This window comes from Nicotiana tabacum, chromosome 13 (genome assembly GCF_000715075.1).
Source record: "Nicotiana tabacum cultivar K326 chromosome 13, ASM71507v2, whole genome shotgun sequence".
NCBI classification, from domain to species: domain Eukaryota; kingdom Viridiplantae; phylum Streptophyta; class Magnoliopsida; order Solanales; family Solanaceae; genus Nicotiana; species Nicotiana tabacum.
In genome coordinates, this window is record NC_134092.1 from 52,253,563 (window position 1) to 52,325,651 (window position 72,089).

Here is a 72,089-nt window from a genome sequence, read left to right on the forward strand (position 1 = left end):
GGTTATGTTATGAGTTATTTTATTCTTATGATAGTTGTGTGTTATGTTTTGAATTCAAGCGAGTTGTGGAACTAAAGTTGGCAAGGATCATCACAAGTTACATTCATAAATGTGCTGAAAATGAGGTCCAATGTATCTGAGCTTTTCTCCGAATGTACTTGGAATTACGGGATGATCCACCTATCAAATTGAGTATCTATGATTATGGTTTCTAACACATTAAACCGTTTGTCAATACGACATTGGAGTAGAGTGATATTCATATTTTTGCGAGACTGCGCAAGCAGCTCCCAATGGGACCCACTTAGGCGGTGGTCGACCTACTTCATGTTAAAAACGATTTGGACGATCTTTATTTCTCATTTTTCCACCCAAACTCATCCCTACACTCCTCCTAAATCTCCTAAACATATATAATAAGGTTTTGAAGTGATTCCAAAGTGATTACACCATATTTCAACATCAAAAGTTAGTTCTAGTGAATAACAACACCTCTCTGAGGTTGTGTTGTCATTGAGGAATATTGGGCTATGTTTGGCTGAAATTTCAAGTTTTTGCTACTGGATAAGATGAGTATAACAGCCTACTATTTGTGATTAAGCTTGCTTCTATGTTGTTTATGTTGTTAGGATGATAAACTACAAGATAATACTTGGATTAGCTTGAGATGTTGTTGTTCTTGATGGATTGATTTGAAAGTTGCTCATATGGACTTTAAGTGGTTAGAAATTATGGAAAATAAGTTGGCTATGATATTTTTAGTATGATTATGTTGGTTTACATGTCAATATTGTTGAGGAAATTGGTAACTAGAAAGAAGTGGCTACACAGCACTTGGAAGTTGCCCACAGTGATATTATCTTGTGTTAGGCTATTTCGGGTTATTTCCATGGACTATAAATGGTTGGAAATCCTTTAAAAAGTATTGGTTATTATACTGGATATATTACTAGTTCAAGAATGAATGATAATGGGGTTGAAGGGTGCTAAAGGGATTCAATCCGAGCTTGCCGCTCGTCGTGATATGTTGATGACTTGTTAATGAAATATTTTGTACCCTATTGTTAATGTTGTTCTTATTGTATTTTTCTGGTTGTTGTTATTGGTATATGGTATTGGAGGAGGGCCTTGTTACAGGGGAGATGTTGCCCAAATTTACATAAACAAGCTACTAGTTTAAGCTGCGGACTTAGCCTTTACTCATCACTGACTTTGAATCTCCTTATGTTATGGTAGATTGAGTTGAGTTGTTTCCTTTTGGCATGATCCATATGATACAAACAAAATGAGCAAATGCAGAACTTTCACAAATGACTCTATTCTTAGAAGTACTAAGGGTGCCTATGTTCTTGATTCCCCATGTGTTCTATTATTATATCATCTGTTCATGGGTCTCAGAAAATACGTAAGTTAATAAAGTTTATTTCATGATATTAACCGAAGGCATATTGATCTTATGACATCCCGAGAGATCTTATTAACTTACTTCTAATGCATTTCATTCATTTATACATGTACATTGACCCATGGTGTTATATACGCATATATTATATGTATATGGGGTATGGGATATGGGGAAGGTTATGGAATTATATACGCACCACGACTTGATCAGCTGGTATACGTTGATGATTTCGCCCACAGAGGCCGAGATGATATGATGGGATGCCATCAGAGGCTTGATGAAGTATCTCGTCCTTTATACTGTTTATGTACTCTTAGAAGCTTGTAGATATATGTCATGTATATGGATGATTGTATGGCCTTGTCGGCTTATGTTTTGAGTGTACAAATTATCATTTTGATCCTATAGGCCCGTATGTCACATGTATAAGTTTGTATTCCATGTTTGGAAGTCCTATGTCGAGTATTCCCTTTTTTTTTCCTAGTTATCTCATGACATCCTTTCCGGCTCAATTACCTATAATAGTATGATACGAAAGATACGTTACGTAGGTACTCGGTTGAGTAAGGCACTGGTTTTCCATCGCGGCCCATAAGTTTGGGTCATGACACCATCTCATGGAATAGAGTACCAACATAAAAGGAGAGGGACATGGTATCAATAAGAAACTCAAATAATATTAAAATGCCAATCCAAGAGCAAGGTAAATCTTCAAGTAGATATTAATGTTTTAAGTTGTGAGATATTTTGTACCGACATACAAACATGATTATGGCATGGGAACCAATCTCTGCCCGATCGGCTAAGCCGTCTCACCCTAGTAATTGCGGGTAGACATAGAAACACAACACCAACACTATGTGTGAGGCATGGTGTCCGATCACCGCCCGATCGGCTAATCTGTCTAACCACAATGTTGTGTGGGTTGATATGGTCATTTTCTAGCTACCATTTCATCCAAATAAAGGGGAATACTCTCAACACGTCACCACGGCAATTTATTCCTCAATCACTCCTACACCGGCACATGTAGTTTCGGGTTTAGGTCATTTAAACCCACCCTTCCTCGGTGACCTAATGATACTCCAGAATATATTTACATAAAAGAAATATTCATCTCATATCAGTTCATACAATATTTCATTTCATTGGAACCTTTGGCCACACATAGAAATATTCGTTATTGGCACAATGGCCGCATTTGAAATATCTCTTACTCTCATTCTTTCACCTCCAAGGATCATCATAGTTCATCAATATATAGTACATTTGGAAACCACGCCTTTAAATGCATGAGTAATTAGAGTCTTAAACACATTGAATTTTCTTTCCAAAAGGGAGCATAATGATTTGCAATTGAAACATTAACTTAGGTCGTAGCATTTGATACATTAACCATGCTTGAAAGATTTTTAACAAGAATAGCATGGCAATGGTAAATAAGGGATGTGTAGGGCTTCACGGGCATTTGGTAATTCAACCTTTTAAAGCATCTCAATCATGTAGATTTGTGGTATAAAAGCCATTACTTCATTTTCAGGTGCATATGACCATTACAGAAATTGCTCAACATTTACAAAGAAGAGAGCATGGCATTGGTAATTTAGACATGTCTATAAATCTCATGAACATTTAGAATTCATACATCGGGAGCAATCCGGAGTGATGGAAATAGAAACTAGGACAAACCATGCTTGGAATTTATATGGGGACCGTGGGATTTGATTCTACAAGAGAAGTTTAGCCAACATACCTCAAATTCACCCCTTACTGATACTACAATGATCCACTACAATAATCAACTTCAATCTATACTAACAACATCCAATGAGACCAATATTAGTAATAAATTCCACAATTTGGGCCATTTAGGCACTTTATCAAACACCCAATAGGCATAAATCTCTAAATCTCTTAACTGTAGAATTTGTTCATCCAACTACCACCATTTACCAATACTTTATCCCCCTATCATCCTTGAGTAATTTATAACTTCCAACATCACATGCATGTCCAACCATCCACACCCAACGAAAAACTTCCATCAAATAATCACTCTTCAATCTCTACAATTGCTAAGAATTTAAATTGGGAACTTACGACTTCTAATAACCATCCCATAGGTTCCAATACTTAATTCATACTCATATACCCATAAAAACTCCATCCATGTAAGTGTAATGGTGTAGAATTACCTTTTGGAAGAAATCTTGCAAAACAATCCTTTGACTTCTTGAAGAAATTTTCTTGAAAATCTAATGATTTCATTTTGGATTGAGTTAGTTCTAGTGTGGAAATGATAGGAATCACACCAAGATAATGGGGATTTCTTACCTTGAAGATGGGAGGAGTTGGGGGTCTTGAGAGAGTGGAGGAAGGCTCCAAAATTCGTCCAAGTGAAAAAGGGGAAATGAGCCCCCGGAATGACTTAAAAGAAACCCCAGCTGCGGCGCGCCCGGTCTTGCGAAGTGGGCCTCACTTTGCTGTTCACTGCATACAAGGGAAGATAGGGTTCGCGCCCCATCTGGCAAAGCGAGCCTTGCTTCGTTGTCCACCAAAATAACTGGGTGGTCTGACGTTATTAATTTAAGCATAACCTTTAGTAGGAAATTCCAAATGACGAATGACTTGATGCGTTTGAAACTATACTCGAAGGGCTACACTTTAGGGGAAACACTACGTGGAAAATATCTTTATATTTTGAAGGTAATATCTATTCAAGTTAGGTTTTGTATGGATTAAGACATCTTTTCTACTTGATACCTCCAACTCATTCCAAACAACTTTTCCCCACTCATAAACCTTCTTAATATGTTCTAGAACACCTTCCACATGTATTTTCATGCCAAAATGATTTGGTTCTATCCCATAGGTCTCCTTTCGCACTCAAAAACATTATTCCCAATTATCGTTAGTGTACTATAATGTCTTAAATTATTAGAAAATTTTACAGGGCCTTACATACTCCCCTGCTTAGGATCATTCATCCTCGAATGAGGGTTTGATTCTGCCATAGATGCCCAATATCACTTAAATCTCCATTCACATACCAAAAGCTCCAAATTTTGCTAACTTCCCAAATTTTCAAAAATTTCAGCAGAGTTTCCCCTATAATTGGTCCTATCCACCTGTCAGGGAGCTCTAGAAACCAATCCTAACAACATATTCATAACACATCGATGTATCATAGCATAAAAACAATGCCAACCATAACATCATAGGCATTACATTACCAAAAGGGGTTGTTAGCATAAATTGTACAAGTTGAACATGATTCATAGCAAGTAAACACCTAACATTCTATTTTTTTTTTTAACACACAACAATATGGTTGCACAAAATAAATGAGGGTATTTCTTATTCATCTCTTTCTCGGCCTCCCAAGTGGCCTCTTCAACTTGTTGGTTTCGCCATAGCACTTTCACGGAGGCAACCTCTTTATTCCTCAACTTTCGAACTTGTCTATCAAAAATGGAAACCAAAATCTCCTCATAGGTCAATTCTTCATTAACCGCAATAGTCTCTACCGGAACATTGAGTAACGGGTCTCAACTACCTTCTTCAACATAGATACATGAAACATCGGGTGTACTAAAGACATCTCTGGAGGTAACTCGAGCTTGTAAGCCACTTGACCAACTCTCTACAAAAATTCTGTATGGTCTGATATACCTCAGAATCAATTTCCCTTTCTTCCCGAATCGTATTATGCCCTTCATGGGAACGACTTTCAAGAATACCCAATCATCTTCTTTGAACTCCAAATCACTGCGACGCACATCCGAATAGGACTTCTAGCTGCTCTGAGCAGTTTTCAAATGTTCCTTAATGATCATGACCTTCTCCATATCATGATGCATGAGGTTTGTCCCTATCAATTCTGCTTCCCCAACTTCGAACCAACCAATGGCAAATCTACATCTCCTATCATATAATGCTTTGAACGATGACATTTGGATGTTGTCATGGTAGGTGTTGTTTTAGGAAAATTCTATGAGCGGCAAATTATCATTCCATCTTCCTTTTAAGTCAAGAACACAAGCATGCAACATATCCTCAAGCGTCTGAATAGTCTGCTCTGCTTGCTCGTCGGTTTGCGGATGGAAGGTTGTGCTAAGATTCACCTGAGTACCCAAACCTTGCTGAAACATTTGCTAGAAATTAGCTGTGAACTGCGCTTCTCGATCTGAGTTGATGGAAACTGGAGCGCCATGCAACCTGACTATTTCTTTGATATACAACTAAGTATAATGTTTTGTTGTATCGGTAGCCTTAACATGTAAGAAATGTGTTGATTTTATCAGTATATCCACAATCACCCAAATCGAGTCAAAATTTCGAGACGTGTGAGGTAGACCTATCACAAAGTCCATATTAATCATCTCCCACATCCACATGGGAATATCTATATTTTGTGTCAAACCACCGGGCCTTTGGTGCTCGGCCTTCACTTACTAAAAGTTTGGACATCTTGCCACAAAGTCTGCTACATCCCTCATCATGTCATTCCACCACTACACCTCCTTGAGGTTAAGATACATCTTCGTAGAGCATGGGTGCATGGAATACTTGGAGCTGTGAGTCTCGGTCATGATTCTTTCCCGGAGACTATCTACATTCGGAACACACAATTGTCCTTGGTACCTTAGCGTTCCATCATTCATGCCAAGAGAAAAATCCATTGTCTTATGATTATGAATTCCCTCCTTCAACTGCACCAATAATGGATCATCATGTTGCTTCTCCTTGACTTACACTACGAGTGACGATTCAGCCTTATTTTGCACAATCACTGCACCTTCTCTAGAGTCCGTAACTCGAACTCCCAAACTAGCCAACCGGTGAACTTCCTTAGATAATGGCTTTTGGTATCCAAGTGAGCCAAACTGCCCATAGATTTCCGACTAAGAGAATCTTCCACAATACTAGCCTTCCCCGGATGATATAGAATATCGATGTCTTAGTCCTTGAGTAACTCAAGTCATCTTCTTTGCCTTAGATTCAACTCCTTCTGCTTGAAGATATATTGAAGACTCTTATGGTTCGAGAATATGTCCACATGGACCCCATACAAATAATGATGCAAAATCTTCAATGCAAACACCACCACCGCTAGCTATAAGTCATGTGTTGGATAATATTTCTCATGATTCTTGAGTTGTCTAGAAGCATACGTGATCACCTTGCTATGTTGCATTAATACACACCCAAGTCCGATCATGGAAGCATCACAATATACCACTAACCCGTCTGAACCCCTCCAGTAAGGTCAACACTGGTGTCGCAGTCAATCTTGACTTCAACTCTTGGAAACTCATTTTACAAGCATCTGACCATAGGAACTTAACTGCCTTCTACGTCAATTTAGTCAATGGAGAGGCAAGAGTAGGGAATCCCTCCACAAACCTCCTGTAGTACCCAGCTACACCCAAGAAACTGTGAATCTCTGTTGGACTTATGGGTCTAGGCCAATTCTTCACAGTTGCAATCTTTTGATGATCAACCTTGATTCCCTCACTAGAGACGACATGACCCAAGAAGGAGACATATTCAAGCCAAAACTCACACTTCGAAAACTTTGCATACAAGTTGAACTGACTCAAAGTTTGCAAAACTACCCTAAGATGATCGGCATGGTCCTCTCGACTTCGTGAATACACAAGGATATCATCGATGAACACTATCACAGAAGAGTCTAGAAAGGCTTGAAGACTCAATTCATAAGATCCATGAAAGCTGTCAGGGCATTCGTTACCCCAAAAGACATCCCCAAAAACTCGAAGTGCCCATACCGAGTTCTGAAAGCTATTTTTGGAATATCCTGCTCCTTGATCTTCAATTGATGATACCCCGATCTTAAGTCAATCTTGGAGAAGTACTTAGCACCCTGCAACTGATCGAACATGTCATCTATCTTTGGCAGTGGGTACTTATTCTTGATTGTGACCTTGTTGAGTTGCCGATAGTCAATACACATCCTCAATGACCCATCCTTCTTCCTTACAAAGAGGACTAGTGCGCCCCACGCTGACACACTTGGTCGGATGAAACCCTTTTCTAACAAATCCTTCAACTTCTCCTTCGGCTCCTTCAATTCCTATGGAGCCATGTTATATGGTGGAATTGATATAGGATGTGTTCTTGGAAATACATCGATCCTAAAATAAATCTCCCTGTCTAGTGGGATCCCAAGAATCTCATTAGGAAAGATCTATGGAAATTTATTCACAACTGGTACGGACTCAAGTGTCGGTATCTCAGCCTCGATGTCTATGACTCGGACCAAGTGGTAGATACACCCCTTGTTGATCATATTTGTGGCCTTAAGGTAAGAAATAAATCTACCCTTTGGCTTGACATTGTCACCCTTCCACTCAATGACTGGCTTGTTAGGAAACTCAAACCTAACGGTTCTAGTTCGGCAATCAAGATTGGATAAACATGAATAAAACCAGTCCATCCCTATTATTACTTCAAAATCAACCATCACCAATACAATGAGGTCAGTCGTGGTATCTCGATCATGCACCATGATAATACAATCCCTATAAACCCGCGTGGCTACAATAGACTCACCAATTGGAGTAGATAAAGAGAATGGATCATGAAGTTGTTCTGGTTCTATCCTAAATTCCATAGCAACATAAGGAGTGACTTATGACAAGTTTGAACCAGGATCTATAAGAGCATAAACATCATGAGATTGGACGGTCAATATACATATGACAACATCTAGGGGTCTCTAAACTCAGGTGACCCTTCATAGCATATAACATGTTGGGTCCTCCTGAACTCTGAGCACCACCCCTAGTTGCACCACGACTTGTGGGTGCCGGAGTACCTATAGCTGGAGGAGGTGTTGCCAAATTAGTAGTTGTTAACCTAGCCAGCTATGCCCTACCCCTACTGGCACTCTAACAGGACGAAGGGCAATCCCTCTAAATGTGACCCCTAAGACCACACTCGTAGCATATGGGAAAATTCATGTAGTAGATACCTGAGTGCATCTTTCCACACCTAGGACATGGGAGCCTTCGCTGTGGCTGGAGTCCCCTGCCCGACTGACCCTGCTGATAAGATCCCTTGTTGCCCTGACTGGGCTTGAAATGACTCTACTACTGCTGACCGGGCCGTGGTGTTGGTGCACTAGCCGACCACTGAGAAAACGACTATGACATTCCAAATGACCCTCCCCTGAACACTGCCCTGCCACCGCTGCCACCCCTGCCACCACGTGAAGAACCACTATAGTTGCCCACAGACCGGGCCTTCTTTCTAGCTTCTCGCTCTATTTCCTTCTTTAATTTTCTTGCCTCTATGTCTTGAGAAAATGAAGCCATCTTCCCATAATTCATATTAGTATTCAAGGCGATTGTAGGGGCTTCATTGATATCGAAAGGGCTAAGGCCTTGCACAAATCGGAGAACTCTGGCCTCTATAGTGGGCAACATTTGAACAACATACTTAGACAAATGTGCGAATCTCATATGGTAATCCAAAACATTCATACTACCTTACTTTGGGTCCTCAAACTCGGCGACATGGGCTTCCCTAGTCTTGGCAGGCAAGAAATGATCTATAAAAGCATCTGCAAACTCGTTCCACCTCGCCAAAGGGCTCTCTTCCTCACGGGACACCTCCCACAATTCAAACTGTGAGTGCGCCGCCTCTTTCAAGCAATAGGAGGCCAATTCCACCGCTTCTGTCTCAGTAGCACGCATCACACGAAGAGTCTTATGTATTTCATCAATAAAGTTCTAGGGGTCCTCCTCGGGCTTAGTACCCGTGAATAGAGGATCCAATTGGAGGAATCGGTTCATCCTAGAACTAGCAGAATCCCATTGGTGACTGGAAGAAGTAGGTGTAGAATTCAATCTCTGGGCCAGGGAAGCCACTATCTAGGTCAACATCTGTATGGATCCCCTAAGGTCCATATCATAGACACTAGGATCGGTGGTCGAGGATGGAGGGGAAATTGGAATATCAGTTGGAGGAGGAATCGGTGCATTCTCAGCAGGAGTAGGAATCAGTGCATTCTCAGTAGGAGTAGTAGAATCAGGGGGTGTTGTGGTTGAGGGAATATCTTCACCCCTCGGGCGCTCACCCATAACATCATGTATAGAATCAACTGCCACTTCTCGGGTGGCATTAGCATTTTGGCCACTTCTCGCCTTTTTCCTAGGCGCCATGTACTGAAAATTTAGAACAATGCACGTGTGAAGAAGGGAACAATATTCTAATCAAGCTCGATCGCACGATCTAGAATATCAAAGAAAGGTGACATTCCTAAATGCCGGAGTAGCCTCCTAATTATAAATATGGCCGAAAGCACACCAATAATAAGGACTCTACTATACACGGATCTGAGACAAATCCTAGGACACTTTAAAACCTTCGGCTTTGATACAAAGCTTGTCACGCCCCGACCTTGGGGAGCACGACCGACGTTCAACCGAGATATCCTAGTCAAGTAAGCCTATTTGATGCCTTCTACCCAACCTTACCCATGAATAATGAGACGATGAATATCAAGAGTTAGACAAACGAGACAATAACATGTACAACACCAATTTCATTACTTTTAGAAACTTCATTTATGATTTCCAAAACATTACATGTTCATAGTTTAAAAGTGGAAACATGATCGACAATTACAACACTTCTTGATTGTGTTTCCCAAATAAAAATACAACTCACATCATGTCTACGAAGCCTTTTAATGAAATAGAAGAGTAGTATGAATGTGCTAGTGAGAAGGCCCCGGTTGTACCTAAAAACACCATATACAATATCAAGTGACATAACCCCCTGAATAAAAATAGGGCTCATCAAAATCTGCTGAGTAGAGGGTAAGCTTCTAACGAGGATCAAGGCCACTTGCTGAGAAATCACCTACATCCATTAAAGATGCAGTGCCCCCGAAAAAAGGGACGTTAGTACATATGGAATAATACTAGTATGTAAAGCTAAATACCCTCTCATGCAATAGTGTACCAACATAAAAGGAGAGGAACATGGTATCAATAAGAAACTCAAATAATATAAAAATGCCAAATCAAGAGCAAGCTAAATCTTCATGTAGGTATTAATGTTTTAAGTTGAGAGATATTTGGTACCGACACACCACCATGCTTATGGCATGGGGATTGATCTCCGCCCTATCGGCTAAGCCGTCTCACCCCAGTGTGTGCGGTGGACATAGAAACATAACACTACCACCATGTGTGCGGTATGGTGTCTGATCACTACCCGATCAGCTAAGTCATCTCACCACAATTCCATGTGGGTCGACATTGTCCTTTTATAGCTACCATTTCATCCCAATTAATGGGAATACTCCCAACACATAACCACGGGAACTAAACCCTCAATTACTCCTACACCGGCACATGTAGTTTTGGGTTTAGGTAATTTCAACTCACCATTCCTCGGTGACCTAATGATACTCCAAAAAACATTTATCTAAAAGAAATATCATCTCATATCACTTCATAAAATATTTCGCTTCATTGGAACTTTTGGCCACACATGTAAATCTTCGTTCTTGGCACGATGGCCACATTTCAAATATCTCTTGCTCTTATTCTTTCACCTCCAAGGATCATCATAGGTCATCAATATAAAGAACATTTGGAAATCACACCTTTAAATACACGAGTAATAAGAGTCTTAAACACAATTAATTTTTTTCCCAAAAAGGAGCATAATGATTTGTAATTGAAACATGAACTTAAGTCATAGCATTTGATACATTAATCATGCTTCAAATATTTTTAATAAGAATATCATGGCAATGGAAAATAAGGGATCTGTAGGGCTTCATGAGCATTTGTTAATTCAACCTCTTAAAGCATTTCAATTATGTAGATTCGTGGTATAAAAGTCATTACTTCATTTTTAGGTGCATATGACCATTAATGAAATTGCTCAACATTTCCAAAGACGAGAGCATGGAATTGGTAATTTAGAAATGTCTAGAAATCTCATGAACATTTACAATTCAAACATCGAGAGCAATCCGGAGTGATAGAAAATAAGAACTAGGACAAACCATGCTTGGAATTTATACGGGGACCGTGGGATCCGATTCTACAAGAGGATTTTATCCAACATACCTCAAATTCATCCCTTACTGATACTACAATGATCCACTACACTAAGCAACTTCAATCTACACTAACAACATCCAATGGGACAGATATTGGTAACAAGTTCCACAATTTGGGCCATTTAGATACTTTATCTAACACCTAGTAGGCATAAATCTCTAAATCTCTTAGCCATAGAATTTGTTCATCCAACTACCACTACTTACTAACAATTTATTCCACTATCATCCTTAAGTTATTTATAACTTCCAACATCACATGCATGTCTAACCATCCACACCCAACCGACAAACTTCCATCAAATAATCACTCTTCAATCTCTACAATGGCTAAGAATTTAAATTGAGAACTTATGGCATCCAATCACCATCCCATTGGTTCCAATACTTAATTCATAGTTATATACCCATAATAAATCCATGCATGTAAGTGTAAGGGTGTAGAATTACCTTTTTGAAGAAATCTTCCAAAATCCTCCTTTGATTTCTTGAAGCAATTTTCTTGAAAAACTAATGATTTCATGGTGTATTGAGTTAGTTCTAGTGTGTAAATGATAGGATTCATACCAAGATAATAGGGATTGCTTACCTTGAATATGGGAGGAGTTGGGGTCTTGATAGAGTGGAGAAGGCTCCAAAATTCGTCCAAGTGAAATGGGGGAAATGAGCCCCCGAAATGACTTAAAAGAAACCTCAGCTGGGGCGTGGTCTCGCTAAGTGAGCCTCACTTCGCTATCCACTGCATACAAGGGAAGACAGGATCCGCGCCCGGTCTGGAAAAGCGAACCTTGCTTCGTTTTCCGCCAAAATAACTGGGTGGTCTGACGTTAGTAATTTGAACATAACTTTTAGTAGGAAAGTCTAAATGACGAACGACATGATAAGTTTGAAACTATACTCTAAGGGATGCACATTAGGGGCAAAAATTCATGGAAAATATCTTTATATTATGAGGTTAATATTCGTTAAATGCCAGGTGTTGTGCGGATTAAGACATTTTTTCCACTTGATACCTCCAACTCATTCCAAATAACTTTTCCCCACTCATAACACCTTCCACGGGTATTTTCATGCCAAAATGATGTGGTTCTATCCCATAAACATTATTCCCAATTATCATTGGTGCACTATAAAGTCTTAAATCATTAGAAAAATTTACAATGCCTTACAGGCGAGTAGTCCGATCTGATAAGAGTAATGGCACGATTTCCTGTCGTGGCATACAGTCCAATCCCATAATAGTTCCGCTGAGGCGTTCAGCCCGATTCCATAATAATTTTGTATACTGTCGAGGGTCGACCGGCAAGAACCATAGATGCAACTCATAATACTTCCCAGGTTGTACGATCCGATCCATAATAGTACTGCTAAGGCGTTCAGCCCGATCCCATAGGAATAGTGAAATTTGACGGGTCACTGGCCCCACTCACGAATATATGTGTGAGTTATGAAATTTAAGAAACTTTTGTGACAATTGAGTACAACGCGGGAGAAACCCGTAAAATGTAGTACAATTTCTAATACTAATCAAGTAGTTCACCAAATATATAAAATAGCAAGTCCGAAACTATGCAAGTTTAGTAGTTTAAAGTGGGTTAAGTGGGTTAAATGTAATTTAAAGCATTTAAACAGGAAATAATAACTCATATATTACAATTAAAGTATGGCGTGAGTCTAAGTCTACCCAGACCTAACCAGAAATTCTAGCGTATACACGGACACTCGTCACCTCATACGTGCATAACTTCCACAACATGTAGCATATAAGAATTATAGCACCTACGGGGTAAATTTTCCCCTTACAAGGTTAGACATGAGGCTTACCTCGCTCAAAGTTCTAATAACCGGCTCCAACGCATCTCTAATTCCTCAAACCAATGCCAAGCGATCCGAAACTAGTCAAACAACATGCAAACCAATCAAATATATACTCAAAGACTCGTAATTTAATCAATTAGAATTAATTCCCATCTCTACACAAAAAGTCAACAAAGTCCATCCCAGGGACCACGTGTCCGGATTCCGAAACTTTTCGAAGATAAACATTACACAAAATACCATGAACTCAAATATATATTTTTCTCCCAATTATGTGTCCAATATCGGAGTCAAAACTCGAAAATATTATTTCTAGGTCTTCTACCAAAAATCCCACATTTTACACCTCAAATCTTGATTTTAAAAGCCTAAATTCATATATATTCATGAAAATATAATCAAATGTGAGTTAGAAACACTTAGTCTCAATAGGTGGATGAAATGGCCCTTCAAAATTACCCCCAAAGTCGGCTTGGTCCCAAATAAATAATGAGATGAAATCCCGAAATTCCAACTTATAAGGTCTGCCTAGGCTTTACCCTTCACAAACGCGGCATGTGCCTAGCGTTCGCGAAGCACAACTCAGCACCAGCTCCAATTTCCTCTTCAAGATAGTGATACCAGGCTCGTGAACACGATACCTTATCAGGCCTAGTCATCACGAATGTGACCCTACCTTCGCGAAGGCGAAAGCCATTCTCTAAACCCACCCTCTCCTCCGCGAATGCAATGCCCTTATCGCGAACCCTATGCACCTCTACCCCCACACATTCGCGAATGATACTCCTCCATCGTGCATGCGTAGCACAAACCACCTCCAACAAAAATAATCCATCCCGAATGCGTTCTTCCAACCGTGTTCACGAAGAAGAAAACCAGAACCAGCAATCCAGCAATTTAAATCAAAAGGAATTGCTCTGAAACTGTAACGACTCAACCAGTCATTTTGAGCATATGCACTTTGTTCGGTGGTTTGAGGTCTTGCGTAGCTTCATACACTATATTATGATTTGCGTGTATCGTCAGTTTTGGCTTTCAAGTGGTTCGGGATATGATTTGTAAGAATGATTTTCATTTTGGAAGCTTTAGGTTGGGAGAGTTTATCAAGTTTGACATTTGTGTATTTGACCTAGAATTGGAGTTTTGATGGTTCTGTTAGATCCGAATAATGATTTTGGACTTGGGCGTATGCCCGGATTTGCATTTGGACATTCCTAGTAGGTTTTGGCTCAAATTTGCGAAAGTTAGCAATTTGAAGGTTTGGAAAGTTCATAGGTTTGATCGGGAGTTGACTTTGATATTATTAGGTTCGGATTACTGTTTCGGAAGTTGTAATAGATTTTTTATGTCATTTGGAACTTGTGTGAAAATTTTGAGGTAATTCTGAGTTGATTTGATATAGTTCGACACGAGTTTTGAAAGTTGAAAGTTTATTAGTTCATTAAGCTTGATTTGAGGTAAGATTCATGGTTTGAATGTTATTATGTATGATTTGAGGCCTCGAGTAGGTCTGTGTTATATTTTGGGACTTGTTGGTATGTTCGTACAGGATCCCGAGGGGCTCGGGTGTGTTTCAGATGAGTTTCAAATTATTTTTATCATGTTGGGCAGTTCTAGTGCTGGTTCTTCGCACCTACACAGATTTGGCCGCAGGTGTGGACTCGCTTATACGATGGGGTGATCGCTTTTGTGAAGAGGAGGTATCCAGGGGAGTTATACTTTTGCGGAGGTTTTAGCTCGGATGCGGGCGCGCTTCAACGTGATTTGGAACGCACCTGAGGAACCGCAAATGCGTCTATGGATCCGTAGATGAGAGAAATGGTCAGAGTAAGCTTCTTCGCAGATGCGAGAATGGGATTGCAGGTGTGATGTCATAGGTGCGACATTTTGTCCGCAGGTGCAGAGTCCCTGGCAGCATATATTATATCGAGGTTTTGGTTCATTTTATCACAACTTGAGATTTGGAGCTTAGTTTTGTCACGACCCAAATCGATAGGCCGCGATGGGCACCCAGTGCCTTACCCAACCGAGTACTAACGTAACATATCTTTTTTATCATACCATCTTGGGTATATGGGGCAGAAGGGCCGTCATGATATAACCGGAATAGAATATAAGGGACTACTCGACAAACGATGACCCAACATGGAATACAAACTTATATATGTGACATATGGGCCTATAAGGCCGATATGATCATTTGTACACTCAAAACATAGGCCGAATAATGTACCGAGTATGTAAGGCACAAAAATGAGTATATAAAAGACATGAAAGAAACATGGAGTAAAGGACTCAACCTGTAAGTCTGAATAGCTTTGTGAATCATGAAACATTTATAATATCATGCATATACGTATAAATGTCATATCATGCATAGGTATATGCGTAAACATCATCAAGCCTCTGAGGGCATCCCATCATATCATCTCGGCCTTTGTGGGCGAAATCATCAATGTATACCAGCCGATCAGGTGGTGGTGTATATATAATGCTGTAACTTTTCCCCATTCCCCATACCCCATATACATATAATATACACGTATATAACGATATCTGGTCATGGGTAAATGTGCATGTACAAATCAATGCAATGCATAATGAAGTAAGTCGATAAGATCTCTCGGAATGTCATAAGATCAATATTCCTTCGGTTAATATCATGAAATAAACTTTATCAACTTACATATTTTTCGAGACCCATGAACAGATGATATAATAATAGGACACATGGGGAATTAAGAACATAGACACCCCTAGTACTTCTAAGAATATAGTCATTTGTGAAAGTTGCACGTTTGCGCGTTTTGTTTGTATCATATGGTTTGTGCCAAAAGGAAAGAAGGGATAGACTTAACATACCTTATCACAATCTGTCCAATAACCACGTTGAACATGTTTCGTTGCACTTTATTCTACAACAACGATAATAACGACATCGTCAAGCTATGAAAGATACAACTACCGTCCTTTGAACGACAAACTTATTTTATATTAAAACGGGCAGCATCTCCCCTGTTTTCATTACTTTCCCTAGTCCATAAACCAACAAGAACTCATACAACCCTCAACTATATACTTTCAGCACCACAACACAAATCAATCTACACAACAACAAGTGCATAAACATCACCCACGAAACTAGTATTTAACATGACGAGCGGCAAGCTCGGATTGAATCCCTTTTGAACCCTTTAATCCCGAAGTCATTCATTAATTAACTTAACAACATATCTAGCATAAAATTAAGTACAATTGGAGGACTTCTAACATCCTATCCATCTCCTAATTCACCCTCAAACAGCCCAACAATCCAACAACAACAACAACTTTCCATTGTTATGTTGTCCTTTCTCTTCATATTCACAGTACCAACAACAAGTTTGAAATGTAGAGAATATATTTATAATAACAACATCATAAAAAATCCATTTTCCAAGGTTTCTAACCATTTAAAGTTCATGGAAACAACCTTTTCAAAACAGTCCATTAATAACAATAACATCTCAAATTATTTCAAGTCTCCTCTTGTAGTATTTTGCTCAAATAATGCAACTAGCATACAAACAACTTCAATAAAATGTAATAGGCTATTATACTCACCTTGACCAGTAGAAAAAACTTAAAATTTCGGCCAAACACAGCCCACAACTATCCTCAATGACAACACAACCTCAAAGAGGTGTTGTTCTTCACTAGAACTAACTTTTGATGTTCAGATATAGTGTAATCACTTGGATTCCCCTTCAAAACCTTATGGTACCTGCTTATGAGAGTTAGGAGAATTTTGGAGACGAAGTTGACACGAAAATGAGTAGAAAATAGGCGTCCAAATCATTTTTAAAGTGAAGTAGGTTGGCCACCGCCTAAGTGGGTCCCATTGGGAGCTGCTTGCGCAGTCTCGCAAAAATGCGAATATTGTTCTGCTCCAATGTTGTATCGATGAACAGTTTAATGCATTAGAAACTAAACACATAGATATTCAATTTGGTTGGTTGATCATCCCGTAATTCAGGGTACATTGGGAGAAAAGCTCCGCTGTATTTGACCTAATTTTCAGCACATTTATGAATGTAACTTGTGATGACCTTTGCCAACTTTTGTTCCACAACTCGCTTGACTTCAAAACATAATACACAACTATCATATGACTAAAATAACTCATAGCATAAGCTCCTTATCATGTTAATCACCCTAGTCTCACCCCAAAAGTATATGTTATAACATTCCCAACTTGTCGACTTTCGACGAAACTTATTTTCTTCGATTCGTTTAGCTTCTAAGCCTTCCAACCTTCTTGGTACTTGTTATTCATGATCTTAAATATTTTTAATCTCCATGGTAATATGATTAACTTACTTCATGTACTTTCAAAAATGATCTCATTTCCGAACGTACATCAATTGACTTACGACGTACTATCACGTATGAAAATATGGGATGCAGCATCATTCCTCGCTTTGGAACATTCATCCTCGAATGTTGATTGATGCACTTATAAGTCTCCTAACCTATAGATCTTACGAATACTTTAATATTGTCCTTCCCATCTAGGCAACTATTCTGTGAATAAATCCAAAAGGACAGGGTATTCCCCTCTTTAGGCCTCTTTCTCACACCACGAACTATGGTCGAAATTCTTCCAATCTCGTAATTGTTGCTACCTTCTGTCATGCAACTTGTACGACTCTGACCTTGTATGTGTGCCTATGCGACTTTTCTCTCCTTTGTCCTCCAGCTTTTAGCCAATTTCTAGGCCTCACTTTGTGAACTTATACAGAACTATGACAAGCTATCTCTCTAGGCATCTATATGTGTACTAAAGTTCTTCGCTCGGTACTTTGTCGAACTTACGACTATTGCTATATTTTATTTCATAGCCTCGGTTATCTATACTTATGGCTTTACTGCATCTAGGTTGGTCATACTATACCATAACACTTACTTTGGTTTATTATTATTGAGGTCTGATACCCAACTCCAGGTTACTCTCTCATTTCTTATCCTATATGTATAAATCTAATTTCTTTAATGCTTCCTCATTACTATTCATCTTAAGAATGACAGTTTAATCTTATCTCATACATTGTAACTTCTATCCATCTATTGCTGATTCACCTTAATGTTGACCTATAATTTACCACTGATAACTTTAAACCTCTTACGTAATACATTATCACTAGGGCCTACGTCTCATCGGGGAACATCTGAAGTTATTTTCCTGATCCACCTAGGGACGATACTATACTTCAATAACTGTATTTCATAGCATCCCAACATGATTCATCTTATGGGGGATATTCCAATCCTGTGCAATTCATGAAATCCCTTTTATTTAAACCATTACTCAATCAAAGTCCTAAACATCATCCTCTTATCTATCACAATTACCCTGTTATTCTACTACCAGGGCAGCATTCCATCTCTTTTAGATGTTCCTAGTCTTAAACTCCTTTGAGTTCATTCAGGCTATACTGAGCTTTCTATAACTTACGGAAACCATCAGCTCTCTCTTTTTTATGGGCTTAATTTCGAAGCCTTCCCTCTTCTTGTCACCTTCTTACTCACCTTTTCTTATCCTTACTCCTGTCTACCTAAAACCTTGTCGCTCTACCATACTATAGCTTGTGACCTACAGATATCTATTTATACTACTTGCAACCTTCCTTTAACTTACTAGCACCATAGATTTCCTTTCGTTCCTTCTTGGTTGTCTTTAAATGTAAGCAATTAGTTTTCCTGGTCATCCTGCCACTTGCTGCATGGATACTTGGCCTATCTTAGTACCCCACGAATACTGGAATTCCCTGTAACTCATATGATCTCAACTATCTCTTTTGACTTCCCGTTCATTAGTAACGATAGGTTCCACTTTCTTATAGAGTGCATCCAATATTGTAGTGAGACTGTTGTTACAAGACCATTTCTTCTTCAAGTTACTATGCTTAGGTTGAAGCCTTCTTCCTTATTTCCTCAACTAGTCTTTCATTGTAGTACTTAGGGAGGATCCTCCGACTCTTGTAAAGCTATGAACTTATTACATCATATACCCGACAGAATTTTTGATGTTGTTACTCGCATATAAATATCCTTAGTTATATACCTTTGTGCCATTGTGCTTGTAGGGTTAATTCTGAACTCAAATTTTGATTGTCTCCTTAGTGGCACTCTCTCTTATTTTCGTAAATCTTAAATGTTACCTTTAAAAACCCCAACTCCTATATGAAAATATTTCAACGATTGCGATCTCGTATCTGCGAGACTGAATTCCCTAGGTTGGGGTTCACTACGTTTTGTAAGGTCCCGTAAAAGTTTTGCCTAAACTCGGGGTTTCGTGATGCCGAGGTAGACTTATGCTTTGATGATTGTAGAGATTCTTCGCGGCGAGCAAGCTCGCCGCGGTTCGGACTTTTTGGGTTGAACAGTGCATTGGGGTGTTGAAGAAAAAAATTTTAAAGTGCAGGGCATTTCTGCGGTTGCAGAACTGATCTGTGGACCACAGATCTATCGCAGACTGAGGCAGAAATCTGAGAATATTTTTTGGACTATTATGCAGTCAATTATGGGGTCGCATAATCATTTCGCGGGCCGCACAACCCATCACAAAACCAACATGAAAATATTTGGAGGGAAGTTCTGCGGCGTATTATGCAACCGTAAAATAGGTCTGCGGACCGCAGAACGGTCGTAGAGTGAGTCAGAAATGCCCAATTCCGGAGGGCCATTATGCGGCCCATTTTGCGGACCGCAGAAGCGTTATGCGGTCGCATATGAGATCGTAGATCTGCATTGGGGCTTTATTTTTCTGGTTTTATTAACCCGACCCTATTCTTATAAAACAGCCTTAGGGATCATTTTAAAAGGTTCAAACTTATATTTTTTTAGAGAGGAAGGTGATCCAGAGTGAGAAAAGGAATTTCTAAGTCATTTGTTCATCAATCTTTGCTCAAGCCTTGAATATTTCACAAGGGTAACTCACAAGGTCTTCAACCAAAAAGGTAAGATTCTAGCCCTAGCCTTCAATTTCGAGATTTAATTGAAAATAGGTAATAAGCCAAGCAATTCTTGGATGTGGGAGTTGTTCATTATGCATGCATGTACTATCTAGGGTTGTGCGAAGATTATTGAGCTCAATTGGGTAGACTTTGGGTAGTGAAATGGAGGAATCTACCATAGGAGGACCTTAAAATCATAATGCACGCCTAGTGTTTCCTAAAATTCTCACATGAGCTAGAAACATGAACTCCTTCCTAATTTATGTTCAATTTTGCTATATCTCTAAATAGATCAAAATTGCTAGGATTTTTCCGAACCGTATAGTGAGTTAAGAAAAGCTCAAAGCGAAGTATGTTGGCTAAACTTCTCTCTTAGAATTGAATTCTTGGATATTCTAGTATTCATATCTAAATGTACTATTCTAAAGTGCACCATCTAGGTATCTCATAAGGAGAACTATTATCACGTTTGCAATATCCTTCGAAAATGTCAGCTAATGCTAACAATACATCCACTATTTTGGGTTACTCTAATGATACGCTCAAATTACACCTATATGAATAGGGTAAGGTGGTCGATATCAAATATAATAACCCAACTAGGTTGGGGTCGAATCCCACAGGGAATAGGTGTGAAAAGGTTACTTGAATAGTGTGAAACTTGACTTAAGTCGTAGTTCTACTCCGTTAGTTTAAAAAGAGTTTTGTAATTGTGAATTGTCAAGAAAAGCTATTTTGTTAAGAGAATTTGATTAATTTGATTAAGAAGCCAAGGTTGTGTATCCATCAATAGAGTGTAATGTTATCGGTGTTAATATGATATATTTCTAATGGAAGGTTCTTTGATATGCAAATGGTTCCTAAATGACTACCCAATATATTCCAATAATTAGGTAGTATTTCCTCTTTATGATTTTCCCAAATATAAAATAGCTACAATTAAGAATAGCCAATTTATGCCAAGAAGAACCCACTTATCCCTAAGCGATTCTATTAAACAAGGTTTAAAGCCTTGAGTTCTCGCTATTCAATTCTACCAAACCCTAACCCACTTTTCCAAGTAAAGATAGAGTGAAATGGCACTAGTCAATGTTTGCAACCATCAACCATAAATGAAGCAAGAGAAATGAATAGAAATCAACCAACCATTATATATATATTCAATGGTAAACACACATTAACATTACAGCCACTTAGGGTCCACAGCCTTAGTATTTAAAGTTAGCTACTCATACTAGAATACAAGAACAAAGTAATAAATAAAGTCATAAAGATTACAAAGAGGACAAAGTCTTGGAATCTCTCTCAAATGCTTCCAAAATAATGGTGTATTCAATGCTCTAAGTGTAGCCTATTTTTCAGACAAGATGGTCCACAAAAACCCTAATCATTCTATTTATAATGGTTTAAAAGTTGTGGTTAAAACGTGACAAAAATGACCATGCATATCAAGTATGCGACCGCAGAATGGATCGCAGAACATATTCGTGGTCCGCATATCTTCATTTTCACCGCATAATTGATCACAGAGTTTTCCAGTTTTTCATTGCATTTTTGTTATGCGATCCGCATATTGGCTTCGCGACCGCATATCGTACCGCAAAGTCATTTTCACTGGAAATCTTTTTGCATTTGTGCGATCACTATGCGGTCTACACAAGAGTTATGCGACCGCACAATGGATTGAATATTTGACTCTCAGATACATGGATGTTCTGCTTCACTCTGCGATGGGTCTGCGGTCCGCACATCACTTTTGCGGTCGCAGACCTGCCGCATTGCTGCCTTTCCATGGGTTTTTGTCATCTTTTTTATGTTCTTGGTTCTTCAAGTCTGGAACACCAAAACTACATAAGAAATGACTTATAATGCTTTAAAAGATGAGCTAAAGTCTACGTATTTAGTATCAAAAGTGTCGCATTTCTACGGCACATCATCTAACCCCAGCTGGATCCTGATATCCCATCCTTCTCTTAAACTATATGTGTTAGCTCCCATTGGGCATAAGTGAGATGGGTGTGGCCAATTGCACATACCTCTGTTACTGTTGAAGGTAACTTAGAATACTTATATTTTTCTGCCTGAATTGTAAAAACTGATAATCTTCACTAACTGGGTACCTCGTACCCTTCTTCACCTTGCTTCTTTTACTTGTTGAAACTTGTATCTACTTTATGATTCTCTCATTGCATTTTTAACCATATGGTTGGATAGATATTCATGCCTTAGGGGTACTTATCAAGAAGATTACATATCTTAGTACACACATAATCTACTAAAGACCTTACATTCACTCATCATAAGTATGATGCAAAATCGAGTTCCTCTAACTCAACTCTTCCAAACCGATGGGCCGCGACGGGCACTCGGTGCCTTACCCAATTGAGTACCAACGTAGTGTATCTTTCTTATCATGTCATCTTGGGTATATGGGCCAGAAGGGCCGTCATGATATAACCAGAATAGAACATACGGGAATACTCGACAAAGGACGACCCGACATGGAATACAAACTTATATATGTAACATACGGGCTTATAAGGCCGACATGATCATTTGTACACTTAAAACATAGGCCGACAAGGCCATACAATCATCCATATACATGATATTTGTCTACAAGTATCTAAGAGTACATAAACGTCATAAAGGTTAGGACAGGGCCCCACCATACCAATCAATACATGTCCAAAACATACTGACAAAATAGGCAACTTCGGAGAAGTGGAGTGCTCCAACACCTTCCGCTAAGTTGATAGCCTACTAGGAGGACAATCAACCTATCTATCGGGACTTGCAAATCTATCTATCGGGACTTGCAGGCATGAAACGCAGTATCCCCAGACAAAAGGGACGTTTGTAAGTGACAAGCGCAAAACACATACTTAAATATGCTCGCTAGTCTAATATAGTATAATATAATATCGTATCCACAGGGATTGGAGTTAAATAGTATTTGCGTAGTTTATAGTTTGATTGCTATCCAAGATGATCAACAATTGAGATTTATGTGATTAAAACTAAAATTAACAAAGAGTCTAACTTATTGACAAATGACACTCCAACAAAAGTAAGCAAGGAAGATATCAATGGGAGAAAATAGGGATTGATTGGATAGGTGCAAGATAAATGTATGGGATTTAGCTCTACTTAACTCACTTCTAATGTTCAAGTGAACCTCTCGAATTCACTCAATTATTAGTTCAAACGTTTAGTAGAAACTCCTCTCTCGATTAAGTCTCAACCTCACAATATGAACTAATTTAAGCTCAGTGAAGATATGCAAGAATTCGTAGTGGATTGGTCTTTAAGAGAACCACTCTCGATTATCCTCCTAACTAGGGTTAAACAATAATTCAACTAGCCTCTTTCGATTACAAAGAAGAATTAATGAACTCAACCAACAAGATAATGCAACGATATCACAAGTTATGCCTCTCTCGATTACATAAACATGTGAATATAGATGCAATAATTAAATCATCCAAAACGATTCAATACATAAAAACTAGAGTTATAATCCACAAACAAATATCAATACACCAAGTCCATCAAACCCTAAAGAGAACTACTCCATAGATATAGAGCAATTCATCACAAGTATGTTTAAAGTAAAGGAAAACATAAAACGATCCAAACCCTTATCTTGAGTGAGGATTGAATGATGAACTCCTTGTGCTTTTGCTTCTCTAACTCCTCCTTAGCCTCCTTAGGTCTTAGATGTGTCAAAAGTCCAGAAAAATACTATTTTTTCATGTACATATACCAATTAGGGTTGGGCCCAAACGAACACACCTTTTCCTACGCGAAATAGGACAATTCCGGGATTTGACATATCCCAAAAAAATCAGTCTGAAATACTACATATGGAGACTTTCAGCCATATATTTTTAGCATTCATGTTGCTGCATCTTTAAAACCAAAAGTCATTTTTAATTTGCGCTCACTTTTAATTCACAGGGCTCCAATTTTAACTGATACCCATTTTTAATCATGACAAGAAGTAGTGATGAAGAATATGTGAAGAAGATAAATCAAATTTTGTTAAAAAAATTCAGGTCAAGGGAAGAATTGTTAGGATTTTGCCCTGAATTTTTAATCCATTAAGACTCTCTTTCTTGAAGGAAGGAAAAAGACTCTTAAAAGGAATAAGTGTCTTTATCCTTTTCTTGGAAGAGAAGTTTTGTACTTCTATAAATTGACATTTTTTTCACACAAGAACAACAACCTCTACAATGTAGTCGTTAGGAGGATCATGTTTAGGGGAGATTATTCCCTCAAAATATTTATTTTCTCTTTTTATAATAATGATAGATCATATGTAAGGTCGATTGACCAATCCATAATAAATTATTATGCCTAGTTTAGTATATTTTTCTTTCTCGTCTGACTTATCGTCTCAAAACTTTACTTTGTTAGCTTCTGCATGCATCATATTTTTTCGATCCCAACAATTATCTCTTCTTCTTTTTTGTAACGGTAGTGTTCGAGTCAATTTGCCCACTTCTCGGCCGTTTCACCAAATACCAATTACTTCACACCAACATAAGTATTCGAGATAATAACGGTAGTGTTCGAATCAATTTACGCACATCTAGACTATTCCACTCAATACCAATTACTTTCTCGGCTATTCCACTAATTACTTCACACCAACATAGGCATCCAGTGTCAGGTGACCCGACTATGGTTTGTATGTGAGTACTCGTCGGGCATCATTTCTTTGATTGCATTATTTTCAAATCAGTGCAGGCTACATAAGCAAACATGTGCAGCAGTATACCATTTACATTAGATATAACGGTCTTTGCATATTAAATAACATTCAGGGGATTTCAGAACCATACTTTAGGTGTTAATCTTTTGGTGTAAGAGTTCAGAATCAAGGCAGGTTGCAGTCATTTAACTACCCTTTATCAATTAGGTCAGTGCACGGTTCATAGTAGGAACTAAGACTTCAAATGGAGAACAAAAAGAATGTTATTGGTGAAGATAAATTAGTTAACTGCTGTAAGAAACTGAATTCAAATGACATCGTTCCATTACCACTTCTTTCGAATACAGTAAGCAGCCTCCCAAGGTTAATCAAACCAACGGGGGAATATGTAAAGCCAAAAGGAACCAACTAAAAAGGAGATTCACCAAAGTTGGTTATGGTTCAGTAACTCAAATGGAATTACAGACGGGTTCTGAATTTGATAGAAAATGTGCTTGGAAACTAGGAAAATATTTGACTGTTACTTTTGCTAGCCATGAAACATACATCTAGTTTAACAAAAATTATAATTTCCACACCAGCTAATATGCATCACGTCCAACTCGCCGATCATCTCGTCCCCTTCCCATGTATAAATCACGGTGATAGTCTTTGGGTGGCGGTCCACCTCTCACTGGAGAACGACTTCTCTCCCTGATATCACGGGCCCATTGGCCACGAGGTAATACTGGAGGACGAGGCGGAGATGGTATTCGCCTTTCCAAACCTTTCCTCTCGCTTAAGAAACTCTCTCTGACACGCTCCCTATGTCCCCAATCCAGGGGTGGAGGCCTTTCAAACCTACTCCGGTCCCTATAATCAGCATCGGGATAATCAGGCCTATCTCTACGGATTGGCGGATCTGCAAACCTCCCTTCATATCTGGAATGAGGAACCCCAACTCTGAAATCTCTGGCATCATCTCTAGCCCAGCCACGAGGAGGGGACCTATACCCATTCACAAACCTTCCTGGAGAACGATTGATTAGGGGGCCAGGAATGTGGCGAGGGGGAGGGGGACAAGGAAAACCTCTCCTAGGACTCCCAGCAGGTGCATATCGAGGCCTTTTGCATTTGTTACAGTACTCTCGCCTTGCAAAGTTCAAGTTGTTACATCTGCAATGTCAGGAGAACAAAGTATGATACACAACTATAACATCTAGGACAAAAGAATTTGCTTTCCCTTTTTTCTATTTTGGAGCAGTTTCACGGTGATTTAAAAGTCAGCATCTACAGACAGATGTAATCAGCAATAGACATCATTAAAACAACCAAAGTACTTACAACAACAACATACCCAGTATTATCCCACATCGTAAACCAAAGTACTTAAGTAATGTTAATTATGCAAGTATGCCTGCCTAGTAATCCCTAACATTTCTGCTTCAACAAAATCAAAGTACATCCAGTCCTTTCAAAATCTTCTCTAGAACACTTAATACTATTGAAGCAGTTCAAACTTTAAAAATAATCAGAAAAGAACTCAATAAATCCATTCAACATTTCTTGCTTGTTTCTTAGTTAGCAGCAAACGGATCATCATCTAAGCTCTTCTTGCATAAGAGAATGGCTTACTTGTCACTTAAATATATTCTACTTTAAAAAACAAGACTTTTAATAAGAGCAAGTAACTACCAATATAAATTGCTCCATCTGGGTACAAATTACGGAGACCTGAAGGCAAATTGAAGGAATCATAGGTGCAAAACCCATTTACTGCAATTCAAACCTGATCAATGAGTAGAATCGTGTTCTAGATATGGGAATTTTACACTGTATGTCCTTTTCTATATGATATTTAAGGGATCTAACGGATACCAGGTAGACGCAAGAAAGCTTCAGATGATGCTATCTTTTTGAGAAAGAAAAATTCTTTTTTTTTTAAGAAAGCTTCAGATGATGCTATCTAATTAGCATATATCATTTAGCTCATTTTGAAACCATTAAAACATGAGGAAACAGATAAATTTAAACAAGCCTTCCGGAAACAAAGTTAAATTAGCTCGCTTGCTCATACAGCAAGCAATGTCTTGTGCATACTATATAACAACAATGACTACTACATCTCAACCTCAAGCAAGTTGAGATAGGTTATATAAATATTCACTGTTCATACTTTAAGATTATAAATTCAAAATAAATGACATGAGTCTAAGCCGTCAGGAGAGGTGAGACCATTTTCATGAGAGAGGGACGAGCCTCCTGACATGAAGGAATGCCCAATAATCCCTTGGGGCCTGGTATGTCCTTTCACTTCTGGTCTGGCCCTTTTACCAAGCCTACCAGATAGAAGATGATAGACGGCCAACTATCGTTGCCTTGCACAAGACGGCACACTATAATGAGCTCAAATGCCCTCCTTTCTCCATACCTCCTACCCTCTGAACTTCATGAATTGAGCTGGTCCAAACTGTTCCCGGTAATACTAGGAAAGTGCATCAAACCTTTCAGCCCCGTGTGGTTAGTTTTCGAGAATTATCACTTAAAAGATAGCGTGATGAATTAGATGCCAGCCCTATGTAGGAATTTGATAGATATGGGAATTCAAACCGACCAATGAGTAGAAACATGTTTAAGTGCTTCAATTGAAAGTTGGTTTTCAATAAGATCTAAAGGCTCCAACTCCCATGCAACTGATCCTTATTCAGCTATTACCACATGACTGCTTTTAACAATTCTTGACATATTGAAGTTCTCATAATTCAATGTATTAAATCAAGCAATTCTAAATAATCAAAATCTTAAAAAAAAAAAAAAGAAGAAAACATTTTCAGACCACGGAAGAAGAACATTTGAACAGGAGAAAAGAAATCAAATCAAACACATTGAAAGGATAACTCAATGCTAAAAATAATAGGAGGAGAAAAACAGCACGTACAACGGATCCATGCACATCCAATCACCATCTCTTGGCCGTACATTTGGGTTACTTCTAGGTAGACCTTCGCCTCTAACTTGCCCTGCACCATAATCAGGTCTATCATAACTTTTGCCCAGAAACCTGCCAGCTTCTCTTCCACGACCGTAAGGGGGTGAATAGTCTCGATGTCTGCCTGGATATTTCCCTCTGCCAAATCCACGACTACGTGGTGGGCCACCAGAATGATCAAAATCAGGACTATACCGATGATCTGCATTCCTATGGCGCTCAGGTGAAACAGAACCTGCACGTATTCTATATCCTGAAAAAATCCAGTGAATCCCAAACATAAGAGGCACTATATCATGAGAGAAAGTTACCCATATTATTTCCTAATCCTAATTAAGCTAAAGTTTGCAACCCATGAAATGCCAACAATTGGACTAAGCTTGTGCAACCAGTACCATTGTTCAGAGCTTCTTGTAGAATATTAGAGAAAGAGTAGCAGGAAGAGAATGTGAATCTCGAGGACGACTGTCTTCAAATTTATGTCTCAAACAAGATTATTACAGTACATCAACTGTAGAAAACTACATTTTGCCATATCATCCACACCTCACATGATAAGTTACTGCAATCCTTGAGGAAAAATAGACTTGGTTATTAAATGTGAAGCCAGTACCATGGATTTGACACATTGCACGGTTGACATTTATTCCCTCTAAACACATCAAATAGAAAACCCGTACTCATCGATGAAAAACAACCAATACCACCAACACAAGTAGTAATTAGAAACTCCCAACTGCACCAAAGCCAGGACCTTAAAATTACTGAACTCCTAACAATCCAGGCAAAATGCATTGCATAAAATTATCAAACTGCTAATAATCAACTCAAAATGCACTCCAACTCCTTAACAAAATGACTGTAAATTGAGCGAAACCAACCATAACCAACTTATCAAAAAGTGAAACCAATCATAACAGTCGTAAGCGCTTGCGCAAATGGCTGAGAAAATCCAAGCACTGAACTTAGTAAATCCCTTTGCAAACCAGCCCTCAGTTTGTTGATTAGACCTATTAAGTTCAAGCTTCTACATGGGACTAACTGACTGATGCATCAAAACTTACATGGAATCCTCTTATCAACCAAAACTAAATCTGGAGCAAAGCAACTAATCCAAATGCATGCCCAATTCAATTCCTATTTAACCGGCAAAATAAAGTATTAAAGGAAAAAAATCCCAAAAACAACCGCTAATTGGAGAAAGCAAGAAACTGAAAAGACTAAAACATTCATCAGTTTCCTTGAATCCAAATGACAAGGATTGGGATGGATTTGGAACACCAATAACGAAACACCGATTGTCCACCAAAAGATATCTGTTGCTTCACTGGAAGTTTGGGTCTTTATCAAGTTTCGCTTGTTACCACACATCACCGTTGCAGCATTTCCAGCCACTTCAACAATACAACTATAAAGACAACCAGCAAAAACACTTCATTCACAATATCAACCATTTAGTAATGGATCAGTCTCAGATACCTCATGTAACATTCTCAATTTCCTTCAAAGAGATAATTCACCAATCCATACAAGCTGACTATCAATAGAGCAGCCCATGAAACACAACAAGATACAAAGAGCTCACAGCTCATGAAAAACCCTGTAAAATATTATATTTGACAGTTATTTTTTCCTGTTCATAACACCCCAACCAAATTTCTCTACCAGAACCTCACCACGTGCCTTCCTCAAGACCAATGTTCTTGCACCAGGCAAAGTGCTCAGCTGTAAAAACAATAGCAAAATTCATTCACAATTCAACACTCCGTAAATGATACTGGAGAACAACGGCAATCAAGTGGGTGGATAAACGCTGTTATTTCTCACTCAGAAATGCAGAAACTTGATGTGCCTTGACATGAAAAAGATCTGGCTGACACAATAGATCTCAAATTTTTGTCATGTTGAATGCCAGAAGCCTGTAAATCTCTCAAACTACCTCATTAATCATATCTATAGTAGAAGTCCTAACAATTGAATTTGAGGATGATAGGAAGAGTCAAAGCGTGAAGCCACTTCACTATCCACTAGAATTTGGGTATGAATGAATTGATTATGAACTAGAACATACAAAAAATGTATTAAAAAAAAGGTAAAGAAGTTCACGGTGAAATTGAGCCCATACTTGAGCTACATCTGAGTTGACCAATAGCATAGAAGATGAGTTTCGTGGTTTATACTTTTTGCGGACGATATTGTTTTGATTGAAAAAACTAGTGAGGGAGTTAGCCTCAAATGCTAGACGAGTGGAGGAGTACTCCAAAAATAAAGGCTTTAGGATAAGTGGAGGTAAGATAGAATGTATAAACAAGTTTAGCATACTTAAGAAGAAAAAAAGTTGAAAGAAACTAGACGGAACTGCAGTGCTTATGTGAAAATAATTGAAGCATCTACACTCAGCCTTTTAGAATAATGGCATAATAAATGTAGTTGTAAAACTTCAAACTAAAATAGCATGGCTAAACTGGAAAGGTGATACGAGACTGTTATGTGATGGTAGGCTATAATCCGTATTTTAGACGCTTATTGCACTCTAATTCACTGCATTTTACTTGTGTTGAGCTTTAATTGGTAGTGTTTTGCACTTATTGTGTGTTTTATGCCTTGTAGAAGTGATTCCGTGCTATGTAGATGTTGTGGAGCTAATTCGAGCTATTTGAATCTTTGAAGTCTGTGTAAAAGCCCAAGGGATTAAGCCGAGATCGTGTTCGGGGGTCGAGGACCAAGTCTGGACATCAAAAATCAAATTTGAAGTCGCGCTCTAAGGAATTTACACTACTACGGCACGTGGGGGGGGGGGGGGGCAAGCAGTGCAATTCATGCTGCCTGATAAATGTTGAGCTCTCTGGATATCCCCACTAGTGCCCCGCGTGGCGCGTCGCCCCAAGCGGCACGCCTGTGCAATTTTCCCAGAGCTATTTTCCTATTTCGACTTGGAAAAGATGGTTTCGTCCGGGCCCGACCATTCTTGATATAAATACATGGAAAACGTTATTTTCTGGACTTTTGATATACTTACGACCTAAGGAGGCTAAGGAGGAGTTAGAAGAACACAAGCACAAGGATTTCATCATTACTTCCTCACTCAAGACCCGAGTTTGGATCGAATCTATGTTTTCCTATACTTCAATTATATTTGTGATGAATTTCTCCATGTAGTAGTTTCCTTTAGGGTTTGATGGATTTAGTATATTGCTGATTGTTTGTGGATTATAACTCTAGTTTTATGTATTGAATCGTTTTGGAGGATTTAATTGTTGCATATATATTCACTAGTTCATGTAATCAAGAGAGGCATAACTTGTGATATCTTTGCATTATATTGTTGGTTGAGTTCATAGGTTCTACTAAGTAATCGAAAGAGGCTAGTTGAATCATTGATTAAACCTAGTTAGGAGAATAATCGAAAGAGGTTTTTCAAAGGACCAATCCACTACGCATTCTCGCATATCTTCACAATGCTTAATTTGGTTCATCTTCTGAGGTTGAGACTTAATCGATAGAGGAGTTTCTACTGAACGTTTGAACTAATAATTGAGTGAATTCGAGAGACTCACTTGAACATTAGAAGTGAATTATCTAGAGTTAGATCCCAAACAATTATCCTACACATATTCAGTCAAAACCCTATCTTTTCCCACTGATAACCTTATTTGCTTATTCCTCGTCTCGATAGTCACTAGTCAATAGCTTTAAATTCTGAGTTAATATTAAGTAGGAATCATATAAATCTCAACTGTTGATCCTCCTGGATAGCAATCAAGCTAGAAACTACAAGAATACTATTTAAATCCAATCCCCGTGGATACGATATTATATTATACTATCTTTGATTAGCGAGCATAATTTAAGTGAGTTTTGCGCTCGTCATTATGCAATAAAAGTATTTAAGCGGACATGAGAAGAGGGACGGACTCACTATCCCCGAGTGCTGAAGACTGGTTGGTCCCAAGGGTTGACCGAGACAGATTTCTCGGTCATAAAAAAAGTATGTTATTCAACAAACACATACTAAACGAAGTGAAAGAGAAATATTACAGAATGATTGTGACACCATCAACACTAAATGGAGAGATTTTTCAGCCTCTAAAACCCAACATAGCCACAAGACAAGCATAACCAAAATGAGAATGTTGGACGATTTTCCATCAAAAAAAGAATAGACAAGATCAAACTCTGATCACATTCTGCAGGAAGTGCAAGTGAAAGGAAAAAATGACCGAGATGATTTGATCATTTTCTGCGTATACCAAGTGAGTTAGTCAGTGAGCTATGGGTAACGACACCATGATAACTGGAGTGAGTGATTCAGTGAACTATGGGTAATCAGGGGCGGATCTACCTTACCCCAAGTGGGGTGTCACGTGACACCGCTTCGTCGAATTATTTTTCAAATTATGTATATAGTTCAAATGTAGAAACACAATAACCAGTTAAATAATAAAAGTGACACTACTTGTTGCCCATACTTTGCAGCTCATGCGGTCAGAGAACGAATTTTTCTATGCGAGGTCGCGTGTTCGAATACTTTAGCTTCGCTTTTTGTTTTAAACGTTCCTGCCCATCCACAAAATATACGTACCTGAAGGGGTTTGAACCGCGGATCTCTAAGGCATTATGATAACACTAAACCAATGGATCATAACTCACAATTGCAGATGGTCGCGACAGTAAATTGTTTTAAATTGGAAGGATGCTGCTGTTTCCTTTTTGTTTTTGTTTTTTTAAGGATACTGACATGCTGCTGCTTTTTTCTTTTGGGGTTATTTTTTATATATGCTGTACAAATTTACAATATGTTGTACAAATTTACAGTAATTTGTTTATTTGTCCACTTTTTAAAATGGTGACACCACTTACAAAAAATTCTGTGTACGCCGCTGTGGGTAATGACCATGACAACTGGAGATGTTTAAAGAAATGAGATTAAAATCACATATAGCAACTGTCTTAAAAATACTGTAATATATTAATGGAAGCAGGGAATTCTTATAAGTCATGGTAACTAGTTGGTGTGCAGGTTAGCCATTATTCGCACACGTAAAACAAATCTGGTTTCTGATAGGTGTCTTTTAACTTTGGTTAGAGATTGTATGTAATTGTAGGAATAGGTGTATGATTTCGAGAACCGCTAATTTTAAAGGATCACTAATTTTTCCTAAAAGAAAAATTACTGAAGCCCAAAGAGTAAGATTCATATATCTGATCTCAACTGTTTGGAACTGAGGCTAGTAGAAGTTACCATTATTGTTGTATCACTACATCACACTACGAAGATTTAATTGTGAAAACCCAACGAGACAACAGTCAGCAATCAGGATACAATCAATTAAAACTTTCACCAAAGATACAAAATGTATAATCTAAAACGTACAACACGCCAGAATACATCAGCGCTATTTTATTTAGTTCTGAAATTCGACCAAAAAATAAACAATTAAATCTTTCACCAACAAATAATCAGATCAATATAGTCTTAACTTACGGGTTGGATCTAGGGCTTCGTAATTATCATGACAAAAAAAAGGGTGTAGCGAAGGACAAACCATGAGTATCGGAGAATCGACCGGAACGTGAATAGGGTGGTGCATCTGGACGAACCTCGCCGGGCTCGTAGTCGCTACCAACACCGTCACTGTCATTATCTCCGCCGCTGTCGGTGGGCCTTACAACTAGGCTGCTCAGGTGCAGCGTTGGCTGGTCCTCTCGCGAACCCATATTCTTCTCTCTCTCTCTTGCCGCACTGTGCGGAGTGTCTTTTTCTGTGGTCACTTTGTTATATGATCGTTGATTTCTAAAAAGAATATTATGAAACCCTAGTCGGTACATATTTGGATACGTATGTTTTGGAAATTGGGTTGTTACTTGTTGTATTGAAACCTATTGTAGGACCATTTAAACTTGTAGTGCTTTTGAAAGACTAATACATGAACTTTTATTATATTATATTATTAAATTTATTATTACGTCAAATAGTGCATAGTTACCTTATTTTTTCTTTTAATTTTGCATTTTTTTATTATTAAATAATTCCATTTTACCCTTTATTGTACCTTTTAATATAATAATTCTATCTTATACCTTTTTTTATAATATTGCAAGTTTGTTCTTCTATTACTGTTACATGGCATAATAAAATGACTACAAACGATACAATATATCCAAATGTTATATTCATTAAAACAATACGGTATAATATAATACAATGCGATATATTATGAAATAATATGCAACAACCAACCAACCAAGCTATAACGGTGAAGAATCTAAAGATTTAACCAATATAAAAGAGAACTACTTTCGTATTAGTAATCATATTTCTTTTCTCTTTTTGCCTATTTAACTTTATATAATAATGTGAACGTAAATTTTTAGTTTTTCGTTTAAGTCGATGTATAAAACTCGATTAGTTCACTTTAATGAGTGTCTATACGTAAATAGTTGTAAGTCTAATAAAGTTATTAGTTGAATTTGAATTTGTGACCTAGAGATTCATATTATAATCTTAAGATCTAGTTGTTCGTGATAAGAATATAGAGAGGTCATCTTTGCATTGACCTAACCGGTCATTTTGAGTTTTATCATTTTGTTAGGTGATTTGAGATCTTTGAGTAGGTTGATATGATGTTTTTATGACTTGTATGTAATGGTTGGTTGGGGTTCCAAGAGGTTCAAGAGCGATTTGGAACATTTGGTTTGCAACTAGAGGATTTAAGTTAAGAAGAGTTGACCAAAGTTAAGAAGAGTTTACCAAAGTCAACATTATAGGTAAACGAATTTGGATTCATGATTTGAAGGTTCCAATAGATTTATATGATAATTTTGGACTTGTACGTGTATTCAGTTCGGGCCTCAGATGGTCTGGGGTTGGTTCAACACTTCTAGTTGAAAATTGGAATTCATGAACTTAAGAGAATTTCATAATTTAGATTGATCTTTGATTCTTGGTTTTGATATTGTTAATTGTGTTTTGAGCCTTTGAACAAGTTTGCATCGGGCATACGAACTTGTTAGGATTATTGGACGGGATACCGGGGGCCTCTAATGAGTTTTGGGATGATTTTGGATCATTTTGAGCCATGTTTTTGCAGTTGTAGATTTTTCATCGCAGAGGAATGAATCGTGATCGTGCAGGCTAGTGCTACAATCAAAAAGAGGAAAGGGTGCTGGAAGTATTGTCAGTTGCAATCGCGTAGGAGGGACTACGATCACAAATGTCACGACCAAAAGATCTCACCGGAGCCGTGGCGGCGCAAACACCGCTTGCTAGGAAAGCCATTAATCAATAAGTAGAATCAAACTTAAATAGCAGCATTAAATAGTCTAAATAACAGAATAATCATAGATAACATAAGTCAATAGCAATAATACAACTAAACTACCCCACAATCTGGTGTCATCAAATACATGAGCGCTACAAATATAAGTACAGAGTCTAATCACCAAAATACAGTACTGCCTAAAAAGCAGATAAGTAATAACATGAACTAATAGTAAAGGGACTTCAGGGACTGCGAATGAAACAACAACTACTTTGAAATCTCCAAGACCCGGTACTGGTGGCACTCCCTAGTAATCGCCTCTCTCGGCAATGCCTAGATCTGCACATAAAGTGCAGAGATCGCAAAAGTGAAACCCTGCCAGCCCACAAAAATATCCCAATTGCAACATGGGCTTTGCAATTAACGTTGCAGCATGTTCGCAAAAGTGACCATGTGGTCGCAAATGCGACCTGACCAATCCCTGTTCTATCTTTGCAAATGCGATCAAGGTGTCATATTTGTTCGCAAAAGCAAGCATGTGGTCGCAAATGCGACCTGACCAATCCTTGTGCTATCTTTGCAAATGCGATGCTGGTACTCGCAATTGTGTTAACTGCAGCACTAGCACACCAGCAACTTGAAACAAGTCCAAATCTATCCAAAACACGTCTGATACTCACCCGAGCCCCTGGGCTCCACACTAAACATTCATACAAGTCTAGAAATATAATACGAACTTGCTTGCACGCTCAAAACACCAAAATAATATCTGGAACCTCGAATCGGACATCTAAACACATAGGATTCACAATGAAACTCAAGAATCGCTAAAACCAACTCGGAATGATACCGAAATTTTGCAGACAAGTTCCAAATGACAAAACAGACCTATTCCAAGTCTCGAAACCTGAATCCGAACCTGATAGCTATAAAGTCAACCTACGGTCGAACTTAGAAAATTTCTAAACCTTCAAATTGCCAACTTTCGGCAAAACAAGCCAAATCAACCTAGGAACCTCCAGATCCACTTCTGGGCATACGCCTAAGTCCAAAATTACCATACAGACCTATTGAAACTATCAAAATACCGTTCCAAAGTTGTTTTCACAAAAGTCAAACCTCGATCAATATTTTCAACTTAAGCCTCCAAACTAAGAGCAATGATCCCAAATCAATCCAAAACTTCCACGGAATGAAACCAACCATCCATGCAAGTCATATAACCACAAATAAACATACGAGAAGCTTCACAGGGAGAAACGGGGCTCAAATACACAAAATGACATGTCAGGTCATTATAAAAACACTAGGCCTGGTGAACCCCTTATCCAACAACTCTTGTAATTGTTCCTTCAATTCCTTCAACTCCACTAGAGCCATGCGATACGGTGGAGCAGAAATAAGCTGAGTGTTCGGTGTCAAATCAATGTTGAAATCAATATCTCTATCGGGTGGCATGCCCGGTAGGTCTGCTGTAAAGTCCCTCACTATTGGAAGTGACTCAACAGTAGGAGTATCAGCACTAACATCTCTGACAAAATCTAGATACGCCAAACATCCCTTCTCAACCATCCGTTGAGCCTTCAAGAATGAAATCATTCTACTAGGGGTACAACCAAGAGAACCCTTCCACTCCAACCTTGGCAACCCCGGCATCGCCAACATCACGGTCTTAACGTGATAATCTAGAATAACATGTGTTGATTACCAATTTTGACCTTCCCCTCTTAAATTAAAATTTTTACACTTATTAATCAGTAATAAATGTAGTAAAGTATTTTTAAATTCGTAATAATTTTTTTCTTAAAATATAAATGATATAAAGGCAATATTTAATTAATAGTAATTTAGTATTAAATATTTTTAATTATATTACTCATAATGCTTTAATTAATTAAAATAACTTCCACATCTTAATAAACAAGTTTTACAATTAATTTAATAATTTAGTCTCAAAATTATAATTAATTACTTTCATTACTTTGATTAGCCAAAATTAATTTATACAAGTTTGTAATCAGAATATTAATTAACAACCTGTTAATTATAGTGATTAACTAATAATATATTTGATAAGTATATTTTACATTTAATTAATATTAATTAAGTCTAATTAATTTAATTATAAAAAGGGTTAAAAACTTAAAAGGGCTATAATTGTAATTGTCTAATTAAAACTCAATGTGGCTACAATTTAAATTCCTACCCAGCTGATTTAGCCCAAAATACAAGCCCAATACATCATGACCCGATCTGGAACCCACCCTATCTATCCAAGTTGGCAATTTGTGCCCTCCTCCCTAAGCCAATCAAAAAGCAACACATCACCCCTCTTCTACACTCAGATATGAAACACAAGAGATCTGGATCGTTGATCCAATCCATCAATGATCCATGATTAATCCCTATTTTTCTTTTACTTTCATAATTATTCCGGATCTAATCTCAGCCGTTGAATCATAGAGATCCAACGGCCATCGTTTTTCCATAATAAATCCCTTTATCTATTTTTATTCTACGAAAAATCATAGCCGTTGATCAAAAGATCCAATGGCTCATATCATATCTCTCACTTTTAACCTTAAAGATACTCCTAACCCTAATCATTTTGCCACCCACCGGGCGCCTTTGTTTCCTCTTTCTCTCACTTTTCTCTCAAAGCCATCAGACCCATCAATCCAAAAACCTTACACAAATTTATACAAGGTCACTCAAATCAAACCCTGAAACATCCATCTTGTCCCTGCAAGACGTGAATCCTGCTAGAAACCTTCCTCTTTCATCACTTTGATTCAAACTCCAGATCCTTAGAAACCCTAATCATATCGATACATGGGTATAACATCATCATTCCTTTGTTCCGTCGAATCTGGCATGCATGGCTATTGATGTTCAACCTCACCATCATCATTCGTTGTCCAGAGGTCAAACACAGTGACCTATAGATATTAGGGTTTGACCGATGTCCCGATGGCTTCAACGGACGACCTCCTTGTGCCAAGGTAAAATCTTTACTATTTTTCCCTCTGTTCTTCTCTGATTTTCCCCTTCTTGCTATCATCATCTATCTATCGTCACTCTCCACTATCTATTGGAACTCAAACGGAACCTTAAGGCTTGAAGGCAACTATAAATAAGGCTTTAAATGTCTTTACCTAACATACACCTAACACCATTAGAAACACTAAAAGATACATTGAAGTACAAAGAAAAGCATTAAATCTAAGGCTTTCTGCTAAGTTTGAGTCCCCGGTAGCAGTTATCTAATTTTCTCTTTTCTTCCGTTCATTCTATTCGAGTTCAATCTACTATGAGTTGATCGTTGTAAGTTTGGAGTTCTTAGACGGTTGTTAGAATTTTTTTACTCGGTTTATTTCTCCACAAAAGGTCAGTGTACACTGACCTCTTCTCTTTACTTTTCCCTAGATTACTTATGTAATTCTATGTTTATGCCATTTACATTGATAATCACCTATTGAGCATGCTAATATGTGGCTTTTACTATGTCTTGTTATTCAAGTTATTCTGTTTCTTCTAAGAATAATTATATTTTTGGATAGTTATATTGCTTTGTGTTGTTATTTAATCTATGATGATTATTGAACTTTAACTCTCATGGTTTAGTTAGTTAAGATGATTCTGCACTATCCTTATGAACAAATCATGTTAAGCCTTTATGAATAGCTGAGCTAAAACCCTATGTTGTTATGTGTGATCCCCCCCCCCCCCACAAATGAAAATAATGATCATATGAACATTATCATCAGCTAAGTCAATTGAATCATATTCTTGAACTCTTCCTGATGTTCTGTTAAGATTTCATATCTCCAGTAATATGTCACCTTGATCTTCATGCTTATGAGGTTGTGTTGCTTTGTCTTGATCCAATGAATGATTCTCATGGCAACTCATGTCTTATATCTGATCTATTTGCTTTAATGACCTTAGTTGATAGTCTTGTTATTGAAACCATGTCTGTTTTGTACACTTAGTGATTCATGTAAATCTTTTATTGTAGTTTGAAATCATGCGGTGAACCTGTTAGCATAGCTATCACATAACCTGCTCACTTGCTGTGTCTTGATCTGCCATGTCCCTTTGCTATTTTATGACAATGAACTCTGTAGTAGTGGTTACCTGAAACCTTACTGTTATGTTGGTTGAATGACTCTTATTGACCTCTATGCTTGTGCCTTTATTCATCATGTTGTTTTTGCTAGTCCAGTGATGTTCATGAACCTCCACATGATCTTTACTTGAGAAGGTTTCATGTTTAAACCACTATGTTCCCTGTTGAAAACTTCTCTTGTCAAAATGAGTATTGTCTACCTTAGTAACTTAATAACTTGAGTGAATGATGTTGAATATAGGATCTAAAATGGGAAGTTTGTTGGTGTGGTCTGCTAGTAAAATCACTCACATGTTTAAGTAAACTTGTTGTGACCTGTTTGCCTTGTGCTCACCTACTGAGAATGAACATCTCTATTTATTGTCTCATGTGTGTTTGACATTATTATCCATAAAGAACTTAATCATGAATCTAGAGTTGTCTGGATTGATAATCTAAACACCTAATGGACTACAACTAGATATCATGCTATTAGGTCTAAACAAGACTAAAACCAACTCTTCTATTTACATTGATGTCTCTTCTGGTTGATGTTATCTTTGGGTAGTCTGAACATGACTGTTAGTACAAGTATTTAGTGAAGTGGGGTCTCAATTTATATATATATATATATATATATATATATATATATATATACACGTGTGTGTGTGTGTGTGTGTGTGTGTGTGTGTTTGCTCTATGACTGTTCTGAATATTATTGAAATGCCTGTTGACCTGTTCTAAACCTACTTAAGGATCCTGAAATGTTGAACCTTCATTAGAATTAATGAAACTAATGCATATGTCCTTCCTTGTCACTTATTGATAATTAGATCACTTAATGAAGCATCTCTGAACTTGAAGTAGTTGGAAATAGGGCCTATATGCTGATATCATGGAATCAACTTTTTTTATGAGTGACCTCTCATTGACTTGTTCTATTATTGATCCTCACAGGTATCATGTGCATGGTATGATACTTGGAATCAACATTAAGGCCTTAGTTGCTATCAATGAGCCATTTGTAGTAACATGTCCTCATATGTTGTGTTCTGTCAAGCGTAGTTCAAGTTCAACAGTGTGTTAAGACCTTAGTTGTTTATTGACTGGTATTTCAGTAATGGCTGCAAAGCCAAAAATGATTGTTTGATTGATGTTTTCCTGTATGGTTAAACCTCCTATATTTTTTTCTGTTACATTGATTGAGGTATATTGACATTCATTTGTGTCTAAGCCTTTAAGGAGGAGTAAAGAGTCAATGAATAGGGGTATTTGGCTGAGAGTCCAGTCTTGTGATTGAGGCTCCCCTCCCTGGAACAAGCACTGTTCGGGGTCTGTGAGACCCTCGTGAACTCTAAAGTGTCAGGGGTCCATAGGGGGATTTCATAAATGAGACATGGTTCATCCTAAGTCTTTGGTCATCGACCTTAACTAATCTTCATAGGATTAGCATAAAGTGAAAACTAAAAACCCTGCTTTACATTTCAGATCTTTTACTTACATATCACAATTTATTTTATATCAAGCCAATATACATCCAAACCCATCACGGCCATATGCTCCCGTTCAAACTACCACCTAGCAAAACAGATCTGCCTATGCACCCAGACCATGCCCAAATTTGAAGCAAGAAACCCTGGAAACTTTACCCCAATTGCTGAACCTTTAGCCCAATTATTCGAGAGGTTGAGAAGAGCTGGACTGATATACCCGGTGGAAGGAAGAATCCCCGATCAACCCACCAAGTATTTCAACGTAAGAAAGTGCAGTGCCTATCATTAAGGTGTTCCTGTACATGACACCGAGGATTGTTATAGGTTAATGAACGAGATTGAAAGGCTGATTAAGAGTGGAGCTATCCAATGCATCCCAGCCCCACCAATTGTAAACCATAACCCACTACCAAACCAGAGAAACCAAGGAGCCAACATGATCACCTTGGATGAGGACTATGAGTTGAAAGGGACTATCGTTACTATTGGGAATGCCGAAGTGGCAATGATACCTCTTCGGCCAACTCCATTAATCACTATGCAACTAAAATCTCCTGTGATGGTTCAGACATACCAACAATGGTCCATCGCAACCGTTAGAGATGAGGGGAGTCAAGAGTATAAAAAGTTTTGTCGACTTATTAGTCAAAGGAAATGGCAAGATGACAGATGTCGCATCCGCTCATGGGATGACTAGATCTGGAAGGTTCTATGCTCCAAAAGAAGTGATTCGAGGAAACCCGAATAGAGAACAAAATCAGAGGAGAAACATAACTGACGTAGAGGCAGCAGAGTTCTGGAGAAAAATACCAGTCAAAGAATACTCCAACGAAGAGCAGTTGAGGAAAATCCCTGCCCACATATCAATTATGGACTTGTTGATGAGTTCCCACAATCACAGGGACGCTCTGGTAAAAGTGCTAAGTGGAGTGAGTGTGCTAGGAAATACCACCAGTGAGGCACTAGCATCAACCATTGGGAAGATGGTAGAGGCAAACAAGATTCCTTTCGGAGACATGAACTTCCTATGGAGGGAATGGATCACAACAAGGCTCTACACATCACTGTCAAGTGTGGACACAAAGTCGTATCTCGGTTACTTGTCGATGGGGGATCTAGAGTAAACATTTATCCATTCTCTACTCTACGGGGATTAGGCATTCACTTGAGAGAAGTAAAAGAGAGCCACATGAGAGTAAGGGCTTTCGATGGTTCATAGAAGGATGCCATCGGAAAAATCTACCTAGCTTTGCAGATTGGACTAGTTGAGTTCCCGATATTATTTTTAAAGTGATAGATATCTCATCTTCGTACAATCTATTACTGGGAAGGTCTTGGATACACATGGCAGGGGCAGTTCCTTCCACTCTCCATAAGTGCATAAAATTCGAGTGGGATTGCCAGGAGATTGTGATACATGGAGAATGGAGGCGATCAACTTACTTTGAACATGCAATTTCTTTTATAGAAGGATTGGATGGGGTCGCCTTCCATGTAGTCGAGATCATGCAAGAAAAAAAAATGGAGAAGAGCGAGTAGGAACAGTATGCAGTCACCATATGGGTCGAAAATGACTGTCCTAGAAATAATGAAGTATGGGTACAAACTAGGGTCTGGGATGGGAGTCCGGTCAGATGGGATAACTGAGCCAATTCAACCCAAAGGGAAAAAAGGTACTGCCGGCTTGGGATACCAACCTACAACTAGAAGAACGTACAATGGTAACCCTAGGAAGACACTTTTTGTACCAAAGCATGTTCCGAGCCTGGGTCAGAGCTCACCACCAGAACAGGATATCATCAACGAGATAAGAAAATTATTCATGGCCATGATCGAGGAATGCTGCAGTGAAGTTGATGTCAAGACACTGACCATTCGGTATGCCGAACCAGAATAAACCTTACAGAATTGGACAGCCAGTCCATCTCTAGTTTGCTGGGAGCCTGGATAGTGTGGAATTTTTGTAATTTTGAAAATTGTACGCTCAATTGAGGCTTGAACCATGCCTGTGTTTTTTTGTTAAACCACCTCTTTGAATGCTGAGACGTTCCTTTTGATGGAATAAAAGGATTGTTTTCCTAAAAATTATTGCAAATTTATCTTTGTCTTTATTTATACTTAATTTTCCTTTTTAGCAATCAATTAATAAAAAACCGCATTCTGCAATTATGACATGTAACGAAACCCTTGAGCAAAACGATATAGACTACAAAGAGTATGATGCCCGAGAACCTACCGCAAGAGATCGGACAGCTAGAAAGTTAGAAGAAGCCCAACCTCGAAAAGACAGAAGTGATTAATCTGGGAAGTGAAGAAGTATAAAAGAGACCCGTATCAGCATCCACTTGATGACATAATAGAAGGAAGAATTGGTAAATCTCCTCTGATAATACATTGATGTATTTGCCTGGTCATATGAAGACATGCCCGGACTAAGTACCAGCATCGTCTCGCATCGATTTCCCACTGATCCCGCCAAGCCACCAGTCAAGTAGAAACCTAGAAAAATCAAGCCAGATTTGAGTCAGGGATCAAAGAAGAAGTTACCAAGTAGATAGAAGCAAATGTAGTAAGGGTCACCAATTACCTTACTTGGTTGACAAATATTGTACCAGTGCCGAAGAAGGACGGGAATATTAGGATGTGCGTGGATTATCGAGATCTCAACAAAGCCAGTCCCAAGGATGACTTTTCTCTGCTAAATATTCATATCCTTATCGACAACTGTGCAAAATATGAATTGCAATCATTCGTGGATTCTTTTGCTAGGTATCACCAGATTCTGATGCACAAAGAAGATGCGGAGAAGACAGCATTCACCATACCATGGGGAGTTTATTTCTATAGGGTCATGTCATTCGGTATCAAGAATGCTGGTGCCACCCAAATGAGGGCCATGAGGATCCTTTTTCATGACATGATCCATAAGGAGATTGAAGTATATGTGGACAACATCATCATCAAATCACGAAAAGGTGCAAATCATTTGGGTGATTTGAGAAAGTTCTTCAAGCTGTTGCAAAGGTACAATTTGAAGTTGAATCCTGTGAAGTTTGCATTTGGAGTTCCCGCAGGAAAACTGTAGGTTTCATCGTCAGCAGAAAGGGGATAAAACTGGACCCCTCGAAGATCAAGGCTATTGAAGACTTTCCTCCTCCCAAAAGCAAGAAGATCGTGATGAGTTTCCTCGGAAGATTAAATTACAGTAGTAGGTTCATATCCCAGTCAACAGTAATCTGTGAATCAATTTTCAATTTATTGAAGAAAGATGCCGCTACGAAGTGGACAGAAGAATGTCAGAAAGCTTTTGACAGAATCAAGGAGTGTTTGTCTACTCCACTAGTACCGGTTTCCTCTGAACCTGGGAGTCTACTGCTACTATACTTGTCTATCTTGGACAATGTATTTGGATGCGTGTTTTGATAACACAACGAGACTGGAAAGAAGGAGTAAGCTATTTACTACCTGAGCAAGAAGTTCACGCCATATGAAGCCAAATACACCTTGTTGGAGCGAACCTGTTGTGCTTTGACTTGGATTGCTTAGAAGTTAAGACACTACCTATCCACATATATCACATATCTAATATCCCGGCTCGATCTGCTCAAGTATATCTTCCAAAAGCCAATGCCTACAGGAAAGTTAACCCAATGACAGATTGTTCTCAATGAGATTGATATTGTGTACGTGACGTAGAAAGCTATCAAAGGACAAGCGTGGGCCGATCATCTCGTAGAAAACCTGGCGGACAAGGACTACGAGCCACTTACCACATATTTCCCAAATGAAGAAGTGTTATTCGTGGGGGAGGACATTTCAGAGTCGTACCCAGGGTGGAGGATGTTTTTCGATGGAGCTGCAAATTTCAAGGGAGTAGGAGTTGGGGCAGTCTTGATCTCCGAATCGAGACAACATTATCCACTCTTAGCTAAGATAAGGTTCCATGTACAAATAATATGGCGGAGTACGAGGCATGCATCCTTGGGATCAGGATGGCAGTCGACATGAACATTAAGGAACGTTTGGTCATAGGATATTCTGATTTGCTGATCCACCAAGTTCAGGGCGAATGGACCACCAAGAATGTCAAGATTCTTCCATATCTGCATTGTGTAAAGGAGCTGTGTAAGGAGTTCACCAAGATCGAGTTCAAGCATGTTCCCCGAATCCAGAATGAGTTTGTTGATGCTCTCGCAACTTTTTTATCCATGATTTAACACCCGAACAAGAATTACATCAGCTTCATTGAGATAGAGATCCGAGATCAACATGCATACCATTTCCACATGGAAGAAGAGCGAGATGGTAAGCCTTGGTATCACTGCATTAGAAGGTTCCTCGGGATAAGGGAATACCTAGAGAGTGCCACTAACGGTTAGAAGCGAGCATTGAGGAGACTAGCAAATCACTTTTTCCTTAACTGAGAAGTCCTATATAGGATGGCCCTGGACTTGGGTCTGTTAAGGTATGTAGATGCCGCTCTAGAAGCAAGGTTATTGGAAGAAATACATGCAGGAACGTGTAAGCCTCATATGAATGGTTTCATTCTAGCCAAGAAGATTATAAGGGCCAGATATTTTTGGATGACCATGGAAAGGGATAGCATTCGCTATGCATAAAAATGTCACCAGTGTTAGATTCAAGGGGATTTCATCAGGGTTCCACTAAATGAGTTACAGGTAATGGGTTCTCCTTGGCCGTTACCACCTGGGCATGGATGTAATCGGACCTATAGAACCGGTTGCATCAAATGGACATCATTTCTTCTTGATAGCCATCGATTAATTCACCAAATGGGTCGAAGCTTCCATAAATAAAGTTGTCACAAAGAAGGTGGTGGCAAATTTTGTTTGTAACAACATAGTCTACAAATTTGGGATTTCGATGATAACCGACAACGCAACCAATCTCAATAGCGATATCATGAGGGAGATTTGTGAGAAGTTCAAAATCATCCATCGTAATTCCACAGCATACATGCCACAGATGAATGGAGCAGTTGAAGTAGCCAACAAAAATATTTAGAGGATCTTGCGGATGATAGTGGACAATCACAGGCAATGGCATGAGAAATTATCATTTGCTTTACTTTGTTACCGCACCACTATGAGGACATCTACTGGGGCAATGTCGTACATGTTGGTATATGGCACTGAAGTTGTAATACCCACAGAGGTCGAGATACCATCCTCGAGAGTTATCTAGGAAGCCAAGTTAGATAATGCGGAATGGATACGTATCTGACAAGAACAACTCATGCTCATCGATGAAAAGAGGATGGACGCAGTGTGTCATGGTAAGCTGTATCAAAATAGGATGGCCAACGCATTCAATAGGAAAGTAAAATCTTGGAAATTCACACCAGGGTAGCTGGTTTTGAAGAAGATATTCCCCAATTAGGAAGAGGCTAAGGGGAAGTACGTTCCAAATTGGCAGGGTCCTTATGTGGTCCATCGAGTATTGTCGGGAGGGGCATTAATCCTAGCAGAAATGGACAGCAGAGTAAGCATGAAGCCCATCAATTCAAACGCAATCAAGAGATACTATATTTGAAGATAATATAGTTAGGTTTTGTTGTAATAGAACTACGCCCGACCTGACCTCCCACGGTGGGATACGTAGGCAACCCATGTAGGTTCTGGTCCCACTCTTGTAATAGAAAACCAAATATAATTTCCATGTATTCAGAACTACGCCACTACTTGATTTCCTTTGTTAGGAATACGTAGGCAATCCACATCGAATTTGGTCATTTATTGTAATTGAACTACGTTTTGGCCTCATTCCATTTGGATACTTAGGTAGTCCGAGTCAGACTCGGCCATATCATTACAAAATTCTATCATTTTGTATCTATTACAATCGAACAACGTTTTGACCTGATTCCATTTGGATACGTAGGCTGCCTGAGTTATGCTCGATCTTTTCTTTTCATCACCTCATTATATCGTACCCTCGAACTACATTCAGACTAGATTCCATTCAGATACGTAGGCAACCTGAAAGGTTTAGTCAAAACCCTATGAAGTAATTGCATTGGTAGGAAGCTAAATCATCAGGGGCACATCCATGGAAGCGTCATCAACAAGAGCCATTCAGAAATGATACTCGCATAGTAAGGAACTTCTAAACATGTCATAATCCGAAATGACGGCATTGGCCATAAGCATAAATGATTTTTCAAAACAACTTTTTAAGAAATGTTATTTTTCTACCTATCGAACTTCGTAGTATAATCCACCAGATTTGGGGCAAGGCTAGGTCCACAATCAACACAAATCAACGCCCCCTACTAAGAATTTTTCTTTGAGCACAGGATTGACAAGAATCGAAGGATGCCAAATCACACCGGAATCAACGCCAGACCTACTACAAACTCATCAGCTCCTATCTCACCTTTTCTGTTCAATTCATTTTCTCATATAACTAAGTACTAACTTTGATTCTTTGCAGGTAACTCGGAGCCGAGCCTCCAGCACAATCAAAGCTCTGTACATATCAAACCGTCCATATACATATCAAACCTGTCACGCCCCGACCTCGGGGAGCACGACCGGCACTCAATAGAGTTACCCCGGTCGAGCAAGCCCGCACAGTGTCGTCTACCCAACTCACCCATGAATAAAGAGAAGAATACATTTCATTAATTAGACAGTAAGAGGTCATATGAATAACACAAGTTCATTTCAATTAGTTACGTCATTAACAAGTCTCCAAAACAGTACATTGTACAATCATAGTTAAAGTGGAACAGATGATACACTTATAATATTTTTAGTTTAATCTTCCCAAAAACAGATACAACCCACACTATCTCTACGGAGCCTCTAACAGAAACAAAAGAGTGCTATGACAGTGTCGGAAACAAGGCCCCGACTATACCTCAAAATGCTATGTACAAAGGATAAAAGATACAAGATCCCGAAATGAAGTGGGGCTTACCAAGTCAGCTGAGGAGAGGGTGTGCTGCTATCACTGATCAATGCTACCTGCTATGGAACCACCTGCATCCATAAAGATGCAGCGCCCTCGGCAAAAGGGACGTTATTACATATGGAATAATACTAGTATGTAAAACAAAACACCCTCTCAATAGAATGAGTAACAGTAAACGGAGAATAAAATATGAAATCAATAAGAGACTCAAACAGTAACAAGGTGTTAAGTTAGGGGAAAGGTAAATTTCAAGTAGGTTTCAGTAATTTAAGTTGGGAGATCTTTAGCACCGATACACCACCATGTTTTAGCACAGAGTCCGATCTCAGCCCGACCGGCTAAGCCGTCTCACCTCGAGACATACACTCACAACACCACCATGTGCGCGGCATGACGTTCGATCTTAGCCCGATCGGCTAAGCCGTCTCACCACAATGCTGTGTGGGTCGACATCACATTTCGCTAGCAATAATCTCATCCCATTTAAAGGGAAAACATCTCAGAACACCAATCGCATCCCATATAAGGGGAAACAGTCTCATCACATTAACACGGGGATTTACCCCTCAATCACTCCTACACCGCCACGTGTAGTTTCGGGGTTAGGTTTTTCCAACCTACCCTTCCTCGGTGGCTAAACGATACTCCCAAGGCATTTATTATTAAAAGTATTTACCACCCATTTCATATTCTTTTACATGTCATTCATTTTATTGGCACCATTGGCCATAACACAATATCATCCTTGGCACGTTGGCCGTGTTTTATATTCTATACTTACTGTTTCACATTCAAACATCATCACAGATCGTCAACAACAAACATTTATATTCAAGACTTTAAATACACATTTGAAAAACTAACCAAATTAAGGGTCTTAGGTACATGTGATTTCTTACACAATTCGACATGTTAGTTTTCATTAGAATCACATTTTCAAATCATAGCATATTAACACACAACCCATGCTTAATCACTTTCTCAAGTAGTAACTCAACATAACAAGAAAATTTGGAATACAATTGAACGCATATATCTTTCGACACAAGGCTTATTCGAAATAATCAATTTATAATGAGTAACACGGGACTTACAAGGATATTGTGGGGTTTAATTCTAAGAGAAAAGTTTAGCCAACATACGTTGCCTCGAGCTTTTTAAATTACTACAATGTTCCGAAAATTTTAGCCACTTCGATCTACTTAGAGATATAGCAAAATTTGAACACAAATTAGGAAGGAGTTCATAGTTCCAGCTCACTTGAGCATTTTATCAAACACTAGGTGAGCATTAAGGTTTCAAGGTCCTCCTTTGGTGGATTCTTTCACCCCACTACCCAAAGTTTACCCAAAAGAGCTCAATAATCTTCCCACTACCCTTGGTGGTACATGCATGTAAAATAAACACCTCCCACACCCAAGAAAATTTTGGCTTATTACCTATTTTCAATTAAAACCACGAAATTGAGGGCTATGGAGTAGAACCTTACCTCTAGGATGAAGACCTAGTGAATTCTTCTTGCAAATTCTTCAACTTTGAGCAAGAATTGATGAATGATGAGTTTAGGAACTTCCCCTCTCACTCTATGGCACTCCCTCTCTCTAGAAATGTATGTTTTTCCCTTTTAAAATGATCCCCAAGGCTGTTTTATAAGAATGGGGTCGGGTTCAAAAATTAGAAAAAATGAAGCCCCGTTGCAGGTCTGCGGTCGCATATGAGACCGCATAACGCTTATATGGTCCTCAAAATGGACCGCATAATGGCCCTCTGGAACTGGGCACCCCTGCTTCACTCTGCGATAGTCTGCGGTCCATAGACCTGTTCTGCGGTCGCATAATGCGCCGCAGAACGTTCCTCCAAAATTTTTTGTGTTGGATCTGCGAGGGGTTATGCGGCCCGCAAAATGATTATGCGGCCGCATAATGGACCGAATAATGGTCCAAAAATTTGCCCAAACTTCTACCTTGGTCTGCGACAGATATGCGGTCCACAGATCAGTTCTGCGACCGTAGAAAATGCCCTGTATTTTCAAAATTTTTCTTCAACTCCCCAACGCACTGTTTAACCCAAAAGCCTACAATCGCCAACACATAAGCCTACTTCGGCACTACAAAACCCTGGGTCTTAGGTAAAATTTTATGGGGCCTTACAAAACCGTCCACTCTGCCAATTAGAGTGCCCTATATATATCAAACCACCTGCTCTACCTACCGGAGCACCTTGTACATATTGCATCGTCCGCTCTACGAATCAAAGCACTTTTTACAGATTACATCATCACTCTACCTCATCGAAGATTCCAAATATATCACTGCAAACCTCGTCACCAACTTCTCTAATCAAAGGATGGGCCATTCAATTTCACTACGCGTTCTGCCGATCGACGGCCTCAAATTAGTTCTGTAGTCAAGAGTATCGCTTGGGCATGCTCATTTACTTCTTTGCTTTTACCGTGAATGTTTTGACGTTTATTTAAGCAACTTACAAGCATTTAAATTCAAAGTCAACTACTCCCATCGCTTGGAGATTTGCATTCAAATTTCAAAGTCGAATATTCCTATCGTGAGGAAATTTGCAGTCAAATACTCCCATCGCGTGGAGATTCAAATGCTCCGATAGCTATGGAATGACACACAACCCGGCTAACATTCAAGTTAAATTCAAATACCCATCCCCGGCAACCCAAATAATGTTCTATAGCTCGAAGGCTTCAGATTTGAACATCTCATCGCCCAAGATCCCAAATAACGGCTAGCCGGCAACCATGCAGTATTATTCCTACATATTTACATTATATCCTAAAGTATTTGCATTACGATATATGTGTATGTGTGTATCTTCCTTTTTGCAGGCTCAAACACTACAACGTGGAACTTCCTCTAAGCAACAAACCAAGTTACACCGCTATGAGGGACAACAAACTCATAAGTGATCCAAGGATCCAAACTCCAACTCAATTTGACCTGTAGAACTCTAAATCATCGAGTCTCTCAAATCTTATAATCAAGATACAATTTAGAAGTCATTGGGTTCCAAAGTCTTCCCATCTTGCAGTACCATTATAATACGATACTGTGGCAATTCCAGTAAGCACAACTCCCTCCAAATCACCATCCAGAACAACATGTGGTCCGATTCTCATTAAGCCCGAGGTATGTAGGCGATTCAAAGCCATAAGTCGGCCATAATCTCACAACTCATGATCTTTCCCAATTCCATACACCACATCTGCAATACATGCCTAGAGTCGGGATAAAATTTGTCATGCAAGTCAATTTCTTTGACCGCAAACTCTTTCATCATATCCGGTCAAAGAAGGGCAGTTGTTGATGAATAATTTTGACCCTCCCCTCATAAATTAAACTATTTACACTTATTAAATAGCAATAAATATAGTAAAGCCTTTTGAATTAGTAATACTTATTTTCTTAAAATATAATTAGCAATGTTTAATTAATTGTAATTTAATATTAAATACTTTTAATTATATTACTCCTACTGGCTTAATTAATTAAAATAATTTTCACATCTTAATAAATAAGTTTTACAATTAATTTAATAATTTAGTCTTAAAATTACAATTAAATACTTTCATTACATTGATTAGCCGAAATTAATTTTTACAATTTTATAACCTAAATATTAAATAACAACCAATTAATTACATTGATTAACTAATAATATATTTGATAAGTATATTTTACATTTAATTAGGATTAATTAAGTCTAATTAATTTAATTATAAAAGGGTTTAAAAACTCAAAAGGGCTGTAATTATAATTGTCTAATTAAAACTCAATGTGGCTACAATTTAAATTCCTATCTAGCTGATTTAGCCCAAAATACAAGTCCAATATATCATGACCCGGTCAGGAACCCACCCTGTCTATCTAAGTTGCCAATACATGGCCTCATCTCTAAGCCAATCAAAACGCGATACGTCACCCCTCTTCTACACTCACATAAGAAACACAAGATATTTGGACCGTTGATCCAATCCATCAACGGTCCACGATTAATCCCTATTTTTCTTTTACTTTCATAATTATTTCGGATCTAATCTTACCCGTTGAATTACAGAGATCCAACGACTAACGTTTTCCATGATAAATCCTTTTATCTATTTCTATTCTCTGAAAAATCAGAGCCGTTGATTAAAAGATCTAATGGCTCATATCCTATCTCTCACTTTTAATCTTAGAGACGCTCCTAACCCTAATCATTTTGTCACCCACCGTCCACCTTTGTTTCCTCTTTCTCTCCCTTTTCTCTCAAAGCCATCAGACCCATCAATCCAAAAATCTTGCACAAACATGTGCAAGGTCACTCGAATCAAACCCAGAAACATCCATCTTTTCCCTGAAATCCGTGAATCCAGCCTGAAACCTTCCCCTTTCATCACTTTGATTCAAACTCTAGATCCTCAGAAACTCTAAACATATCGTTACATTAGTATATCATCGTCCTTCCTCTGTTCCATTGAATCAGGCATGCATGACTATCGATCTTCAACCTCATTATCATTATTCGTTGTCCAGAGGTCAAACACAATGACCTCTTGACATTAGGGTTTGATCGATGGTTTGATGGCTTCAAAGGTCGGCCTTCTCATGCCCCAGTAAAATCTTCACTATTTTTCCTCTGATTTCCCCTTCTTGCTATCATCAATCTATCGTCACTCTCCACTATTTATTTGAACTCAAATGGAACCCTAAGGCTTGAAGGTCACTATAAATAGGGCTTTAAATGTCTTTACCTAACACACACTTAACACCATCAGAAACATTGAAAAATACATTGAAATACAAAGAAGAGCATTAAATCTAAGGCTTTCTACTAAGTTTGAGTCCCCAGTAACAATTATCTAATTTTTTCTTTTCTTCCTTTCATTATGTTCGAGTTCAATCTACCGTGAGTTGATCGTTGTAAGTTTGGAGTTCTTAGACGGCTGTTAGCATTTTTACTTGGTTTGCTGCTCCACAAAAGGTCAGTGTACATCGACCTCTTCTCTTTAGTTTTCCCTGAATTAGTTATGTAATTCTATGTTTATGCCGTTTACATTGATAATCACTTACTGAGCCTGCTAATATGTGATTTTCTGTATGTCTTACTATTCATGTTATTCTGCTTCTTCTAAGAATAATGATATTTCCTGATAGTTATATTTGTCACGCCCCGACCTCGGGGAGCGCGACCGACACTCAACCGAGATACTCCGGCCAAGCAAGCTTGTACAATACCTTCTACCCAAACTTTCTCATGAATAAAGAGGAGATCCATTTCATTAATTACACAACGAGGAGGATCATATGAACAATACCAATTACTTATCATTAGTTACATCATTTATAAAGTTCAAATTACATACACCTTCATAGTTTGAAGTGGAACGTGTGATACAAATACAACATTACTAGTTTGACTTCCCTAACACCAACATTCCACCCACACTATGTCTATGGAGCCTCTAATAGATACAAAAGAGTACGCTGATAGTGCCGACAACAAGGCCCCGATTATATCTACAAACATAATACACTAGGAACAAAAGATATACGACCCCGATATGAAGTGGGGATCACCAAGTCAGTTGGGAAGAGGGTGTACCGCTATCAATGATCAAAGCCGCCTGCTGTGGAACCACCTGCATCCATTAAAGATGCAGCTCCCTCGGCAAAAGGGACGATAGCACATATGGAATAGTACTAGTATGAATGACTAAACACCCTCTCGATAGAACAAATGATAACATAAGGAAGGACAGTCATAAAATCAATAAGAGCCTCAAACAATACCAAACATCAAGTTAGGCACATGACAAGATTTCAATTAAATTTCCATATTTTAGGTTGGGAGATCTTAGCACCGATATACCACCGTGATTTTAGCACGGAGTCCAATCAAGGCCCGATCGACTAGGCCGTCTCACCCAAAGACATCAACCACGATCACAATCATTACCTCAATCGCAATCATTCTTTCAATCATAATCTCAAGCACAATCACCACCATGTGTGCGACATGGCGTCCGATCATGACCCGACAAGCTAGGCAGTCTCACCACAATGCCGTGTGGATCGATATCGCCCTTTTCTAGCAATTATCTCATCCCAATAAAGGGGAATATTCTCATCACATCAATCTCATCCCAATAAAGGGGTACAATCATATTTTACTCCTACACCGACACGTGTAGTTTCGGGGTTAGGTTATTTCAACCTACCCTTCCTCGGTAACTAACGATACTCCCAGGGTGTTTATTTATTTAAAGGATTGACAACTCATTTTATTATATTTTATATATCATTCATTTCATTGGCACCAATGGCCATAACACAATGTCACTCTTGGCACGTTGGCCGTATTTCATATTTTATGTTCATCTCTTTCACTTTCAAACATCATCACAGATCATCAACAACAAAGCATTTCTATTCAAGACTTTAAGTCCACATATGAGAAAATAAGAATGTTAAGCACATTGAAACTTCTTACACAATTTGGCATAATAGCTTTCATTTAAATCATGACTTGAAGTTATAACATTTAGACATGCAACCCATGCTTCGAGCACATTTTCAAATAGAACATAACATACCAAGAACATTTGGAATACATATTGAACATATATCTTTTGACACAAGGCTTATTCGGAATAGTCAATTTATAATGAACAACTCGGGACTTACAAGGACATTGTGGGGTTCAATTCTAAGAGAGAAGTTTAGCCAACATAACTCGCCTTGAGCTTTTTAAATGACTACGATGTTCCGAAATTCTTAGCCATTTCAATCTATTTAAAGATATAGCAAAATTGAACACAAATTAGGAAGAAGTTCATAGTTCCATCTCATTTGAGCATTTTATCACACACTAGGTGTGCATTAAGGTTTCAAGGTCCTCCTATGGTGGATTCCTTCATCCCACTACCCAACGTTTACCCAAATAAGCTCAACAATCTTTCCACTACCCTTGATGGTACATGCATGCATAATGAACAACTCCCACACCCAATAATTGCTTTTCTCATTACCTATTTCCAATTAAATCCCGAAATTGAGGGCTAGAGAGTAGAATCTTACCTCTAGGATGAAGACCTAGTGAGTTTTTCTTGTGAATTCTTCAACTTTGAGCAAGAGTTGATGATCAATAACCTTAGGAACTTCCCTCTCACTCTAGACCACTCCACTCTCCCTAAAATATCAGTTAGGACCCGCCAAAATAACCCACAAGTTGTTTATATGAAAATGGGATCGGGTGAAATTTTCCAAACTTAAACTCTATGAAGCCGGGTCTGCGGTCGCAGACCAGATCGCAAAATAGGTATGCGGCCCGTAAATGGGACCACAGAAAAGGGTCCCAAAACTGGGCTATTTGGGTTGGGTCTGCGGCAGGTCTGCGGTCTGGGGACCAGCTCTGCGGTCGCATAATGGACCGCAGAACCTCCTTCCGAAGTTTCATATATTGGCGTTTGTGACGAATGTGCGGCCTACGAAATGATTATGTGGCCACATAATTGACTGTAAAATATCATCCTAGATTTGCCCAGTTCCCTGCTTCACTTTGCGGCGGATTTGTGATCCGTATATTAGTTCGGCGATCGCAGAATGGACTGCAGAAACGCCCTACTTTGCCAAAAATTTTCTTCAACTCCCCAATGTGTTGTTCAACACATAAAGTCTATACCACAAAAGTCTATCTTGGCATCATGAAACCCCGAGTTTTAGGTGAAACTTTACGGGGCCTTACAATATTGCTTTGTGTTGTTATTTAATCTATGATGATTATTGCACTTTAACTCTCACGGTTTAGTTAGTTAAGATTATTCTGCACTATCCTTATGAACAAATCCTGTTAAGCCTTTATGAATAGCTGAGCTAAAACCCTATGTTGTTATGTGTGATTCACCCCCCCTCCCACAAATGAAAATAATGATCATATGAACACTATCATGTCAGCTAAGTCAATTGAATCCTGTTCTTGAACTCTCCCTGATGTTCTGTTAAGATTTCATATCTCTAGTAATATTTCACCTTGATCTTCATGCCTATGATGTTGTGTTGCTTTGTCTTGATCCAATGAATGATTCTTATTATAACTCATGTCTTATATCTGATCTGTTTGCTTTGATGACCTTAGTTGACAGTCTTGTTGTTGAAACCATATCTATTTTTTACACTTAGTGATTCATGTAAGTCTATCATTGTAGTTTGAAATCATGTGGTGAACCTATTAGCATAGATATCACATAACCTGCTCACTTGTCGTGTCTTGATCTGCCATGTCCCTTTACTATTTTATGACTATGAACTCTGTAGTAGTGGCTACCTAAAACATTATTGTTATGTTTGTTGAATGACTCTTATTGACCTCTATGCTTGTGCTTAATCATGTTGTTTTTGCTAGTCCAGTGATGTTCATGAACCTCTACATGCCCTTTAGTTGAGAAAGTTTCATGTTTATACCACTATGTTCCCTGTTGAAAACTTCTCTTGTCAGATTGAGTTTTGTCTACCTTAATAACTTAATAACTTGAGTGAATGATGTTGAACATAAGATCAAAATGGGAAGCCTGTTGGTGTGACCTTGCTAGTAAAATCACTCACATGTTTAATTGAACTTGTTGTGACCTGTTTGCCTTGTGCTCACATACCAAGAATGAACATCTCTACTTACTGTCTCATATGTGTTTGACATCATTGTCTATAACGAACTTAATCATGAATCTGGAGTTGTCTGGATTTGATAATATGAAAACCTGATGGACTACAACTAGATATCATGCTATTAGGTCTAAACAAGACTAAAACCAACCCTTCTATTTACATTGATGTCTCTACTGGTTGATGTTATCTTGGGGAAGTCTGAACATGGATGTTAGTACAAGTATTTAGTGAAGTGGGGTTTCAGTTATATATATGTTTTCTCTAGATCTTTCTGAGGATTATTGAAATTCCTGTTGACATGTTCTAAGTGTTATGAACCTACATAAGGATCCTGGAATGTTGAACTTTCATTAGAATTAATGAAACTAATGCATATGTCCTTCCCTATCACTTATAGATATTTAGATCACTTAATGAAGCATCTCTTAACTTGAAGTAGTTGGAAATAGGGCCTATCTGCTGATAACATGCAATCAACTTTCTTTGTGTGTGACCTCTCATTGATTGTGTTATATTATTGATTCTCACAAGTACTCTCTGCATGATATGATACTTGGAATCAACACTAAGGCCTTAGTTGCCATCAATGAGCCATTTGTAGTAACCATCATATGGTGTGTTCTTGTAAAGAGTAGTTTAAGTTCAACAGTGTATTAAGACTTTAGTGGTCTATCGACTGATATTTCAGTAATGGCTGCCAAGCCAAAAATGATTGTTTGATTGATGTTTTCCTGTATAGTGGAACCTCCTGTATTTGTTCTGCTACATTGAGCTATGTTGACATTCATTTGTGTCTATGACTTTGAGGAGGAGTAAAGAATCAATGATTAGGGGTATTTGGGTGTGAGCTCGTTCTTGTTATTGAGGCTCCCCTCCCTGGAACAAGCACTGATCGGGGTCTGTGAGACCCTCGTGAACTCTGAAGTGTCAGGGGTCCATAAGGGGATTTCATAACTGAGACATGGTTCATCCTAAGAATTTGGTAATCGACCTTAACTAATCTTCATAGGACTAGCATAAAATGAAAACTAAAAATCTTACTGTACATTTCAGATCTTTTACTTACATGTCACAATTTATTTTGTATCTTATATTGATGTGTACTAATCACTTCCCCTTTATTTTTACCATGCATGTGCGATCTTGGCCTGCTGAGTTCATTTGGAGCTGAGGCCCAACTTCTAGAGTTGGACCGCTTCCCCTGCTTTCCTACTTATTAGAGTATTCCACATATTTGAATTTCGTTGGGCTTGGTTTGCTTACCAGCCCAATTATTAAAGAGTCCAACTCTTATTTCCTTGATCTTTTAATGATAGCCGTTATTATTTGTTGCTTCTGTGTATATGCACCTTTGGAAAACTAACACTGATTATTGGATATTTGTTTGATTAGGCAAACCAAGACTTATAGGCAAGAAAGGATAAACTAGATTACAAGATTCACTTGCTTTTATTATTTTAACATTTTGAGCTTTAACGTTTAAAACTAATCTTTTCAATAAACGAACAATTTTTTTTTATGATACTACTAACAACTTCAGTGATCTCAAGCTTGAGCAGATTTAGAAATGAAAATGAGTCTTCTTTGGAAAGTCATCAAATAAATCGCGAATAATGTAACAGCTATTTCAAGAAATAAAAACAATTATACAGCCAGGCTTGCAAGGAGTAAACATCGATAAGTTTAAAAACACAAGGCTTATCTGCAGAAAAAGTATTTGAATAAGGTATACCTATTTCCAACTTTAAATTATATTTTAAAAAGTAATCTGTTGCTTTACAAAGTGTCACGACCAAATATCTAGCTAGTCATGATGGCACTGTAAGGCCCCATAAAATATTTACCTAGAACCAGGAGTTTTGTGGTGCCGGGGTAGTCTAATGGGTTTGAGGATTGTAGAAAACGAGCCACGATACAGACCTTTTGGGTTGTGCAATGCATTAGGAAGTTAGAGGTAAATTGTTGCAAAAAAATGGTTGAATTTTGAGGGTTGTTTCGCGGTACATTGTGCGATCGCATACCTGTTTCACGGTCCGCACTTCTGTCGCAGAGTTAGCATGAGAAATTTCGTTAGGCGATTTTGTGGTCCACTCTACGGCCGCATAATTGGTCTGCGGACCACAGACCTGTCGCAGATCGGTCCAGACTAACCCAATTCTTGGCATTATTTTCGCGGCCCATTTTGCGGGCCGCATATCTGTTATGCGGTCCATTCTGCAACCGCAGACCTGAGTTTGGAGGGTCCATTTTCTCATTTTTATAACCCGACCCCATTTTGATAAATAGCCTTAGGAGCTCATTTTGAAGCAAATATCTGATGATTTTAGAGAGAGGTAAAGTATTTTAGAGAGAAAAGGAGGAAACCTAGCATTCCAATCACCCATTCTTTCACCAATCTTCAAGAATCAAGGAAGCCAATCAGTAGATTATCATCTATCCGGGTAAGTCCTACTCCTAAGCTTTCATAAGAGGTTATGAGTTCAAGTATATTGTGGGGGTTGGAAATATGCCATGCATGTGACAATAGGTTGTAGTATGTGGGATTAATGAACCATTTTGGTTAGTTTCTTGTTGAAATTGATTGAGGGAGGAAGGGATTACTATTGTAGAGCTTTACAGTCTATTTTGCATACTAGGTATTTGACAAAATTCCTAAGAGAGTTACACCATGAGAATATCCGATTTTCGCTATCTTCCTATAGATTATTATTGCTAGAAGTGTTGCGACGTTGTAGTAACTTAAGGAAAGCTCAAACAAGGTATGCTGGTTCAACTTCTCTCTTAGAATTGAATCCCACGATGTTCTTGTAAGTCCCGAGTTGTTCATTATAAATTGACTATTCCGAATAAGCTTTTTGCCGAAAGAGATATGTTAATATGTGTTCTGAATGCCCTTATCATGTTATGTTATCCTTCAAGAATGTGTTCAAAGTATGGGTTGTGTATTAAAATGTTATGGCTTAGAGTCGTGTTTCAAATGAAAGTTATGATGCCAAATTGTATGAGAAAAATTCGATGTGCTTAAGACTCTTAATTGCTCATATGTGTACCTAAAGTCTTGATTAGAAATGCCTTGTTGTTAATAGCCTATAAAGATGATGGAAAGTGAAATAAGTGGGTTGGAGATGTAAAGTGTGGCCACCGTGCCAATAATGCAAGTTATACTTGTGGTCAATGGTGCCAATGAAATGAAATGATGTGAGGAAGGTTATGACATGAGCCTTGATTCAACTATTCCAAAATGACTTCGAAAATAGATTTGCCTAAAAGTTTATGTACTCAAGTCATGCCCAAATGTGCCTGTTTTAACTAATTCTATGCTTTGTAAGTATTTCCAATGTGTTTTGAGTTCTTACATATTTATGAGTTGAAATTGTGTATTGCCCTTTTTGGAAAAAAGTATTTCAAGAATAAATGGTGTGTTACTCATTTATGATTTTTAACTCGCGCTTCGATTGCTAATCATTTTACTCCATTTCTTGGAAAGAAATCCATTGTATTTAAAGTCTTCATTTATAATGAACTTAAAGTTGTGATTTTCGAAATATTCTATATGTTGATGTTTATGATGAGGATCCTTGAAAGTAAAGAAATGAAAGTGTGGAATATAAAATACGGCCATTGTGCCATGAAAGAAGAATCATATGTATGGCCAAGAGAGCCACTGAAATAATGATGTTGTAAGTGGTTGAAAGTATGAATAAAGTGATATATGGTGTGAAAGGTTATGAGATAAACGTATTTGTACTTTTGTTTCCAATGTGTTATAAGCTCCTACGTTCTTATGAGTAAAGGCTATGGTGTTCCTAAATGTTTTAAATGCTCTTATGTTCTATGGTTACCCATGGCAAGATAAAGGAAGTGATAGTATGAACATGAAATGTGGTCGCTTGCCAAAATGAGAATTATGAGGCATTGTATGTTCCAATGGTTTCTATCATAGTATGTATGCTTCTAAAATAATAAATGCAAATGACTTAGATGTTAAGTTACCAAGAATCATGAACATAGCTAATGACCTTAAGATTACAAGCGAGTGAATAACGAGATGAAAGGGAGATGTCCTATGCTAAATGATGATGAACCTTAAGAAATGAAATTGGGCCCATGCCTCATTGAAATTGACTTATTGATTCACCATGCATGTGCTAATGTAATGAGTTGTGTTTCTCCATAATGAGCATGAACATGAAGTATTCCAATGATCTGGGAACTTATGACCTTAAATGTAATGTTAATCATGTCGCTTTGAGTTTATATATGGTTATGTGCATAATGATGTGTTATGAACCCTATGGACGGACTATGAAACACATATGTGTATAATATGTGAACCCTATGGATGGTCTATGAAACACATAGGTGTATAATATGAATGAATCCTATGGACAGTCTATGAAACGCATAGGTTTGTAATATGAATGAATTGAAGGCCCCATAAAAATATTTTCCTAAAAATCGGGGCTCCGTGATGCCGGGTAGGCGTAGAGGTTAATAATAGTAGGAATTCTTCACGGCGAGCTTGCGAACCGCAGTTCGGACTTTTTGGATTGAATAGTGTGCTGTGGAGTTGAAGGAAAATGTTGGGCAGAAGTAGGCATTTCTGCGGTCTTTTGGGCCATTTTTAATGTCATTTTTTGCGGTCCATTATGCGACCGCATAACCATTTTGCGGGCCGCACTCTTGTCGCATATCCTATTTTGGGATTTTTCGTAGGGAGGTTCTACGGTGCACTATGCGACAGCAGAACCGTTCTGTGGTACATTTTGCAACCGCAGAACAGGTCTGCGGGCCGCATAGTGACCGCAAACCTGGTCAATTCCTTTCCAGTTATGGCACTTCAAATTCGCGGTCATTTCGTGGACCGCATACCATTATGCGGTTACATATGCGACCGTAGAACCTATTCCGGAGCTTCATTTTGGGTTTTTAAAACCCGACCCTACTTTGTTAAAATAGATGTAAGGGGCCATTTTTGAGCAAAACCTGATATTTTAGAGTGAGAGAGAGAGAGTCCTAAAGGGAGAAAGTGATCTTCATCAAATTACTCTTAAGTTCTTGCATAAACCTTTGAAAATTATCAAGAGAAGCACCCTAGGTCTTCATCCTAAAGGTAAGAATCTATGCCCTTGCTCTTAATTTCGAAAATCTTCTAAAAAGGGGGATAATTAGAAAGACAATTCTTGGGTATGGGGGTTGTTGTCTTGCATGCACGTATCCTTGAAGTATGTGGGAAGGTTGTGAGCTAAAAATGGTAGAGAATGGGTTGGGGAATGATGGAATCTTTCACAAAAAGAGCCTTAAAAATATTAATGCCCACCTAGTATTTGATAATGTGCTAAAATGAGCTAGGATCATGATAATCTTCCTAATTTTAGTCCAACTTGTTATATTTCTAAAATAGATCGAAGTTGCTAAGAATTTCGGAATGTTGTAAAGTTTAAGGAAGCTTAATTGAGGTATGTTGGCTAAACCCCCTTCTTCTTAGAATCGAATCCCACGATGTTCATGTAATTGGAGTAAGTCCTTGATCATTATTGAATTGGCTATTCCTAATGTGGTTGTGTTGAAGGATGTATGTTCAATCATTATTCTAAATGCTTCATCATGTCATCTTGTCATTTGAGGTTGTGTTCAAAATGTGAAATATGTATTAGAAATGTTAAAACTTCATGTCAATATCGAAATAAAGATTGTTATGCCAAATTGTATGAAAAGCCTCTATGTGCCTAAGATTTCCCAAATTGCTCATATGTGAATTTAATGACTTGAATGGGAAGCCCTATTGTTGTTGACAATGATAATGATATTTGAATGTGGAAAAGGGAGCTGGAACTATGAAATACGGCCAAGTGCCAAGAATGACTTTGTAATCGTGATCACTAGTGCCAATGAATCGAAAGAATATGAACGAAGTATGATGTGAGATGATTGACTGAAAAGGTAATCTCTTAGGTGAGACGGCCTAGCCGATCGGGCCGTGATCGGTGCCATGCCGCACACATGGTGGCGACTATGCTGAAAATGATAATTGAAATTGTGGCAATGGTTGATGTCTCAAATGGGATGACCTAGACGATCGGGTCGAGATCGGACTCCGTGTAAGAATACGGAGGTATTGTGAATTGTGGAATATTGGCACTAAAGATCACCCAACCTAATAACATGGAAATTGACTTGAAAACTTATGTGATCCTTATTTGATGTTTTTATATTGTTTGAAGCCCTTATTGAACTCATGACTATTTCCCCTGTATTATTATTCATATGATTGAGATGGTGTTTAGCTTTACATACTAGTACTATTCGACAGTACTAGCGTCCCTTTTGCCGGGGGCACTGCATCTTTAAATGGATGCAGGTGGTTCCATAACAGACAATGTTGATCAGCGATAGCAGTACACCTTCCTCCTAGCAGACTTGGTGAGCCCCACCTCATTCCGGGGTCATGTATCTTTTGTACATTTTGTTATTATGTTTTGAGGTATAGCCGGGGCCTTGTTGCCGACACTATCATAAGTGTAGTATGAGTACAACCGACCCCATGTACTTAATAAGTAAAAAACCTAACCTTAAGTTGAAAGTAGTGACGAGCTCGAAAACATGGTTAGAGTCCAACATCAATAGCCAATAATAGTTCATAACAACATAGTGAAGACAATGAAGGTATATAACTCAGGAGATGTAATGCCCAGCTCATTCACAGATATGAAAAAGTAGACATGCTTTTCAAATATAGCAGTCCCAGCCTAACTCTTACCACTGAAATCAATTAAACATGAGTTTATCAAGGAACTGTGTCTTCCCAACTTACAACATCAGATAAGATCTTTCAGTTACAAATTAACATGAGGAAGGTTCATCTCTATGCTTACATGTCAAATAATCAGTTCCATAGTGGCATCATTAAGTACACACAACCTTAGCACACTCAAGGAGCCTGGCTTAAATGCCCCAACAATATCACCGTGGATCCATCAAAATGATCACACTTAGCACTGTATGGGTGCCTGGCATAATTGCCCGTCATTAAAGCACGTATATGAAATATTGTGCCTGCGCTCACTGCTGGCATGTCAGACTCCGGAGGGGTGGATCCTACCCAAGCGCTAATCATAATCACTTAGCCCAAATGGTGGGGCCTGGTGCCTGCGTAGCCTCTAATCAGTATAGCTTAGCCCAATGTGGGACTTGGCATACGCGTCACCTTAATATCAATATAACCGTTGTGGCGTGTAACCCAATCAAAATATCAATATAAGTACGACTCTATGGCCTATTTCAGTCATCAATCCGCTCAAGTCTCAATATGCAGACATCTCACAGAAACACAATCTAATTATATAACACGGGATAATATAATATGTCTCAAATACAGTTCAAACTCGTGTCACGTACATGGACGGACACCAATAACATGTGAGACAACATATCTGAAGTACACTGAGACCGAGATATAACATGCGGATGTAACTATCATGAGTGTGCAGTATGACTACGGCCAAGGCAAATAGCTCAACATGGCAAAAATAGCCCTATCATGTCTTAGATAATTGAACAGGTAGCCTAGGCATGATTTCTAACATGAATAATATCCGACGTAGTCACATAAATGGAGAAAACATGATATCAAAGAAGCATGATAGCAAAACAAGGCATGTAATAGTGTAGGAACTACCCGCATCATGAATACCTCGGTGCACGCACCCGCGCCCGTCACCTAGCACGTGCGTCACCTCATTACATCTCATGTAACATAGTTCCCAAGGTTAAATACCCTCAAATACAAGTTTAAGATATGTTAGTTACCTCAAACAAGCCAAATCCAATACCTAGCAAGCCATACAATACTCTAGAAATGCCATCCCGCGTGTATCAATGTCACGCCCCGACCTCGAGGAGTGCGACCGGCGCTCAACCGAGATACCCCGATCAAGCAAGCCTTTACAATACCCTCTACCCAACTCACCCATGAATAAAGAGAAGGATACATTTCATTAATTTGACACTAAGAGTTCATGTGAATAACACAAGTTCATTTCAATTAGTTACGTCATTAACAAATCTCCAAAATAGTACATTGTACAATCGTAGTTAAAGTGGAACATATGATACGATTACAACATTTTTGGTTTAACCTTCCCAAAAATAGATACAACCCACACTATGTCTACGGAGCCTCTAACAGAAACAAAAGAGCGCTATGACAATGCCGGCAACAAGGCCCCGACTATACCTCAAAATGCTATGTACAAAGGATAAGAGATATAGGACCCCGAAATGAAGTAGGGCTCACCAAGTCAGCCGATGAGAGGGTGTGCTGCTATCACTGATCAATACCACCTGCTATGGAACCACCTGCATCTATTAAAGATGCAGCGCCCCCGGCAAAAATGACGTTAGTACATATGGAATAGTACTATTATGTAAAACGAAACACCCTTTCAATAGAACGAGTACCAGTAAATAGAGAATCAATATATGAAATCAATAAGACACTCCAATAGTACCAAGGTTTCAAGTTAGGGGAAAGGTAAATTTCAAGTAAGCCGTCTCACCTAGACATACACTCACAATACCACCATATGCGTGGCGTTGCGTCCGATCTCAGCCTGATCGGCTAAGCCGTCTCACCATAATGTCATGTGGGTCGACATCACATCACATCTCGCTATCAATAATCTCATCCCATTTAAGGGGAAACATCTCAACACACCAATCTCATCCCATATAAGGGGAAACAACCTCATCACATTAACACAGGGATTTACCCCTCAATCACTCCTACACCGGCACGTGTAGTTTCAAGGTTAGGTTGTTCCGACCTACCCTTTTCCGGTGGCTAAATGATACTCCCAAGGCATTTATTATTAAAAGGATTTACCACTAATTTCGTAATCTTTTTCATATCATTCATTTCATTGGCACCAATGGCCATGATGCAATATCATTCTTGGAACGATGGCCGCACATCATATTTCATGTTCTCTTCTTTCACTTTCAAATATCATCATGGATAATAAAAAATAAGGCCTTTCTGATTAAGACTTTAAACACATATTTGAGCAATTTAGGGTCTTAGACACATTTGATTTCTTATACAATTGACATGACAGCTTTCATTAGAATCACTCTTTTAAATCATAACTTAATAACCCACAACCCATACTTAAACCACATTCTCAAACATTAACTAAACATAACAAGCATATTTGGAATACATATTGAATGCATAATTATTTTGACACAAGGCTTATTTGAAAAAATCAATTTATAATGAGCTTCACGGGACTTACAAGGACATTGTGGGGTTCAATTCTAAGAGAAGAGTTTAGCCAACATACCTTGCCTCGAGCTTTTTAAATTACTACAATGTTCCGTAAATCTTAGCCACTTCGTTCTATTTAGAGATATAGAAAAATTGAACACAAATTAGGAAGGAGTTCATAGTTCGAGCTCACTTGAGCATTTTATCAAACATTAGGTGAGTATTAAGGTTTCAAGGTCCTCCTATGGTGCATTCTTTCACTCTACTACCCAAAGTTTACCCAAAAGAGCTCAACAATCTTCCCACTACCCTTGGTGGTACATGCATGTAAAATAAACAACTCCCACACCCAAGAATTGTTTGGCTTATTAAGTATTTTCAATTAAAATCACGAAATTGAGGGCTATGGAGTAGAACCTTACCTCTAGGATGAAGACCTAGTGAATTCTTCTTGCAAATTCTTCAACTTTGAGCTAGAATTGATGAATGATGAGCTTAGGAACTTCCCCTCTCACTCTATGACACTCCCTCTCTGTAGAAATATATGTTTTTCCCTTTTAAAATGATCCCAAGGCTGTTTTATAAGAATGGGACAGGGTTAAAAAATTAGAAAAAATGAAATCTAGATGCAGGTATGCGGTAGCATATGCGACTGCATAACGCTTCTGCGGTTCGCAAAATGGACCGCATAATGGCCCTCTAGAACTGGGCACCCTACCTCACTCTGTGACCGGTCTGCGATCGCATAATGAGCCGCAGAACGTTCCTCCGGAAGTTTTTTTGTTAGATTTGTGAGGGGTTATACGGCCCGCAAAATGATTATGCGGCCACATAATGGACCGCATAATGGTCCAAACATTTTGCTCAAGCTTCTGCCTCGGTCTGCCCAAATTTTGCCCACGAAACCTCGGGTTTTAGGTAAAATTTTATGGGGCCTTACAATCAACCTCCGAACGACTCGATAGTAGCCAAAAGCAACTCAAAAACATCAAATCATGCCTAAGGAAACAATCTCAAATGATAAAGGTCAAATGTTTACACATGTACTCAAAGTAAACCAAAACGTCAAACCCGGTCTTGAACCTCGGAACCCGACAAAACTCACAAAATCCTACAACCCATTTAATTAAGTGTCCAACCATACTAATTTCACTCAAATCCAACTACGAATCGATGTTCAAAACTCAAAAAATCATTTAGGGGAGTTTAGACAAAAAACCCCAATTTCTCTTTAAAATTCATAATCCAAATGCCAAAATCGAAGACAGATTCATGAAATATAATCAAAACCGAGTCAAGAATACTTACCCCAATCAACGTGGTGAAAATGCTCCCCAAAATCACCCAAAACCGAGCTTCAAGTCTCAAAATGTGAATAAAAATGACCCAACCCTCGATATATAGCTTCTGCCCAGGCATTTCCACTTTTGCAGAACAAAGGTCGCTTCTACAACAGCGCATTTGTGGTTATTCCATCGCAGATGTGATACCCACTCAAATCCAGCCTTTCTGCTCCTGCGCTCCAAAATGCGCATCTGCAACCTCACAGGTGCGCTCCAGTTTCGCATCTGCACTTATCGCACCTGGGTGCATCTTCCGCGCTTGCGGACATATATGACCTCGCCCAAATTGTGCTTCTGTGCCATTAGTGCCGCTTCTGTGGCTCTATAGGTGAGCACAAAATCCCGCATCTGCGGAACAGCCCAACTCTAGCCTCCTCACAGGTGCATTAATAAAATCCGCTTCTGCGACCATCAAACTTGTGCAATTCCAACCGCAGTTGCGTAACACCAGAACCAGCTAAGACCAACAACCACACATGAAGGAGAAATAGTCCGAAACACGTCCGCAACTCCCTCGAGTCATCGAGACCCTTTCCGAACATACCAACAAGTTCCAAAACATAACATGGGCCTACTCGAGGCCTCAAATCACACATAACAACATCAAAACTATGAATCGCATCTCAAATCAAACTTAATGAACTTTCAACTTTCAAAACTCGTGCCGAACCATATCACGTCAACTCAGAATGTCCTCAAATTTTGCACATAAGTCAAAAATGACATAACGAACTATTCCAATTCCCAAAACCATAATCCGAACCCAATATCATCAAGGTCAACTCCCGGTCAAACTTATGAATATTTCAAACCTTCAAATTGCCAACTTTCACCAAATAGTGTCGAAATCTTCTAGAAATATCCAAATGCAAATACAGGTATACGCCCAAGTACAAAATCACCATCCGAACCTAACGGAACCATCAAAACTCCGATCCGAAATCATATACTCAAAAGTCAAACTTGGTAGACTCTTCCAACTTAAAGTTTCCTTGTTGAGAATCATTCTTCCGAATCAATCCCGAAAACCAAAACCGACGATTCACACAAGTCATAATATATCATATTAAGCTACTCAATACTCCAAACAGTTGAACATAATGCAAATATTCAAAATGACTGGCTGGGTCGTTACTTTCTCCCCCACTTAAACATACGTTTGTCCTCGAATGTGCCAAGAGTCATTCCAAAGCCATCCAATCACTGTGAAAACTAATCCAACACATTCCTGTGGGTGATCCCATGTCACCCCAATCCATATAAGTCTGACAACATGACCTATTTGAAGATCTTTCCTTCAACCTTAGCCCATAAACCTTGTAATCAAATCTCCAAGATCCATAATCCATTACAAGAATCGATTATCACATCTACACACTGTATAAGTCTGAACAAGCTATACCAAGACATAACCATAACCCAAATTATAAACACAAGATATACCACATGACTCAGATACTTACATCAATAACTTCTGGCCATAATAACTACTCAAACACAAACCTAGTACCGATAACAAACCTCATATCAACTAAAACCTTGTCCCAAACCTTTGTAAACGGCAAATGGTGAATGAAACACACATAACATCATAACCACTCATCAGATCAATAAGCCATGGAGCTCTCTCTCGCCCGACAAGTACCATAACCAAATTCTAGTCGATCAGTCATGTAATCCTTCCAAATATACTGTAATCAAATTCGATAACACCCATTATAGGTCCAATGACCTCGTCTCATCAAACATAATTATTCTACTGACATAACATACCAATACAACCTAAAGCCAAAAGCCGTGCAATCTGCGCACCAATAAGCAACAATTCGAGTGTACTCAAACATGGAAAATGACTCAAATGATAGAATCTCCCCACAAGCTCAACAAGTACCACCACAAAGGCAATTCTATGAACCTATCACACATAGTATAATCAAGACACACAAATCTAAAACAAAAGATCATATCCCAACATAACCCCTATAACGACCCGACCGGGCGTTTCAAGAGTCGTAGCCCCGTTCCCCTTTTTCTACTCATTTTTGTACTTCACCATTGCTTTATGACTTATTGGGTTAGTTGGCTCAAGTCCGGAGAGAATTCAGAGTGAATTGAGACACTTAGTCTCTTAATTGAAAGCTTAAGTTGGAAAAGTTGACCGGATGTTGACTTATGTGTAAACAACCTCAGATTTGAATTTTAATAGTTCTGTTAGCTCCGTTGGGTGATTTTGGACTTAGTAGCATGTCTGAATTGTGATTTGGAGGCCGGGAGTAGAATTAGGCTTGAAATGGCGAAAGTTGGAATTTTGGAAAGTTTCACCGGGAGTGGACTTTTTGATATCGGGGTCGGATTAGATTTACAGAAGTTGGAGTAGGTTAGTGGTGTCATTTATGAGTTGTGTGGAAAATTTGAGGTCAATCGGACATGAATTGATAGGTTTCGACGTCATTTGTAGAATTTGGAAATTTCAAAGTTTATTAGGCTTGAATCCATGCGAAATTCGTGTTTTTGACGTTGTTTGAGGTCATTTGAGGGTTCGACTGAGTTCGTATTGGGTTATAAGACTTGTTGTATATTTGGTTGAGTTCCCGGGGGCCTCGAGTTGAATTCGGGTGGTTAACGGACTTGGAAGTAAGTTGAGGAAGTAGCTGAAGTTTTGCTTCTGCTGGTGTAATTGCACATGCGACGTGGGAACAACAGGTGCGAGCCCGCAGAAGCGGGAGGGAGCTCGTAAAAGCAAAAGGGAGGAGGCTTGGCAGTGGCCGCAGGTGTGAGGTCCTTTCCTCACATGCGAGGCCGCAAATACGGACCTGTTGCGCAGGAGCGCTTCCGTAGAAGCAAAAAGGAGTGCGCAAGTACGGTAGCTGGAGAAGTTAGTGATTTCCGTAGAAGCGGACTTTCTACCACAAAAGCGGGACCGCAGAAGCGGGATTTGAGCCGCAGGTGCGGAAGACCTGGGCAGAACATATAAATATGATGTTTCGAGATTTTTCACCATTTCAAACATTTTAAGCTCGAAATTTAGAGATTTTGAGAGGGTTTTCAAGGGGAATTTTTGAGGTAAGATTCTTGTGTCCATTTTTCTTCAATGGTGAGTTTTGAGGTGAAATTTGAGGGTTTGAGGCTAGGGATTTGGAGAGTTAATTTTGGGGAATTGAATGGCCATTTGATGTCGGATTTTGATAAATTTGGTATGGTTAGACTCGTAAATGGGCGCATGGGCGTGCACCGTAGGAATTGTGACTTGGTCCATTCCGTGGAACTGTTAAGTTGAATAACTTGTTATTAGCTATATGCTCTCCCTGTGTTATAGAAATTTGACTGCAAATCATGTTAGGAGTCATGCTTAGGCTATGTAACTGCAATGTTGGGACCCGCAAAGGTCGTATACTCGTTGAATTAATTGCTAATTGTTGTTTTGTACTTAGTCACGGTTTACTTGTGTATCATATCTCAGTCTCTTCTTATTTCTTGCTGATACATTATATTATCTTTGTTTGGGCTGATTTTTATGATTTTTGAGAGCTTGAGAGACTAGAGAGGTTGGTGACTGAGTTTTGGCCTAAGTGCCGAGATGTGAGCTATATGTAGGTTTATGGATCGGGTTGCACGCCGTAACGAGCCTTAGGGATGTATATATAGATCGGGTTGCACGCCGCAATGAGCCTTAGGGATGTATATATAGATCGGGTTGCACGCCGCAACGAGCCTCAGGGCTGTATGTATATATGGATCGGGTTGCACGCCGCAACGAGCCTTATGGCTATTTATATGGGATTGGGCTGCATGCCGCAACGATATAGCGCTTGGGCTGAAGGAGCCCCTCTGGAGTCTGTACACCCCCAATGAGTGCATGTACCTATTGAGTGTGAGTGTTGAGGGCTGAGAGCCGAGTGATGAGCTATTGAGAAAGATTGAGTGACTGTTTCCCTGAGAGGCGGTATTTGCTTCTATTGTTGTTGCACATAGTTGTTATATGTCATTGTTTTGAAACTTCTGAGAGATTTTGTATCAGGAGTTTTCTCGAACTTGGAATTTATAAATTGATTGACTTAAACTGCCGAATTTGAAAGCAGTTCTACTTTCTTGTTGAGATTTTTGATAATGAACTATAACTGCATAGCTCGTCACTATCTTTCAGTTCCTTATTTATTATTATTACTTACAGAGTTGGTTGTACTCACGCACCATGAACTTCGTGTGCAGATCCAAGTGTTCCCGGTCATAGCGGGTGTTGATATTTGAGCAGCTGATCCCAGAGACTATCGATGTAGCTGCATGGCATTCGCAGGCCTTGGCTCTCCTTCATTATCTTTTTCGCATTTCAGTTCTTATTCCTTAGACATTGTATTAGACTGTTCTGGACTGTTCCTGGTATAGATGCTCATGTACTCGATAACTCCCCTTTTTTGAGATAGATTGTATTGTGTAGCTGGTTTATTTCTATTTCTAAAAGGTTTTCTTAAATGTTAATTGCTTTCATCTAAAAATTTAAAGATTTACTTTGTTAAGATAGTTGAGTAGTGGCTTGTCTAGTACCACGATAGGCGCCATCACGACGGTTGGTTTTTGGGTCGTGACAAATTGGTATCAGAGCCTAAGTAACATAGGTCTCACAAGTCATGAGCAGGTTAAGTAGGGTCTCGCGGATTGGTACGGAGACGTATGTACTTTTCTTCGAGAGGCTGCCGAACCCTTAGAAAACTTCACAATTCTTGAATTCTTGTCGTGCAAATATGTTAATTTGGGTAACTAAACTTCTGTTGTTCTATTCTCTTACAGATGGTGAGGACACGTACTACCGGGCAGGTTGGACAGCCACCGGCACCACCAATCAGGGCCACGAGAGGCCGAGGTCGTGGTAGGGGCCGCGGTAGGGGAAGAGGTACAGTTCACACAACAACTAGGGCAGCACCTGCAGATACACCAGTTGCCCCAGTTCAGGAGCAGGTTCCAGTTGTGGAGGAGCCTGTGGGACCAGCTCAGGCACTACCTGTGC

At 38.8% G+C, this 72,089-nt stretch overlaps 1 protein-coding gene across 4 annotated transcripts; it reads right to left on the minus strand.

The window, feature by feature from the left end:
- Nucleotides 1-25,345: 25,345 nt before the first annotated feature.
- Nucleotides 25,346-33,819, minus strand: LOC107798755 (uncharacterized). 4 transcript variants are annotated; one of them, XM_075227981.1, is made up of 4 exons: nucleotides 33,558-33,819; nucleotides 28,136-28,246; nucleotides 27,961-28,042; nucleotides 25,346-26,198 (listed from the first exon to the last, which is right to left on the minus strand). In XM_075227981.1, exons 1-4 carry the CDS (start codon nucleotides 33,727-33,729, stop codon nucleotides 25,625-25,627), a joined length of 939 nt encoding a protein of 312 aa, XP_075084082.1. In that variant the 5' UTR covers nucleotides 33,730-33,819; the 3' UTR covers nucleotides 25,346-25,624. The 4 variants fall into 4 exon arrangements, with proteins under 4 accessions (XP_075084082.1, XP_016477275.1, XP_016477274.1 ...); XM_016621789.2 differs by having other exon boundaries at nucleotides 28,136-28,264; nucleotides 33,558-33,817; XM_016621788.2 differs by having other exon boundaries at nucleotides 27,961-28,246; nucleotides 33,558-33,818.
- Nucleotides 33,820-72,089: the final 38,270 nt, after the last annotated feature.

Coding starts and splice junctions, on each gene's coding strand:
- LOC107798755 (XM_016621787.2), bottom strand. CDS start 33,729: ATGGGTTCGCGAGAGGACCAGCCAACGCTGCACCTGAGCAGCCTAGTT. Junction 28,265..33,557: donor TCGATTCTCCGATACTCATG/GTTTGTCCTTCG, acceptor GGATTTTTTCAG/GATATAGAATACGTGCAGGT. Junction 26,199..27,960: donor TGGATGTGCATGGATCCGTT/GTACGTGCTGTT, acceptor CTGACATTGCAG/ATGTAACAACTTGAACTTTG.